Genomic DNA, 70,596 nt, shown 5'->3' on the forward strand with positions numbered 1-70,596 from the left:
AAACCCCATGGCCTGATGTCCAGAACAGGCTCTAAACCCTTCCAGCAGAGAGAGCTCCTCTCCCCATTCACACTGTGGTGTCCAGGCACGTGGACAACTCCAGCAGGGTCCTGGGCAAAATCACAAACTCACTTTGCTGCTAAACAAAACAGACACATCACTTGTGTGAAACAGGGCACAGCTCCAAGTTTGCACAGCAGTTTCAGCTCAACAGCATCTCCACCCTCTAGAACATTTACCAACCCATCACATTGTTCTATCAAAGTATTTTTCAGATTGCAGCTTAAAATTCCCTCCTTGCACAATCCCTGATCTGAGTTACCCCACAGAGCAGAGTGAACACGAGGCAGGGCAGGAGCAGCTCTGTTAGGAATCAGCATCCTCTGCTTTTGTGCTGCTCCCCAGGTTGTGGCACCTCACCAGCCCTTCAGAATCTGCACATTTCCTAAAGTCCATTTCCTGTGTTCCTGCAGATCTCAAAATTAGAGGTTTGCATCTGTAAATTGAGACCTTTTTCCATCTACTTTTCCAGGAAAAACAGCTCAGTGAAGGTTTCTGGAACCTCCAGCAAATTTAGCTGATTTTGCCTCCTCAGAACCAGTTTTGTGAGCTGGAAAACCCAGTTCCCACCTCTGCTTCCAGAGCAAGCAGATCACAGGCATGTGTGCAAGGGAGCTCACCACTTCTGCTGGCAGAGGCAATAAAGATTCCTTCATTAAAATTGCCTCCACTTTCAGAAGTGCTGCTCATGCAGCACTTGTGAAAATCCTTGTGAATTATTGCCTGGTGTGTATTCTGTACACATCTTGTAAAAATAACACAACTTCTGCTTTGAGCTGCTCTCTGAGTCTGGAGTTTGATGAGATTCTTGTGACTTCAGGACAGGAACAGGATGCTGAAACCTTTCCCATCCTGCAATGGGAAACCAGTGAATTAACTGGAAATCTCAATGTCTGTACCTGTAACACCAGGGACATATTTTGTACCACCAGTTAAAGTTAGAAGGGAAAGTAAAGCCAACCACAGCAAGTACATTTCAAATTGTCCTCTCTGGGCCATCAGCCAGAACTCAACCATTTAAACCCAACTCATGTTTTTAAGACAAGTGACCTCTCATTTTCCACCAACAGAAATTTTTAAGAACACAAGGAAAGCAAAAGTGCTGAAGAACATTTATTTTACTGTATCATGACATAAATCTTATTAACACTGTGCTTTGTTTAAATATTAAAATTATTCCCAAGTACATTAGTCAAGTAAGGGTTTGAATACCATAGGTGCTGGTGCTTTGGAATTCCAGATGTAGTAATCAGAAGAAATCAATTCCCGGGCTAAAGGGAAAAAACAGGCAAGAAAAATAAGCATTACAGGGTGCCTCACAATCAGACATTCCTTCATCCAAGTTAAGTGACTACTAATCCATCCTTACCAGTTTACAGAAAAGGTATAATGGCCTCTTTAAACTGTAAGACTCTTACTATTATTTGAAAATCGTTTCTGATAATGAGACATTTAAAGTCTCAGCTTCAATTACCTTTACTAATGTATCAGTCATGAGCTTAAAATTCAAACAGAGGTTAAGTCAAAAGCAGGTGGATGGCTTGGATTTTGTTCAATGAATATAAATTGCACACTCAATATAAAACATGAAAATGCTGCTTTTTCTGTGTTACAATTTAGGGCTGAGTGTGACCTGTCACAAAATTAACAGTGTAGACCATGCTTTTCAAAAGGCTTTTACTGAGTTCTGCCACCGTGACTGGCAGAAGTTGCAGCAGAGAGGGACAGCTACAAATAAAAGTGCTTTCATTAGGCAGAGGTGCTCAGGTTTAATGAGTGCCTTCTCTGTGCCATTTAGGGTATTTTTGGTGCAGGCTTGGCAGTGCTCATGTGTTAACAAAAAGCAGATTTGGGCTCTGCTTCACACATTCTGTGTAGAGCCACATCCACCAAGAGGTGCTGGTGTGGTGACACTGACAGCAGCAGTGTCACCTTGCATGCAGGAGCTGAGTTCTGTACCTGGGTACTGCCAACCCACCTGAAATGTCTCTGACAAAGGTGGGCCAGGTTAGGGAGGATCATTCCTGTGTCCTCCAAAAAAGTTCTGCCATTATGGAGAGCACAGGAACCAGCACAGGGCAGAGAGCCCCAGAGAGGCTGACTTTGTAAGGGCTCTCATTTCAAAGGGAGAGGCTGTCCCTACTCCAGGAATGCTTTAAACATCACAAAAAAAAAAAAAAAAACCCAACTCAAAAGCAGAGAACAAAAGCCCAACTTTAGTTATGTAATTTTAGTCACTGAAAACTTCAGTTTATAACTTTAGTCAGTTTATAACTTCAATTCAATTTTAGCAACTCACATGCAGTAATTTTGGGCTTCCCTGGAACAAAGATCTGAACAGAATGCTGGTCTACATAACATCCAGTAAGTGTAAAGTCTGGGATCCTAAAATACAGCTACAAAAAGAGAGGGAAAACACAATCAGATGCACATTGTCACCCTTGCTGTGCAAATCTGGCAATCCGTGTCACACGCTCTGCGTGTGCAAGGGTACTCCAAAGTGACAGGATGTCAAATCCTCTAGGCAGGAAAACAAAAAAATCCATGCTGAGAATGTGAGATTTTAAATCAATGTATCTTCAATTGAAGACAATAAGAATTGGCTACTGAGGCCTCTTTTCCCAGAGCCTGTGAACTTACTTTGACATAAGCAGTGCTCCCAGTGCACACATAATCAGTCGGGTGCTCTTTGCCTGCGGTGCCAAAAGACAGAGTTCCAGTCAGGGAAACCTCCAAAGATTTGGGGAACTTCTGTCCTAAAGGCAGAGACAGCATCCATTAGATGTCCCACAGCTGTGCCCAGGCTGCAGAGAAGGAGCTGGAAGGGCAGTCACAGAAGGGAGGTCCTTACCAATGACCCAAACCAGGAGGCTCTTCTCCCTGAACAAATCCAGCTGGCCATGACTGACTTTGTGCTCTAACTGAGCAATGGGGCCCCTGCATGGGAGAGAGGAGAAACAAAACCACTGCAGTCACTATCATTCAGCATTTGTTAATGCCTGTTTTGTTACAGAAAGCCAGGAAATGCTGACAGATGTTTTTTATGAGCATACAGACCAATCACACCTATCTGAGCACACTGCTAATTTATGAGAAGAAATTACAGAGCAGGAGGAAATCACTGTGCTCTCAGCCCAGTAATCATAAAGGAGCTGTTGATGTTTTAGTTCACGGATAGTGTTTTACTAACACTATGATCAGCATCAGCAACTTTGTATCATCCCATCTTTGAATTTTCACGATAATTAGGTGGCAGCACGGTCGTGGCAGCTGTCAGAGAGGCTTAGATGAAAACTATCGTTTTAATTTGAAATAACTATATTTTTGATAAGCTGATCTGCAGCTAGGATTAGCAGTCTTAAGGAACAGGTAACCCTGAGCTGGAAGTGATCTCCAGCTTAATCCACCTGGGGGATTGTGGCAGTGTTTCATGTGAGAAGATGCCACAGAGAAACAAGATGAGAAACTAAGTGTTGGGAATGTCATCAAATATTCTGGCATAGTTCTGTATTCCACCTCATTTCACCAAGGCTGGTGTTCACTGGTAGCACCCTAAGGGAGCATAATCTGTTATATTGACTCCTAACAAGATCATCTTGGGAAGATAACAGAGAAATTGAAGAAATTTATTTAGGTTTTCTTTATTCTTACCTGTTGAAGAAAGGTATACGAGCTTCACAGTACTCAAAAGAATTCTTTATGCTTTCATGGAGCTTTAAATTAACTGTTATTTTTATCTGTGATCCCTCTTCAACGAGCTGGTAACATCCCAAAATTGGTGGAACAGGAACCTGGAAAAAACTATATTCATTCTCAAGATATATTAACACCATCAATACAAGATTAGTTATACACTATGTTCATTGATAAAGTACTTCAAAAAAGACCCCAAACATTAATTAGTGACTGTGCTAAACTCTGCAGGCTGCTTGTGATAAAGAGACTTGGGGGGCATGCACTTGACATTTCAGCCTAGATATCAGGCTGATATTGAATTTGCCCAATTCAAGCATTTAAGTGGCTGATTTAAAGTAAGAGCAGCATTGCCAGGCAAAGATATCAATAACTCCTGAACATGACTCAGACAACTCAAGTCCTTAAGTGCCTTCCAAGCAGTATATTACATAAAACCCATTTTATATAATGTTTTGTTATCTATACTGGACTCCAACTCACTCCAGCACGCCCATGTGGGCTTGATGCCCACACAGGTGTTTTCATTTCTGTTTGAACACTAACAGCAATGTCAGCTGGGAATGTGCTGTTACCTGGGAAGTGTAGTAACACAGGTCAAAGGAGTCTGAAGGAGGAATGAAAGGGAATTTGTAGGGTCCATTGTACACAGAGTCGTGCAGGGGCTCAGCACTGGTGGACAGGAGCATGGCAGGGTCCACGGAGGTGACGCAGTGATGGACCACGATGTCCTGGAGCGGGGGCGCGTTGCTGGGCAGCGTCAGGCTCAGGGCGACGTTTGGTGCAGATCCCTCGATGTCACACTGGGCAAAAGGAGTCAAGACATTATTCTAAAGTACCTGAATCGAGTCACAGTGAGATGTTCAAAAACAAACCACATTTTCAGCATTAAAAAGAAATTAAATCCCTACCAGTTTTCAGCTGGCTTCGATCATTAGTACTAACCACCAGTACTAAGACATCAGTCTCACACATTTGCTGACAATTTAATTAATTAGGTTGTTTTCACAACATCCACTTAATGGATTCCAGCATGTTCTGGATGGCCTCTGTGGTTCCATGCCAGCTCTGTCACAGCAAAGTGTCCCTTGTCTCATCCCCAACAGGCCATGATCACACCTGAGCTTTCTTTCTGCATAAGGCCATCCACCCACCCTGCAAAGTGACCTGGGAATTGTCCCTCAGGAAGCTGCTCACTCACACAATCCCTACCAGCATGGCAGGTGGGAAATGACCCAGCCTTTGGAAGTGCAGCATTTAGGTTGGCCTCCTTTGGAGATGAGATTCCCACTGCATGCAAAGAATTAAATTCCCACTTGATTAGCAGGTCTCTCTCCTTGGAAAACACTGGCAGCTCCAAATACAGTGTGCCAAAATAATATTGTGTGCTTCCTAAGCACAATTCAGAGCAAAGAATGAATGGCAGTACAAATTATAGTTACAAATTTTAATATATTTAATAATCATTATGGACATATTGAGTAAATAGTCCCCAGCTTGCAATATTAAACAATGAGATATTTTAATATTAAACAATGCCCAGGGAAGCCCATGCCTGAAAGTGTCCAAGGTCTGGTTGGACAGGGTTTGGAGAAACCTGGTCTAGTGGAAGGTGTCCCTTGCCCATGGCAGGGAATTGGAATGTGATGATCTTTAAGGTCCCTTCCAACCCAAACCATTCTGGGATTCTACAATGAAATTGTCACATACAAACCATCCAGAATAATTATACAACCAGTTTCCTTTATAAACTGTTCTTATGTCATGAAACACCACCTTTTGTGGGATCAAAATATTGTTGTAGTAGAATAAGGAAGGACAAAAGATTAAACTTTCATTTGGCAGGAAAAATACTTAAAAATGCTCAAGTAAAGACACTTGTAGAAGGCATTTAGACATCTCAGCCTGGATATATTTTGTCTAATTCAGGCATTTCAGTGGTTTACTTTAAGTAAGGGCAGTGTGGCCAAGCAGTCGAATGTTATCATGTTATTGCAGGGGTTCCAAGCTGCTGTCTCCTTATCACAAAAGTTTCACACCCTCTTGATGTTTCTCATGGGCAATGTCTCAGAGCAATGACTCTTTCTTCTTCACAAAGCAGCCAACTGACTCGAGTTCCCTTCTCAACCAGCCAACCCACTCTTTTACAGCACTCTTCTTCTCATTGGTTACAGCTGTGGCCTGGTAAAGTCAGGCCTGTTCCTAATCTTTGATAATTGGCCCAGCTGCAACTCCTTAGGGGTAAGATTACTTTCTACACTATCTTTATTTTCTTATACTCTATCCCGCTACAGTCAAAGGTACCAGTAACTCCTGAATGTGACTCAGACAACAAAAATCAGGAAAATTTTCAACTCAACACGTCATTTTACATCAAATGAGTATTTATTTTGCACATCAAACGCTCTCACCTTGCAGTTCACAGCTCCATAAACCTGCCACGTGTCAGCCACATCCCTGACCTGTTCCTAATCTTTGATAATTGGCCCAGCTGCAACTCCTTAGGGGTAAGATTACTTTCGACACTATCTTTATTTTCTTATACTCTATCCCCCTACAGTCAAAGGTACCTATAACTCCTGAATGTGACTTAGACAACAAAAATCAGGAAAATTTTCAACTCAATACATAATTTTACATCAAATGTTGTAAATGATCCCACAAAAGCTGGTGTCTCATGACATAAGAACAGTTGATAATGAACCTGGTAAAAGAAACTGGTTGTATAATTATTCTGGATGGTTTGTATGTGACAGTGGTTTTCATTGTAGAATCCCAGAACGGTTTGGTTTGGAAGGTACCTTAGAGATCATCACAAATGAGTATTTATTTTGCACAAAAACTACTTTGCACATCAAACGCTCTCACCTTTGTCACTGACATTTTTTCATAAAAATCCTTTCCTTGGGATTTTTCCTCTTCTGGGAAGCTGAGGCCCCAGAAGAAGAATGTAAACAATTGTTATCTGCTGCTGTGGAATGTAGCAGGTGCACCTATGATTGGCCCATGTTCCATGTTTACAATTAAGGGCCAATCAGGACCAAGCTCTCTGGGACAGATTCACAGAGAGCTCTCGTTTATTCTATTCCTATTCTATTCTTAGCTTAGCAGCTTCTGAACTTTTCTCTCTATTCCTTTTAGTATAGTCATAATGTATTATATATCATAAATTAAAAAATCCAGCCTTCTGATCATGAAGCAAGATTCTCGTCTATCTCTCTCACCCTCAGGAACCCTTGCAAAGCCATGCAACACACCTTGCAGTTCACAGCTCCATAAACTTGCCACGTGTCCACCACATCCCTCTGGTCATACTGCATACACTTGACCTTCTCAGCGATGCAGACATTGACCTGGGGTTTGCCCTTGTAGCTGCTGGATCTCCAGGCTGGCTGCTCCTTGTCCACAGGCATCTCCTGGATGTCCTCGAAGGAGCTGCTGAGGCTGCGGATCTTGGTGTTCAGGGGGGTGCCCAGGGGACAGGCCTGGATCAGCAGAGTCCGGAGCTGCCCGACCTTGCTGCTCAGCTCGGCCTCGTTCTTGCGGCTGGGAGAGACGTAGTCCATGATGCCCAGCAGGAGAGCCAGTCCCTGGGAGAGCCCTCTGACGGTGAGCAGGGCCGGCCGTGGCTCCAGGCTGCCCTCCACCAGCGGCACGCAGGCGTAGATGAGGCCGCTCTTGCGGAACGCCAGCACGGGCCAGAGCTCGCCCGCGGCGGTGGACACGGAGTGCACGCAGGAGTGGCTGATCCTGGTGCAGGTGTCCCTGTGCTCCACAAAGAGGTGCTCGTCCTCCAGCTTCAGCTCCAGGAGCAGGGCCTCGAGGAAGGCGCTGTCCGAGGGGATGGGGACGCGCGCGGAGCCGTTGAAGGTCTCGGCGCGCAGCTCCACCGTGGGGTAGCGCCTGCGGGGAGGGAATGGGAGCTGTTGGAACCCAGGGCACAGGGAATGTTCCTTGTCTGCTCTGAGGGGTCCTGACTCCTCTTGGAGTGACTGAGATACACACAAGCTTCTTTTCCCAGCCCAGCAGTTGGAGAAGGAGTCAGAATTCTCCAGTTCTCATTCTCAAGGTTGTTTATTATTTCTTATCTATAACATTCTTCCTCCAACCCCCCAAGGTCTGTCTGGCAGGTTGGGTTGAGGCACACTGCCCACCTCAGAGGTGGTGTTGTCTTTTTATTCTAAAAACTACGTGTACGTTTGTCACAGACATCTTTTATGGAAAATCCTCTCCTTAGGATTTTTCCTCCTGAGCAGCTGAGGGGCCTCAGGAACAAAATGTCAACAATGATTATCTGCTGCTGTGGAATGCAACAGGTGCATCTGGGATTGGTCTCATGTGGTTGTTTCTAATTAATGGCCAATCACAGTCAGCTGGCTCGGACTCTCTGTCCAAGACACAAACCTTTGTTATTCATTCTTTCTTTTTCTATTCTTAGCTAGCCTTCTGATGAAATCCTTTCTTCTATCCTTTTAGTATAGTTTTAATATAATATATATGATAAAATAACAAATCAAGCCTTCTGAAACATGGAGTCAGATCCTCTTCTCTTCCCTCATCCTCAGAGCCCTGTGAATACTGTCATATACATTATTTAACATAAATTCTCAATACCTATCACCTATGTTAGACAGTGAGCTTCTACTCTAAACCACTCTAAAAGTGCCAAAATCATCCGGAAGATGGAGGCTAGGAAGAAGAAGGAAAAAGGAAAAGACACACCCAAATTCCTCCATCTTGGGACCCCAAGCCCCCATTCTAAAAACCTCAAAAATCTGTTTTTCACCCAGAATAACTATTATTGTACTTAAACTTTTGTGGCTTGCAAATCTTCATATAAGGTTGGTAATTTTTTCCATGGGTCAAGATCAAAGGCACAGGGGCCTTGGGCTCTGTGCCAGGGTCTCTGAGCCCCCTGGGCAGGGGATTGAGCCCTCCAGGGCAGCCAGAGGGATGTCCTGGGTTCTGACAGACTCCCAGATAAGCAGTACCATGTGCTGTTGGAACCCAGGGCACAGGGAATATTTCTGTCTGCTCTGAGGGGTCCTGACTCCCACAGAAGCACTGCCTTTACCCTTTGCCCATGGAGAAGGATTCCAAGACTTTGGGATAGACTAGAGCCTACCAGAGTGTGAAACAGATAACAGAGAATAGTGTAGATTGTCACAGGATGAGAAATGTAGGTTTTGGGGTTTTTTAGTATGGAAGTAGATAGGAAGCAAGATGGAGGATTTTGGGCCTTGTTTCAGGTTTCTTCTTCTTCATTTACTCCATTTTCTGCAGTGCTGGTGGCACAGGACGATTGGCTGAGGAAAGCCTCAGTGCAGAGGTTACATGGACAGACAAGGGATGAATCATTGGTAGAAAGGTGGAAATAAAGTAAATTTTAAGAGTTAATTGGATGAAACAACTTGAAAATGCCTTGAAAGTTGTTAGGATTTGGAGCAACCTGTACATCTGTACAGATGTAGCCATAGTACATCTGCAGCCATTTTGTGGTGCTTTCCTGCGTGCCAAGTCTGATGTAGATGGCGTGCCAGAAATGTTGATAAGATAACAATAAACAACAAGCTGAAGACCCAAAAAGTCCCGTGCATCTCTCTATCCTGGCACAGAACTGTCACAGGAGGGCTTCCCCCATCAGGGGAGTACCCTGGGGGCCCAAGGAGAGGGGCAAAACCCATGAGGTGCCTTTGTGCCACACAAAATATCACCCCAAAACTTCTGGGGCAGAACCTCCCAAGCCCTCTTCTGGCTGCAAAAGCATTATGAAAATCTTAGGATTACTGACATTGGGTTTCTCTTCATTGTCCAAACAACTCCCCAAAACCTGCTGGGCCTAAAAATAACCTCGTGTACATGGAAGCCTGCAGCAACTTGATAGAAGCAGAGGTGGGATCAGAACAAAAATCACTGTCAATAAAACCATTCCAGGAGTAGTTAGGATTCTTTCTAGCAAGTCCAAACTTTGAGTAAGTACATTCACGAGAGTAAACATCTATTTTTTAAAATAAATTGTGAATCTGTCCATCTGTGCTGACTGTCACACAAAACAGGAATTTTGTATGACACTAAAGAATGACTCCCACCAGAGTAGAACTTCAAAATATTTCTAAGAGGTGAGATCACACTGAAGACAAGTTCTCAGATATTTAAGAAAATTATGTTCTATGTAAAAAAATGCAACTACAACAGCTTTTTGCCTAGATAAAGTATACTAGTGCTACAGCTTTTTTGCTATAACAATAATAGCAATACCAATAACAATAGCTCCACACTGCACATGCAATATAGATGACTTAAAGCTTTTATGACTTTTTCATAATTTCATTTTATCATGTATTTAAGATGTAATGATAATGTCAGGGACAGAGGTTTTGTACAATTTAGAATTGCTATGTTGTACCAATAGATATATTTCATTTCAAATTTTCTAGAGATAATACTTGAGGAATATCATTTTAACTGTTTAAAACTATATCTGGGATTTTTTTTGTCCTGCAGCAGTATTGTTTTTTAAAGGGGAGTGGGATGAATTTCTTTTCAAGGTAACCCAAATCCATCAAGAGGAACTGAGGATTGTCTTTTAATAAATAGCTGAGAAAACAAAAAACATTACTTCCATGAATGCACTGGTTTTGCCCTGGTTTGGAACTGCAGACTCCCCTGAGTGTTTCTTACATGAAGTCTGGTTTTCCTACATTCTGTTTTGTGGTTCCTCTCAATAGTTATCCACAGACCCTCAAAGTGCCCCTCACAGGTCACACACACAAAATTAAATCACTTTATGGATCATCTTGTAGCAGATGTTCGCAGATGTTTGTTTGCAACATGGGAGGAAAAAACTGCACAGATATATAAAGGCCCTCACTTGGTGTCATTTTTTTACATCTTTTTAAGGACACACTGACAGCCTGCTTCCTAAACTTGCAAGCCCAGCAGTGTGGGGCTTTGTTATATCTGTGACCTCCATCTGCAGCACTTCCCTCCTGCTCCTGAGCACTCCCATGGATCTTATCCTGTGGCCTCCAAGTCCCAGCTACATCATCTTCTCTTAACTGAGTAGCTGCAGGCAGTTAAACTTCCTCAGGCTTATTTTCAGTGACTGTGCTTTTTTTCTTTCATTCCTAGTCAGGCATCAAGGGCTTTTGGGTTTGTTTTATTTATTTATTTTTTTTTTTTTTTTTTTTGGTAAGGGAAAAGCAAACATAGACAGAGCAAAGCCAGAGCTACACAATTTGTAAACAGGATACAGATGACAGCAAAACCTCCCTGTGGTCTCACATTTTATTCTGGCGAGCAAAGAAACAAAGTGGGTTTACAGCTCTAAAATTTATGAGGCTTTGCAGAGCCAGGGTGTTGATAAGAGGCTATGTGTAACCTTGGTGAGCAGCTCTTATTTTTGGCCAACATTTCCAAAACAAGGGAAGAGGAGATATTTCAGTCTTAGTCAAGTCTCAGTGTCTCTGCTCCATTTGCTGAAGCTGTCCCCACACCAGAGCAGCCTCCTCCTCCTCCCACTGAATTTTACCAGTTGGGTCATTAGATCATTAGTTAGCCCTTCAAATCCCAGTTTTTCAGTATTCCCTTCTAGAAAGTGATGCAAACTTAAAAAAAAAGAGATGAAAGTTTCCAGGGATGAATGAGCTTCGGTGACTCGAGAGAGAGACCGTCCTTGTTGCCTGAATTAAGTTATGATCAGCTCAAAAAAAAAAAAAAAAAAAAAAAGGAGGGGGGGGAATGCTTTGATGTCCCCGATGTCTTCCCTGAGGTCAAAGATCAGGGCTCACGTATCTCCAGCTGAGTGCCTAAGTCCTGAAACCAACAGTTTCCATGTGATCCGGGCATTCTTTGTATTGTCCGCGTGCTTTGTTGAATTTAAGGTCAGTTAGGAGGATAAACTTGGGGCTTCCACAGCCCTATTATTTCCTCTGGGAACTTGAAAGATCTAAGTCTGGAAATCACTTGAAGCATCGAGGATAGTTTGCGCTTTTCAAAGGAGTGCCACTCCTTGTCTCTGGCGCTCACTGTGTGACAAGTCACTTCAGACACCGCTGTCACCACCCCCCTGCTCCGCGGTGATTACACTCTCCGAGGTTTTGGCGACAAGGCTTTCTCTTTATCTGTGTTTGTAGAGGGGAGGCCTCATCTCTAGTCCTGTAGGTAATACAAGGACCATAATACTAATCCTAAAACAATCAGAGGAGTGTCCAATGGAGAGATCTGTCTGCATCTGAAGATGGAAGATAGTCTACTTACTTTTTTTCTTGGTTGTTATTTTTTCCCCACAAACTTTCCCTAGACCCAGTTCTTTTCCTTCCCATTGTCTGCATTTCTCTAAAGTCACAAAAAAATAAAAAAAAACATAACAAATCTTGCCAGTCCAACAAAAGTAACTGCCTAGCCCAAAGTCTTCCTTTATACCTGCAAGAATTCTGAATAAAAACTGTTCCTTTGGAGGACTCTTAAGTGTTCAATAACTTAAAAGTCCCTCAATAATTTTAAAAATGTATTTATATGCAAAAAATATCAAATTCAGACAGAATTTCTGTCTGAACATACTCTATTTTAAGTGCAGCTATAGAACAACATGAAGAGAATATAAGTAAAATACAAGCAATAATATATGCTTTCTATTTTGCCCATTTTGTTAATCTGACAGTATTTCACAATTACTGCCTTGTCCTGTACTATGTTAGGAAGGAGAAGAGCTGGGCAAAATGTTCACAGTGACAAAAAAGAAAGAGGAACAGAGCAAGGAAACTCACGTGCAAAATGCAGAAGCTGTGAAAAAGCTGCCATATTTAGTTAAAAGCACATTAAGCGACCCTGATTCTGAACTTTGGAAAATCGGAGTCAGAAAAGCACAGCATCCAGCAGCACTGGGACAAGACCAGGGATTTGTTCAGTATCAGATGGTTTTGGTGTTTTTGCATCTGCCCCACGGGGCAGCAGTGTCCCCCAGATCCCCCGAACCCCCCAGGGCACCAGGATTTCCTTCAGACATCCAGACCTCCAGAGCACCAGGATTTCCTCCAGGGCTTCCAGACCCCTAGAGCATCCAAATCCCCTAGAACATCAGGATTTTCTCCAGGACACCCATATCCCCAGACCCCCCGAACTCCCCAGGGCACCAGGGTTTCCTCTAGGACACCCAGATCCTCAGAGCGCCCGATCCCCCCAGAACATCAGGATTTCCTCCAGGGCTTCCAGACCCCTACAGCATCCGAACCCCCCCAGGGCACCAGGATTTTCTCCAGGACACCCAGACCCCCAGAGCACCCGAACCCCCCAGAACATCAGGATTTCCTTCCCGGCATCCAGACTCCCAGAGCACCCGATCCCCTCAGAACATCAAGATTTCCTCCAGGACATCCAGAGCATCCGAACCCCCCATGGCACCAGGATTTCCTTCAGGGCATCCCGACCCCTAGAACACCAGGATTTTCTCCAGGGCATCCAGACTCCCAGAACATCAGGATTTCCTCCAGAGCATCCAGACCCCCAGAGCACCCGATCCCCGTCGGGAACATCTGCGCCCCCTGAGGGGGCTCTTCGCAAGGCGCCCGGTTCCCTCCACAGCACCCGGACCCCCAAGAGCATCCGGTGACCCCCAGGATCGCCCGGTCCCTCCAGGGCACTCGGATCCCTCAGAACACCTGGATCCCTTCTAGATCACCGGGGGAACCCGGCCCGGCCCTCGGACCTGCCCAGCCCGCCGTGCCCGGTACCGTCGCTACCTGGAGAAGAGCACGGCGCCGCCGGCCGCGGGGTCGTGCCTGAGGAGCCACAGCGCCCGCAGGGCCATGCCGCCGGTGCCGATGGTGGCGGTGATGCCGCCGGTGCCGATGGCGGCCGGGGAGGAGCCGCGGCCGCGCCGTGACCGCCCGGCGCAGCCCCATTTCCGGCGGGCGGAGGCGGCGCCGCGGCCGCCGCTGCTGCTGCCGGGGCGGGGGACACAATGGGCGGCAGCGGCGGGGCGGCGGCGGCGAAGGGGCGCTGAGGGGCCGCCGCCCTCCTTCCCTCCCTCCCTGCGGCCATGGCCACCACGGCCGAGCTCTTCGAGGTGGGTGCGGGCGCCGCGGGCCGGGCGGCGCTGGCCGGGCCGGCTGCGCTGGCTCAGGGGATGCGGCGGCCTCTCCCCGGGGAGGGGCGGGTGGTTGTGGGGCTGGGGAAGCGGGGCAGCCCCGGTGCCGCCCCGCGGGTGCGGTGCCCGCCTTGCCCCGCTGCAGGGCCTCTCTCCTGGCCGGCTCCCGGGTGCTGGCAGAGGGCGGGTGACAGGGCCACGGCAGGCCCGGCCCCGCCATCCCTCTGCCGAAGGCACCCCCTGGTCTGACCCCGGCGCGGCGGTGTCAGTGGGGCTGGGATGGAATAAAGAAATGACTTTGCCCTCCCTTTACCCGCGGTGGAAGCGAGGCACAGAAGGAGAATGGCTCAGCTGAGGCCACGCAGGAGCAGGGCAGTAATAGCAGGAGTCTGTCACATTCTTCCCCTGGAATTACAGAATGCCCTAAGGTGGGAGAGACGTACGAGGATCATCTCCCTCCTGAAGGGAGCCTGCCAAAGGGATGGAGGGGAGACTTTTTACAGGAATGTGTAGTGACAGGACACGGGGAATGGCCTCAAACTGAAAGAGAGCAGGTTTAGGTTAGATATTAGGAAGAACGATATCGCCCTCTTGACTGTGAGGGTGGTGAGGCCCTGGCACAGCAAAGCTGTGGCTGCCCCTGGATCCCTGGCAGTGCCCAAGGCCAGGCTGGATGGGGCTTGGAGCACCCTGGAATGGTGGAAGGTGTCCCTGCCCATGGCAGAGGGTTGGAAGGAGATAATCTTTGAGGTCTCTTCCAGCCCAAACCCTTCAGTGATTCTGTGGCTTCAGCGTCTGGCCTGGGCCCTGAGCTCTCATGATGTGACCTGTGATAAACAGAAAGCGTGTGGTGTCCCCACTTCCTCTCCAGAGGGACATGGTGCCATCCCCAGGTGTCGTGTATGTGCTCTCCAAGTCACTCAAGAGCTGGTTGTTCTGCTGGTTTGTCACTGGGACTCACTCTGCCCAGCCTTCAGGAAAGGGTCTTCCTGTTTCTCTGGAAGTTCCTATATCTGGGCTTTATGTAAATGCATTGTGTGCATTTGAATTTGTGAGTCATTGTGATGGCACACGAGTGTTATGACTCACATCTTTTGGTTTGCATAGCTTTAAAAAATGGCAGGACTAAAACACTGTGTTCCTGTAGCTGGATGCCAGGTTTTGTACCCTCCCTGCACCACTCTAGGAGCCCCTTGGTTTCTCAACATGATGACAGTGCCATTCTGGTCTTTGTGGGGTGTTGAGTGTGAGGTAATTTGAATATGGAAAGAAAACTGTGTGTTTTGGCTGCTTTGGGTCGTGCAACAACTTTTTCCATTTTGCAATAGCAATAAGCATGAAAGCATAAGCAAATTAGGTGAGACTTTTGCCTGAAGTTTGGGGCTAGAAATTGTGTTTTTCCAGCATGGAATTCAGTATTTCTGTCTCTCCTGCTTTCGCTTCTATTTCACTCCAAAGGCAAGAGAGTTTTTGTTGATGTCCACTAATTTAATGTTGCCTACTTGGTCAGTTTGAAATTTCTGCCTTATTTAAGAACATAAATAAGTGCTTGTTATGGGAGTACCCCTAAGCTGTCTTCTGAGGTTGAAATTTCATTACCATATTTTCATGAGTGTGTGATTTAAGTAAATTTCAGTACAGATATGGGAAATTGTGTAGCAGGATCTGTGCTGCAAACGTGCACAACATGGTCTGAATTCTCCCTCACATAACTTAATAGTGGATACTTCTAAACTGGTTTTTAATCTGGCTGTGTCCAGTGTAGTTTCATTTGTAAACACCAGATCAAACCAGGTTATGACCCACTTCAGGCATATCTCTTATTAAATCAGGAGTATTGGCTGAATGGATGGGATCATGTTAATTCATCTGGAGCCCGAGGGAAGTTCAAAGCTGGAGAAATTGACTGTTGGGGCTCATCTGATAACCGGCAAAGGACTTGCAAATGACATTTGTAATAGCTGATTTTCAGCAATTTCTGCAGAACAGGATAGGGGACTTAAAAGGGGAGTTAGGCTGTCAGCTGTGAGTAACCCTGTTATCAAGATAGCATCTTAAAAAGCAAATGTGTATGGGAGGTGCAAACTCAAGTGAAAACTTCTGGATCTGCAGTGGAACCTGGAAAATCATGTCTTAGAAAGACACTGTTGAACTTCCTTTATTCCTTATAAATCAAGTAGATTATTTTTAGCACATCCTTTGTGGAAAACTGGAAGAAAAAGCTCATTTGAATTCTCTGTTGATCAACATCCTGCACATAATATCCACTGCAGTTAATATTTCTTAAATAATATCAAATGGTATTTATATGATTAAAAAACTGAAGGACAGGTCTCCTGTGTAAGTGTTCTTGGAAGAACAGGTATTTTCCAGGAAGGGAGCTGCAGGTGGTCTCTGTAAAAGTGCACCCAAGGATTATTTAGAGGTGTATAGAGGCATGATGGGTGAAATAGATGGACATTATAATATTTTTTGGCCTTCTGAGGCATCTAAATCAGATTTCTCTAGGAGAAGAGGCTTGCAGAAAAACTTTGTAAATGTTGTTTTACAAAATTAAAAATATGTTTTACAAAATTAAAAATATTCCAAGCCATTATATGTGTGTAGGTGAATTATCTTTTAGAAGTGAGGAGTGTAGAAAATGTTATCTGCACACACAGAGTGTCAGTAAAACCTTTATTTAGGGTTCTTGCACACTTGGCTGTGGTATCCTTGTAAGCAGAGTGGTGCCTCAGCTGAATTACAGGATTCAGAGGAAAAAATGTGGATTTTCATATAAAGGAGGAGTCCTGCAAGGAGCCCTGAGGTAATTGGGAAGCTGGAGGCCTCCCCTAAGGGAATGCTACTGCTCTGAATGACTCATTTCACCTAAAATTAAATTACAAAAGTGTTCCAAACTTTTAGATACCCAGGTGGCATAAGGAGGGAGTTAACACTTGGCAAGAAAACCTTGGCATTGTGGCTCTGATGAAAAGGATTCTTGCAGAGGAAACTTCACCTTGTGTATCAGGAAGGACCTGGTTAAAGAGATGAGTGACTTGCAGGGAAATTGTTTTTATGTGGGATCAGCCAGTTATTTTTGAAGTTTAGCCAAGGAGGCTGAGCACAACACGGTTACTTGAGTCAGTCTGTGCATGAGGAGTTACTGAGTGATGAAATTTCTGCCATATCTGTCAGGATTTAGTGTGTAACAAAGTATATTTAAAAATCTTTTATCTTCCTGGTTAGTGGCTGGTTCTGACTGGATAGGGCACAATTTGTTTCTGGGGAGACAGACCTTGAACAGGCAATATTTGCTTTTCAACCCTTGGTTTTACTTTCAAAACTAACTCTGTAAGGCTGGTTTTTGCTTCCTTATTCTTTGTGACAAAGTTTCAGACATAGTGATACAGTAACCAATGTAATACCTGTTGAGATCTGTTTATTTTTTACTATTTTCATTTTTTTATCCAAATTTTACCAAAAGCAGTTGTGGCATATTCAGTTGTTTCATCAAATACTCCTATTAGCCAGAGCCACTCCCAGCTCTGTTTTTCACACTTTTGAAACTGTTGTTTCTTATAATACAAAAGCTTTCTATAAAATCCTGGTGGTTGTGAAAATACTTTTCTTACTGGTCTTAGAAGTGCTGATGTTAGCACCTAGTCACTGCTGCTGAAGTGATAAATATTATTTTTATTAATGATAGAAATTGGACTGTGTTTAGAGTAATTTAGTATTAACTATGTGATGAAATGTTTGAGCTGGTGTAAGTATTAAGCCAGCTAAAATTGGAGCGCTTGGGTTTATAAGTGAGGCCTCTGCCTCCAGAAAATGTTGTTGGGTGGAGAAATAATCTTAAATATTTACCCTTGAGTGGTGTTTTTATGGAAGAACCAGCAAATATTATGGAAGAAACTTGTGTAACCTTGAGTTTTAATATCACTCATACCCTGTTTTTTCTACTTGTAGAAATCAAATTCATCCTCTGTTTTTATGCCTTTTTTCCTCATTTTTATTTGCTCTGTTTCTGCAGTTGCACTTGGGTTGCATCCAGTGGGATGCTGGGATTTTTTGGGCTGGGTTTTTTGGTCAGTTCTGTGTGTGATGCCATGGTGTGACAGAGAGTTGAACAACTATAAAAATCCCTTATTTTGCCTCATAATTTTTGTGGGCAGATGAATTCTCTGATGTTTTGCTGATGGCTGGCTCAGGGTGGTGTAACCTCTCAAATCAGGCACTTTGGAATGACAAGCCACAAACTCAGCTGCAAATAATGTCATTTACAGCCAGCCCTTCACAGACCTGCAGCACATTCTTTGCCACCAGCCTGATAATATCTAAACTGGATCTTCCAACTCATCATATTAAAAGCTGTGTTCTCAACAATAAATATGTGAGCCCAAGAGGTGATGGAGTAATTGCCAGCACTGTACTTTTGATTATAGCAAAGCTTCTAAACACTTTGAAAATGAGGTGTGAGCACCTGCTGAAGGAGCAGCCTGCTGTGGCACTTTGTAAAGGGATTTTCTTCTGTGGCCAGGAGCCTTTTGTGGCAGATGAATACATTGAACGACTGGCATGGAGAACACCTGGGGGAGGTTCCAGAGGTGGAGAAGCTTTCGATCCCAAAAGGTAAAAAAAAATCAAATTGCACAATGGTCAAAGTGGATTTATCTCTGATTGTACTGTTTTATTCCACATATATTCAATATATTTATTCCACACAAACCTGTATGTAGTGGTAAATGGTAAGTGCTGTGTGTCCACTATGGGAAAATTGTTAACATTTGTATCCATGAGCCAATTATTCAGGACTAATTATTCAGTAATGAGTAGGGAAAGTCACTTTCTGATTGAGACCTTTTGAATGAAGGAGAATTGATATTGTTTCTGCTTGCCAGACAGTTGCTGGATTCAAGCAAAATATCACTGCTATGATAGTTAAGCCAATTGAATGAGTTCCTTACTTTAGTTTCCTGAGCTGCCTTGTTTTAAGACACAGTAATTTGTAAATAAAAAGCACAAAAAGGTAGAACAGCAAGAGAGGCAGCTCTGGGGATGAGATCTCATGATAGACTAATCTGACTAAAATGTCAGCAAATGAACCTGACACAGTCAAAGGACATTTCTTCTGGAGCACTCTGCCTCTTTGGAGGCATCTGAGGAGAGAAAGGATGTTGTTGAATTTCTAGCAAAATGCTGAACATTCAGTCTGAGGCCTGCATCCTATGCAGAGCTTTAGGTGTGATGGAAGCAGGAAGAAGCCTGGAAATGCACAACATTATTCCCTGGAGCTCTTTCCCTGTGCTTGTGCCCAGGGTATACATTAGGGTGGTTCATGATTTGCACAAATTCCTACTTAATTTAACAGATTTTCTGTAGTTCTCTTGGTTTGCTTGTGTGAACTTCCGCGAGGCACTTCTATATTTTTCAGAACAAGCAAGCAAAACCTGCAACAATAAATATTTTTCTTGTGGTATCTTCTAGTATTGGGCAGGGAGCCGAAATTAATATTGAAAAAGAAACAGATTTTGGTATCTATTTTTTTTCTTTTCTGTTTTCTGTTAGAAAGAGTATTGGAGTCTGTATTTCTCTTCTGAAAACCTGACCAGCAGCTGCCTCTTCTGCTTCATTCCTTTCTAAATATATTGAGCAGTGCTGCTGAATTAAGTGAAGAGTTGCCACAAGACCTGTTTAAAAAACAAACCCCAGCCTGAATCAGTTTGTTAAAATTAATAGAGAGTGCCTGCATTTCTCTAGGCTTTTGTTGGAAAGAATGCTTTGTGTCACTGTTGTTTAAATTTGATTTTCAATGTACTTCTGTAAACTCAGATGTGTTCCTTGTGGCTTTCTGTGAAATCTGCTGCAATTGTGCAGATTGCTCTTGGGCTTCTGGCACGCAGGGAGTGAGAGAGGAGTCACCAACATTTGCCTCAGTCCAGTTTTCTTTAAGTTGTGCCCTCAAGTAACTGACTGGGCTAAAAGCCTCTTCTGACATTAAACCTGGACAATAAAATTATGAAATGTTTCAGATATTTTCAGTTCTTACCATGAGTTTTATGGCTGTGGAGGATCCATTCTGTGACCAGTGACTGGGATATTTAGAAAATAAGAGCTGAAAATATGACAGAAATGGGACAGAATGGACAAAATTAATGAGAAAGGGAGAGATGTTGAGAACAGAATGAAAAGAACAGAGGGAATTCAAGAATGCATTCAGATGTGCTGTGATTGGGAGGAGTAAAATGTGAGTCTGAAAGAAAAGTTAATGATGGGAAAGGGCAGAAAAACCCTCTAAAATGGGTGTAGGAAGAAGTGAAGTCAGTCATAACAACATTATGAAATTATGGCTGTATCAGTTACTTATTCATAATTACTCATCGTAATGCTGATTTCCAACTTTACAGTGACATGTAGAGTAGAGAATATTTTTCTGCTGTATCCCTTACCATGAAGGGATGTAGTGGCCTGAGCTTTTTTTCTCCATATGAAATGATTTCCAAATTATTTCCATTTTTCTTATTTAGGGAAGATGGGGATGTAGGGATTTCTGCATCTGTGGCAGAGCCACGTTCTTGAATGATTAATATTTTGGTGTGCCTCTTTCCTTTGGCCCACCATGCACAGAGTTTTTATGTTGTCATAGAGTCGTACGCTAGGGTGTTGTAATTTAAAACAAAATTTTAGAAACAGAATTTTTCTAAAATATTTAATATTGTTGTTATTATTATTAATAATATTTTCTAAAATATTTAAATTTATTTATTTAAATCTTCAATCTAGAAATATTTCTAAGCTGGACATGGTTAGATCAGCCTTGTATGCAAGTTGCTTTTTTTTTTTTTTTGAGGTGTTTTAAACTCTTCAGAAGATGGTATCTTTCAAACTAAAGTCTGTTTTCCTGTATTTTATTCTAAATCAGATTATTGGAAGAATTTGTAAATCATATCCAAGAATTACAGATAATGGATGAAAGGATTCAGAGGAAGGTGGAGAAACTAGAACAACAGTGCCAGAAGGAAGCAAAGGAATTTGCCAAGAAAGTACAAGAGCTGCAGAAAAGCAACCAGGTAAATCCAAGGGGTGGAGTCAGTGGGAAGCTGTGCAAGTTTTCAAAGCATCCTGTGCTCCTTTAACCTTTCTTGGTGCAGGGTGCAGCTGTTTGAGATAAGAATAAAGAGGGTTTGATGACACTTTCTCCTGTCAGAGGAGACTCATCTGCATATTTGTCCAGGTTTAGAGCAAATTTGGGGAAGAATCCCCCAAAGGAGCTCCGGGGCAAAAACAGATCCAATCGGCCCCTCCGCCCTACTGGTCTGGGAGGGAAAAAATACCTACTTGGAGAAAGGTGGGAAAAACTGTTTATTAAACAATAAAACCAAAGCAATATCAAACAATGAGACCCCTTGCCACTCTAAAAGAGATGACAAACTGAGAAAACCCCGGGTTGAAGCTCAGCTCACTCAGTCTCTGATCAGTCCCTCAGTGCTGGAATTGTCGCAGGCCAGGCCTGGCCCGGTGGCCACAGCTGCAGCTGCCGGTGCTCTCCTGGGTGTTCAGTCCAGAGCAGTTTCAAGAGGCCCAAAGAAAAAGGAAAATAAACAGTCCAGGGAACTTCTTTGCCTCAGGTAGCTAAAAACTAACTAAAAATCAAAAGAAGAGCTCTGTCCCGCTGTCTGTCTGCGGACAACAACAGTCCAGGAGCAGGAATGTGGAGGAGGAGTGCAGTGTCTGAAAACAAAGTGCTGCTTCTTCTCTCCCCCCTTCACTCTCTGGAACACTCTTAAAGGTGCAAAACTTATTATTCAACATAAACAGAATGAGAGGATTGGGGATAAAAGCATCATATAGTCAACCCAGGACAATGTTGCATTAAGGAGTGTTAGCAATGCTGAAAGCGGGCAGTCTTCGCAATCATTTAAAGAAAAACACTAAGCTTTATTTGGGTTGTGTATAATTAATTAATTAACACTTCTGAGATGCAGCGCCTGCATTCACTGGGCTTCTTCCTGAATGAAATCTTGTGTTTCCTGAAGTAGATGGAATGGAAATCATGATTTTAGTGTCTTGTGTTCTCCAGGTTGCCTTCCAACATTTCCAAGAGCTGGATGAGCACATCAGCTATGTAGCAACTAAGGTCTGTCACCTTGGTGACCAGCTGGAGGGGGTAAACACGCCACGGCAACGGGCTGTGGAGGCTCAGAAGCTGATGAAATACTTTAATGAGTTTCTGGATGGAGAGCTGAAGTCTGATGTTTTTACAAACTCTGAAAAGGTAAGAGCTGTCAGCGGGATGAAAGCAGTTCAAAGCAATAAGCGGGACTGCCCTAATTACAAGCTGCTACCATGACTTACCATGGTCAGACTTCAAACCACTGAGTGACTGACTTGTTAAAGTTTCATTGTTCTGAAATGGAAATTAACAACACTGGGCTGCAGATTGCTGATAAAGCATTTGTATTCAGCCATGCTTAATGTGGCAATGTTGGCATTTTTCATTTTATGAAATTATCGGAGATTTGGGAAACGCTGGGAGGGCAACTTTGGAGTGCAATACAATATCTGCCTGTTCCCTTTGAACCCCTTGCCTCAGATCCATCCTGTAAAGCAGAGCGTTTCTGAATGCAACTTCTTTGTGCAACTTTGCTCTGTTGGGTCAGTCCACTGGCCTTGGATACCTTTTTGTCACAGCATGCCTTTGGGCTTTGTGTAGTCCTGTGGTTATGTCTCCACCCTTGGAATTTAGAGGAACCAGGCAGGAGAACTTCAAAGAAATGTTCAAGCATTTTGTTTTTCTTGTGCTTCAAGAGTACGTTCATGAAGCAAATATAATCTGAGTGGTGTGACAAACAGAAATAAACTGAAGGAAAAAAATCCAGCTCTAAGCAAAAGGACACATTGGATTTCTCAATGCAGTTTAAATAAAGTTGTTGGTTTGGGTTTGTTGGGGTTTTTTTAATGTATCCTGAAGAATCTTCCTTCCCTCCTTAAATTCTGTGCAGTGCTATGGTTGAAGTCAGGAAAAGAATGATAATATGTGGAAACAGCAAACACTTGATTTGCACATTCAGCGGAAAAATCTGTGCTTGAAATGTGCAGCTCATGGACGACCTGAGAACAGGTTAATAGTCACCCCCTCCCCACTGAGCTGGAGGTGTCTCTCAGGGAAATGAAAAGCTAATCATTTTATATAGTTGTATTCCCAAGGAGTCACTTGCACAGTGCCTTTTGATTCATGGTCTGTGGATATGTGGTAATTACTGGTTGATAGCTTGCCCTAATTCAAGAGAGAGCAGAAGAAAAACTTCCCTGATTTCCAAGGGAAACAGAAAGGTTTCAGCATAAGGGAAGTTCTTTTGATGGACAGCCTTTCCCAGAGCTGCATAAATTCTTTTTTCCTAAGGAGTAATGAAACATGCATTTTACAAATATTTAATGGCAGCATGGTGAATAACAAAACAAAATTTAGAGAATTGTTTTCTGCTCAAGAGGCTCAAAGAATTAAACTTTCACTTTATTTATAAATTAACATTTCATGATACATCCTGTTGGAGAACCAGTAACATTTGGTAGATAAATAGGGTGAACCTGGAAATTTGTAAATAAATAAGCCTCTGTACACCCCAAAGAATAGTAAGATATCAATTCTAGAGGAAGACAAATGTAAAGGCCCTGAGTCTTGTGCCAGTCTGCAGGGGAAGGGTGTGGGAACACAAACAAGAATTTCTGGATACAAGTTATCCTACTGGGGCTAATTTCATCCAGGTGGATTCTTGAACTTTTCTTTAAGTTATTGTTTAAATCAGGGGGAAGTGTTTGTAAAAGAGCCTGCCCAGACAGGAGCTGTTACATCTTAATGCATCTTTGTACTAAAAATACTTCTAAAGTACAAGATAGTAACAAACTTTCTTAATGTGAAGCCTTAGTGCTTTGTCAATGTCTTCTGATCTTCAAACTGATGGGGGTTTTAGATAATGTTTTAGAGGATGTTATGATTTTTTGTGCTCTGCCAGCCCTCACAAGTGTGGACTTTTCTTTGAGACATGGAGGGGACACTGTGAAAGGAGAGGCACAAAAAATAACATAGTACAGTTGTGTTATAATTGATACTTTTCTCAATAGTGTCTGTTATTAAAATCTGTTGGATTCCTTTCTTTCCCTGCACTCCATTTGTTGCTTCCCACTTTCTCCCAGCCATACTGAGCAATTTCTGACTTGCCTCTGTGAAGGTTTTCCTTGCTGGCTTGTCCCTTTCTGTGCATTGTGTCTTCACCCTCTGAATCCTTATAATTTCCCTTGTGCTGCTAGCTAACCAATCTTTCTGCTGTACTGAAGATTCTTGAAGTGAGCAAATCACTCCAACACAATTAAACTGTAAAAATGATCAGCAGCTCACTTGTTTATCATTCAATAACATTGTCCTGCTTATTATATTTACTGTTATTCTTATGTCCATTTCTCTGTTTATGTTCTGTTCTTAATATTACTTCATTTTGCCTTTTCACTTGTGCATGTTTTGTGTTAAAATTCTGTCTTGCTGTTATTTCTCCATGATTTTTCATTTGTTTTTTCCCAGATACATTATAACCCTTAAATTGTATTTTAAAAAATTAATACTTCTTTTTGGTTTTAATGGTTTACAGAAGCCTGATTCAATTAAAAATTAAAGATGTCCGGGTTTAAGGAGAAACTGTGGAGAATTGATTTGTCATGGCCTCTCTTGTGCATAGAAAAAATCCTGGGTTCAATAAAATCTAAGTTAGTTAACAGCTATGGTGTGAAGAGGAAACAAAGAAAATGTTGTGTTTGTGGGATTTCTTGGTTGGTTTTTTTTTGTTTGTTTTGATTTTGCAGCTTTGGTGAATAACTGCTAATATATGGACAATTTAACAGATCCCAGGTGTTAGGTATTAATGTTGCTGCAAGCTAATAGAAATAACTGCTCTTTCATTGGGTTTGTTTGAGGAGTGTAGCAGCTTCTGCCTTAAGAGGCTATTGTAAGCTGACAGTTCAAAACATAAGCTGCTCTTAATAGTCAGAATGGATACACTTTGAGTGCCCCTATTTTTGCTGAACAACCAGCCTGGTGTGATGCCTGTGCTCTCTATTCTTACCTGTGTGTCTGCTTCTATTCTTGAAAAGTTTTAATCCAGCCTGCTCTAAGTGGTGGCAGAATAGGATTTCATTACTTCCTTCCCTCTCACTTCAGTTCCCTGGATCATCACTAATTGGAGGAACAAGATAAACTGCAAATTCTGCATGTTCTCCATTGTGTCAGCCTATAAAGCTTTTAGTCATCAAATAATTCAGGTTGCACAAGACCTCTGAGACCCTCGAGCCCAACCTTTCCCCCAGCACTGCCAAGGCCACCACTGACCCTGTCCCCAAGTGCCACATTCACAAGGCTTTCAAATCCCCCAGGGATGGGCACTCCACCGCTGTCCTGGGCAGCTGTGCCAGTGACAGCCCCTTCCATGAAGGATTTTTTCCTAACCTGAATCTAAACCTCCCATGGCACAACTTGAGTCTGTTTCCTCTTGTGCTGTCCCTTGTTCTCTGGGAGCAGAGCCAAATCCCCCTGGCTGCCCCCTGGAATTTTGGAGAGTGAGAAGGTCCCCCCTGAGCCTCCTTTTCTCCAGGTTGAGACCCCCAGCTCCCCCTGATCAGATGTGCTCCAGCTGGGTCAGGTTTGCCTCAGGCAGCACTGCTTAAATCCACTCAAGTTCAGTTGCAACCAGCTGCCTTCCCCACACTTTGAAATTTGGGTTTTCCACCATTTTGTTCAGCCTAAAGAAGCAGTCACTAAGCCCTGCTTAGATGCACTTCCTGTGCTGACTGGTGGTGGAAGAATAATGGATAAAAGGTTCTGCTGCCCAGAGCAGAGCACAGATTTGCATGTTGTGTTATCTATTTATTAACTTTTGTATTCATGCAGCTATTCTTATTTTGTAGCTCTGTAATTACCTGACTTCCATCTTGATTTTTGCTTTGGACCTCAGAGTTTCTAATCCATCTTACATTTCATCTTCTTTGGGAGAATTCTCTGTTTTAATCCCCTTTTTCCCCTCTCCATGCCAAGCATGGTCATGGCTTTTTTTTGGTGTGAGCTATTTGTCCAGCCAGCTCACACACCTCCACAGACATCCCCAATGGGAACATGTAATGTGACTTTTCTTCATATTTTGACCTATATTACTTTATCTTAAAGAAAAATACCTTAAGCATCTTAAAAGTACATATGGGAACTTGGAGGGGCTGATCTCTTCCACGGGTATGTCAATTCTCAACCAGCTTTAGAGATAGGAACTTTGTGTATGAAAATTGGACAGTGCAGGGGGAGGAAAGGAACAGCCCCAAATCAGACCTCCTTTAATGACTCTGTCATGTTTTCCTCTCACCAGATTAAAGAGGCAGCTGATATTATTCAGAAACTGCATTTGATTGCACAGGAACTGCCTTTTGACAGGTAAAAATCTATCTGAACATCTTTTTAAGAAAGCAAATCTTCGCACAGCTATGATTTTCCTGATGCTTCCCTTGTCTCCCCTTTTGGTGCTGTGCTTAGGGATTCATGGAGCTTTTGAGCTGGATTGTGTGCTTATTTCTCTCTCCTCTATTCTCAAATTTGTGTTCACGCACTCATGTTGTAGGATCATCTTTACATACACATCCTAAACTGCTTAACAGACTTTTAATGGGATAATTTTGCTTTGCTGACTTAATGCTAGATTTGAATTAGATGCTTGTAGGTTTTTAGGGATATAAAGCAGGGAACTTTTCTGTCGTCTTTGTGCTGCATGTTTTCATTTTTAAGCAGAGTGCCTGCTGTTCATGATCCAGGATGCCTGTGATTTCTCATGTGATGTGGATTTGAATTTAATCATGCTATTTTTTTGTTGTTGTTAACAGGTTTTCTGAAGTAAAATCAAAGATAGCAAGTAAGTTATCTATCCAGTTCAATCCATATTGCTGTATTTAAATTGTTAAAGATGATTAAAGAAGTAAGCAATACTGTCAGTATTACAGTTTTTGCCTGATGGGTTTTTGTTGTTATCCCCTTTTCTCTCCAGGTAAGTACCATGATTTAGAGTGCCAGTTAATTCAAGAGTTTACCAGTGCTCAGCGCAGAGGAGAAATCTCCAGGATGAGAGAAGTAGCAGCAGTTTTGCTTCACTTTAAGGTAAAAGCTGAGTGGCTTAATTTAAATATTTGAATAAAATCAACCCACAGCACAATAAGTGCCTGTTTTGAGTGAAGGTATTTGTGTGGGCAAACCCTCATGTCAGATAATGTGTCACTTCAGGACTGAGGTGTTCAATCTGAAATCAAGTGCAGGGGAATAAAGGAGAGAGATGAGGGGGATTGGGGGCAGCATCAGTGGGGAACTTTCTAAGATAATCTTTTCTTGCATGGGTGTGACCTGACTTTCTTGCTTGAGAAAGAATGTTGAAACTTGAGGTGTAGATCCATGTAGAGTGGTGCTAAGTGGAGTTATGTTAGATATGTAAGAAAATGGGTTTGGAAAAGTCTGTGCTTTGAATGAATTCTGTTTGAGGTTTTTTTTTTCTTAATTAACTTTTTCACAAGCATTGTATTTCCTTGATTTTGTTTTCCACTGAAAACATGAACACCCTGCTCTAACACTGTTTTGCTCCTTCCACAGGGCTATTCCCACTGTGTTGATGTGTACATAAAACAGTGTCAGGAGGTAATGCACTTTGTTTTACATAATTTCTTTATTTACATTACATTTTTGATTTATTTAGTCCTATAGGTTGTTGGAAATATATTCTAAAATGTGCTTCTCAATCCCTAGGGTGCATTCCTGAGGAATGATGTCTTTGAAGATGCAGCCATTCTCTGCCAGAGAGTAAATAAGCAAGTTGGAGAAATCTTCAGCAATCCAGAGACCGTGCTAGCCAAACTCATTCAAAATATATTTGAAGTTAAACTTCAGGTATTTCAAATTTTAACATGTTGAAGTTCATTAAGGAGTCTCTTAATAAAAAAATATTTTATCTAGTGATAGCAATTAATGAGAATTTAAAGTATTTGTAATCTTTGTATAAGGGTGTGGAATCAACTCCTTGCTCTGACAGATAATCAAACCCATATCAAATAAATCTCCTTGTGCTCTGAATACAGGGTGACTGCAAATACTCAAACTCAATATGTAAAATTATTGGGGAATTGCTGTGTTCATTGAGTAATTCATGAGATGTCATACATGAGTTTGATTTCTTCTCTATGCCCCCTTCCAAGAATATGTCAGGAAAAGAACATCCACATTTCATATCTTTAATTTGCTCATTCTTGGATTTGGGTGTTGTGTGTGAGGTTAGCATTGAATAAGTGAAAATCATTTATGTTGTGAGTACTGTCTTGCAGCTAATGCAATATTTATGAAAATCTAGAATAATTGAAAATACTAAGTTTTTCATCCTGCAAATACACCCACTTAAGTTCTTAAAGTCAGCAGCATGACTTTGCTTGCAAAAAGCAATTTCCCAGTAGATGTTGTTCTCATAGTGTAGAGATTGAGCTTGTGTTTCACCCCCAATTTTGTGTGTCAGTTTTGAATTAGTATTTTATGCTAAATTATATTTTTGTTCAAATATTCAATGATAAGAAGGCTCTAGGCTTGTATCTGCTTTGTGTACATATTATGATAAGCAAATATGTAACCATGTCCTTTGCCTTGTCCACTGCAGAAATGCTCTGAGGCCTCTGGTGCTTTTGGTTCTTAAAGTGAGGGGATTTTGTGTTATTTGGTCAGACATATTTTCAAAGCCATCTATCTTTTGTCTTTGCTTCACACATTACTGTTTTGTATTATTAAATCACTCTCTTCTACAAGTGTGTTCACCCCCCTCTGTGGATAATACAGGAAGTGTAAATTAGAGATGTAAAGCCAAAGGAAAGATGAATTTCCTTTAAGATCTACACTTTACAGGAAATTCCATATAATCTAGGAAGTAGTGAGTATTTCATTTGGTTGTCAGTTGATCTTCTAACAGATATTCCAAATTTTGCAGAGTTATGTGAAGGACCAGCTGGAAGAACACAGGAAATCAGATGCAGAACAATATCTTAAAAACCTCTATGATCTCTATACAAGGTATGTATGCATCAATGATGAAATTATTGGATTGGAGCTATTGGAAAATAAACAGATTTATTGTCAAGAAAAAGGAGCCAAAAATGTAAACTTCTCATAAAAGCTGTGAATTTTTTTTTGTCTATTAACCTTTACAATGATGGGTTTCCTAAGGAAAATTCAAAGTGGCCATTATTATTTTCAATAGGTATTATTGTGATCTTCAAGAGTAATTTTAAAACTGTGCAAAAGCCAGTCCTCCCCATCTCACTGGCAACTTGATTGCAGTGGTGCTGTGTGTAATTAAACATGAATTATGTGAAATTCTTTACTTAAATGTGAAACTGCTCCAGGTCTTAATCACCATCAGGGTTCTGCTGTGCTGTGTACTTTACAAACGTGTAATGCTGTAATTCATCCACATTCAACCTTTTCCTCCCCTTCCCTTCTTTGTTTCTTTTGCATAAAGAACCACTAATCTGTCAAGCAAATTGATGGAATTTAACTTGGGTACTGATAAGCAGACTTTCTTGTCTAAGCTTATCAAGGCCATTTTCATTTCCTACTTGGAGAATTACATTGAGGTGGAAATTGGTTATTTGAAAAGTAGGAGTGCAATGATTCTGCAGCGCTATTATGATTCCAAAAACCACCAGAAGAGGTCCATTGGCACTGGAGGGTAAGTTCCTTTGGGGAAGTTTGATAATTTTGAAGTGGAAGGGAGGTGGTGAGGGGAGAAAAGCTGTATTTGCCATGTCAGATGCACAGTGATGAACTGCCAAAGACCTACAGCCTTTTATTATTTGCTTTCAATTTATGTTCTGCTCAAAATGTTGCTCTCAATACATGTGAAATGTACTCAGTGCATGGTATTTGTACATACTGGAAATGAAAAATACCAGTTAAACCTATGTTTCAACTTAGGATCCAGATCCACAAAAGGACTGAAGCAAAACTAAGGTACCTAAAGCATGTATATGTGTGTATCTAAAAGCATACATTTTTTTTCACCTGCCCAGGTCTTGTGGTCCCCTCCCAAGACCTAGGAAGGGGAAAAGACCATAGCAATGTCAGTGAGAAAGCTCTTAGTGAGCCCAGAAGATGCAATGGACTTAGAGAAAGGTAAAACAAGACTTCATTATCCTCAGGGTAGAAAAACTAATGCAGGAGTAGTGAGAAGTGGGATAGGAAGTATTAAAACTTGTGTGAAGCAGAGGTGCTAAGGCTACTGCACCTTTCAAAGAGCTGCTGGGTTCAGTGTGGCAGGAATGAGGAATGATATGGAAAAAGCAGCAGTGAAGTAATTAAAAAATAAAGCAAAGATGAAAATTTAATTTTCTTGGGGAAAATTAAATTTATTGTGGTGCGTAACTGTATGGGTTGTTTTATGCATGGAAATGTGTCGAAGCATGCTTGACTAAATAAAGAACTGCTGAGATCATGGATGAGGATGAGAGGATTTGTGGGTGTGGATGAGATAGGAAGCTCTCATTAGTGTTTGGAAGGTGACAGAGAGGATGGAGGTTAAATCTGTCCAGAGAGCAGAAGTGCTGCAGGATTCCAGTGAAATCACTCATCCCACAGGGGAATGAACAGCTGCTCCCATGTGTGAATGTGCCATTCCAGAACACAGTTGACCATGGAATCAGAGGTGGTAGTTTTGCATTTACTGCCAATTTTTGTTTTTAAAGCTTGCAAGACTTGTCTTAATGCTTGCACATCCTAAACTGTGTCTTGGGTCCTGTTTTTTGAGTTAACAACTAAAAGAACCTGAATTGTTGTTGAGTTTGGGTGCCAAAATTTCCACCTGGTGAAATCTTCTTGGGGTCTGTCTTTGTTCCAGTATTCAAGACCTCAAAGAGAGACTAAGGCAACGAACAAACTTACCCCTGGGGCCAAGCATTGACACACATGGGGAAACTTTCCTGTCCCAAGAAGTGGTGGTTAACCTTTTGCAAGAAACCAAGCAAGCTTTTGAAAGATGTCACAGGGTAAGTTTGCTTCCTGTCACCTCCTGTAGTGGTATCATTTTGTGTGTGAGATTAAATCTTGATCTTAAGTTTTTGGTTGAGATGTGATAGGAAGGTTGTTGTAAATTTTGAAAGAAAAATTTGTAAAAATTTGTAATTTTTTGGTTGTTGTAAATCTGGAAAAGATAGGATATTTCAATTGTCTCTTGTGTTTTTCATGGAAATGGAGCCACAGTGGAGGCTGAGGGTTTGTTTTTCCATGTGGATCTGGTTGTAATTTGTGAGTATTAGGATTAGGAAGAAGTGGGGATGGTTAAACCTACTGGCTGCATTGATTTTCTTACTAAATTAGCCCCAAAACCTGAGAAACATCTAGTGTGGTTTTCTTTCCCTGCTTTAAAAATACACTGAATAGTTCAACAGTTGTTTTCCTGCCTCAAGCGTAATTTCTTTTTACATTAGTGAATGATCACCAATAAAATGCTGAGAGGAATAGTCTTAAACATTATTTACCTTGGTAACCCTCTACAGTTCTTTAAATGCTTCAGTCTAACGTAAAAAAGGTATTTTACTTCTGATTAAATTGCTGGTTTTACTGCCTGTCAATCATATTTGTGTGGTACTTGGTGTAAATGAAAACCCTTGAAATTTAATTGCAGACTTAAATGTGATTTTTTTTTATTAGCTAAACACACTGATTTCTAGGAAATTTTAATTCCTTTAACATTCTCAATGAGCTTATGGCAGAAAAACTTCAGATATTTAAATGTTTTAATATTTTGTAAATTGAGTGGTGCCAAAGACAGACCAGGGTACAGACTTTACCTGCACACCCTTGGGATCATCACCTTCCTCAGGTGAGAATCAGTGCTCTAAGGCAAGCAGGTGGATCATTATTTTTCTCAACATCATAGTTGCTAGAAGCAGTTGTTAAATTCATGATATAAACTGTTTGTTTTTTTTTTCCACATGTGCACAACCTTTTGTTTCTGCCTTTCTGTTGGGATCAGATTTAATATAAATTATTTTAGAAGAATTCTATTTGAGTGGAAACCCCAATGGATCTTGGCACATAAGGAGATTTCTAGAATGAGGATTTTAGAATTTAGGGGTTTGTGGACAAAGCAACTCACTGTGCAAAAGATAAGTTAGTCCCTGGCTAACTAATTGTGGTATTTATGTCACATAGCAGATGTGTGCAGGGTTCTGCCAGCTGTGACTGCTTCAGGAAAAATAAATTGGTAATTTTGTTGTAGCCATATATTGAAACATTTCACTGTTTGGGAACCTCTGTTGTTGGGTTTTTGAGTTTTTTAGGGGGGAAATACAGCAGAAATATTTGTGAGTGTTGTGTAAATTACCTGCAGTTGCAGTAGTAATCTTTCTTCCTTGAAGCTTTATAAAAGTCTTCACCTAATTCCTTAGGAACCAAAGCTGTTTTTCTTGGGTACAAAAGCCCTGTCACGTTTTTCTTTAGAAAAGGGATTTACTGACAGGTTGCTGTCCAAAATCCCATGTTGCTTACAGCTCATCAAAGTCCAGATGCTGAGTGTAAATGTGGCCATTGCTGCATTTAATAAAAGTGTTCATGCTCCACTGACTCCAGCTGAACTGTGCTAAATGTGGCCCAGCTTCAGCTGCATTATTTTTGCTGCAGTGCTAAGAGAACACAAACTGGAGCTCCAGCTAACCCAGTGTCCTGCTCCTCACTGTGGCCAGTGCCAGGAGAGTGGTAAAAGAATAAAAAATACAGGGTAGGCATAGAATAATCACTTCTGTATGCATTTTCCAGCATCCAGTGGTGTGCAGGTTAGGCAGTTCTGAGACTGCATCTGGAAAACTGTTCTAAGGACTATTAATTAATATTTATTATTATTATCATCATCTGTTAATGCTTTTATTTGTAGCATCCTGTGGCAGCTTCAGTTTACTTGTAAATGCTGAAGAGTTTATTGCTATTACAGTCAGTTCTTGAATAATTCTCTGTATGGATACTTTTCATTTTGAGTAAAATTCCAATTATTCTGGAGTACTTGTTACATTTTAAGCTTATCCCCTATGCAATATCCAATAAACTTTCAAATCTATGTAGAACTGACCTTTAGGATATTTTTTTTTCTTTTTCTTTAAAGCTCTCTGATCCCTCTGACTTACCCAAGAATGCTTTCAGAATTTTTTCTATGCTTGTAGAGTTCTTATGTACTGAACACATCGATTATGCATTAGAAACAGGCCTTGCTGGTGAGTACAGAATTTCCTGAGCATTTCATCTCCTTGGCCTTTCTGTGCAGATGATCTTTGCTGTGCCTTATTGATTGGCCTTGTTCAGGATGTGTTGGTTAAATTAAATCTGTTTTGTGTGTTTGGGGGTTGACATTTAATGGTTTCTAAAGTGTAACTTTCATTTGGGGAATTGATGTACAGATGGAAACGTGCTTCTGTCTTTAGAAACATTTTTATCACAGAAGCTGGGACATCAGCATTCCCTACCTCTGTATTCTGTGTCATAACAGGAGAGTATTTTTGTATTAAATCATAATATTTATAGAAATTCCATGCTTGTTTGTATATTTGTGTGCTTAGAGTGACAGTAAATAAGAAAACTGCTTGTTTAAAGAAGTTAAAATCTTGACAGTGAGAACCTGTCTTGTGAGACAGCATCAAACTCACATTCTGAAGGAGTTTTTAAATTGACTGCTCTGTTTTGCCATCAGAAATGTTACCAATAAAGTATTTCTTATGCTTGTTACCAATATAGCTATGAGAAGAATTCTATATATGGCACCGTGGTAAATTTTTGAAACTCTAAGCCTGTGATTTAAGCATTCATGGAAAAAATCTGCATATTTAAAAAGTCATCATGCTAATTATAAGGACTGCATATCATTACAATTCTAATGAAACCTCCTTTGCTTCAGGCATTCCCTCTTCTGATTCAAAGAATGCAAATCTTTATTTCTTGGATGTTGTCCACCAGGCCAATACTATTTTCCATTTATTTGACAAGCAGTTCAATGATCATCTGATGCCACTGATCAGGTACCTTTGCTTTGATTAACATGTCCTCTGGTATTTTTTTTTTTTTGGTGAAGAAAATAAATTTTTCATTTCTCATATTTATTAAGAGGAGTTTATGCTTGGAGTAGTTATTGTGGGAGGGGGAAGAAGGGAAGTTTAAAGAAATTGGTTCCTTTGGACACAAATGGGAGAGGGTGAGCTCCAGGAATACTGAGAGGAAGGAAAAACATGTTGCTCCATGGAGATTTTGTTGCTCCATTCCAGGTGGGACTCCAAGGGGGTTTGTGGCTGTGCCCTTTTCCTGCTGGGGTGAGAAATCTTCACTAGATCCTGTTGGAAGCAGCAAACCCAGCAGACAAATTAATTTTGATGTTTTAATACTGTCTCACATCTTCTGTACTGTTGCAGTTCTTCTCCTAAATTATCTGAATGCCTTCAGAAGAAAAAGGACATCATAGAACAAATGGAAGTGAAGCTGGATATGGGCATTGATAGGCAAGTAGAGATTAAAACTTTCTCTTAATCTTTTTTTTTAAACCACACCTTTGTGATATATGTTAACTGGCCTTTTAAGCATGAATTATTCCTCAACTCAAAATTGATATTTTAATTTTTTTTTAACAGATAAACATCCATTATTGTGCACAGGAAATTTAGATTTTTTGTGTCTAGAGGGTCATGTTTTCCATGGCAGATTTCTGCCCAAAAATGCTTCTGGAAGGATGTTTTAAAGGATTTTCCTTATGTTGAAAGAGTGCAATAATTCACTGTTACCTTATTGTCTCCAACTAGTGTTTTTCTACTTTGAAAGAGGGAGAAATGATGATTGAAATAGGTTAAGCACTTTCAGGATTTCCATTAGGAGCAAGGTTTGACAAAAATAGGTTAAATGATTTGCTGGGATCTGTGCAGTGCTATGGATTAGACCGAGTCGTGGAAGTCTGGAGACCTGGAATAATTTTGATTCTGACATTGACTTGCTTTGAGGTTGTGACTCATTTAATCTTTTTTCTATTTCTCAGAATAAAAATGAGGGGATAGCTATAAAAATTGGAAATTAAAATCACAGCTGTTTTGCAGCAGAGGAAAATAATAAAGTAACGAACTTAGTATTAGGAAATGGAGCTGTTGTGTGATGCCCTGCTTCTGATTTGGGGTATTATTTTCTGCAAGTGCAAGGAGAAGGTAGAAATAGGGGGTGTAAGGTGGCAATTGAGATTTTAGCTGCTCCTGTTGTAGGTGACCTTAGAGGTTTAACCATGAAGTTTGAAGCACTTGAAGCACTGAGGCCATAAGCTTAGATCTAGATAGGTACAGGACAATCATCAGTATTACAGTGGTTTGTATCTGTTTGTCTTAAATAATTAATCTCTTAAAGACTTAGGAGAACAAGTTCTTGTCAGAAGACAGTATAATCAAAGGTTTGTTGATGAGGAATTAAAAAAATTGTGTTTCAGCACATAAAAAAAGGGAGATGAGTTTTGAGATGAACATTACATGTTCATGATGAACATGAATGAACATTACATGTAAAATGTGTTTGTGGGCTGCTTTGATGCTGTTGAGAATTGATTGTCCTGCTTAAAAAATAAAGCAAATTTTTGAAACATTAATGGTTTCACCTTTATCTAATATGGAAAAGTCCAAGTGCAACTTCTTGAAAACCATTCACAGCAATAATCTATCTCAGTAAAAGTGATTTATTAGCCAAACAGAATTAATTCAACTGGTTTTCTCTCAGAATGTATTTTGTGTAAACATCCTTCTGGGAGTATTTATTCCAAATGGAAATTGAGGAGAATGCAAGGTATTATTTCTTTGAATTTCTGTTGTTATGTGGACTTGGAACAGAGTAAATCTGAAATACAAGCCTGAGCTCTATACACAGGAATAAAAGGAGTTTTTTCCCTCTCTGGTTGCATGCATTCTTCTCCACCCCACCCCAGCTTGAATCCTTCAAGGCCTGGAATGTCCCTGACAGTTTTGTTTGGGAAGGCTGGGGGGATGAGGAGGATGAAGGACAGGGGAGGGGAAGAGAAGAGAGCCAGGGGGATGTTCCTGGCCAAGGGGAATACTGGAGGAGGTTTGCAGCCTCTGTCTCTGCTTTGCTGCTTGACCTTTGCTTTGGACTCGAAGGAAAGCAGAGCCCTGACCTTAGATAATGTTCTGAACAGATAAATCCTATAAAGGAGAAATAATTGATGCTGTAAAACTCCATTAGATTTCTGGGAGCAAGAGAAATACCAAGCTCTGGCAAAGGAAGACGTTTCTTCTTTGCCCTCACCCTTCCTTAATTTTCCAAGTGTTTTCTGAGGCTTGCTTCTGACTAATATGCAATGTGATCTAATTCTGCTAAACTCCTTGGAATGCTTCCTTCTGATTCTCTCTGAAGGATGCTGTCCAATTCCTCTGAAGAGCTGGATTTGAATGGATTACCTCACAATTCATGTGTTCCCTTTAAAAGCAGCAGCCCAGCAGGCTGCATGCTCTGCTCCAAGACACTGAACTTGCAGGAAAGAGTTTTTAGGGGTTTTTTTTTGGCTGATGCTCCTTTTTATAACTGCTTTCATAAAATCTTCTCTATAGAAAAATGTTAGATGCTGGGTTTTTTCCCTCATTGCTTCATGCTGCTTAATATTGTCCAGAATTGTGTCAGTATATTTAATATAAAAATCAAGGAAATGAAAAAGTTCCCTCCAAAACCCAATCTGTATTTGTAACTTTAAAGGACACTGAATTGTATGATTGGACAGATGAAGCACATCTTGGCTGCAGAGCAAAAGAAGACAGATTTCAAGCCAGAAGATGAAAACAATGTTTTGATTCAATATACAAATGTAAGTAACCAAAGTCTCAGCTCATGAGTGTTACCAGGCACAAGATGTTCCTTCCCAAACTCCCATTAGACAACATGTGCATTTACTTGATTTACTTCCATCTTGCACCAAGCACCTCCAAACTCTGTTGTGGACTGTTGTCTCAAGCTGAAAAGGAGCGTGAGTAGTTTTTATCTAGTGTCAGACACAAATCAGTGGCTGCTGGAGGAACTGGCACATTCTTTCTCCTCCCAAGAGGCCCAAATTTGGAACAAAGCTTTTAGCTGATAATTACCTTTAAGCTATCAGTTTCAGAAAATGAATTATCAGGTACTCTCCATTTGCTGGGTGCTTTTTCCTCTCAGAATGGCAGGAACATGGCAAAGCCTCACAGGTGCAGCATGAACATTTTGCTGCAGTGTTCTCTCTTCAGTGAGTGTGTCTGAATCCCAGCCTAGGGGCGGCTGGGGTGGCTCACGTTAGGGAAAAAGGCAGGGAGAAGTAGGGAAAAAACTCAGTGGGAAGAAATGAGAGTGTTCCCTAAATGCCTGCAGCCAGGTGGGAATGGGAGAAGGGCAGCAGTAGGTAATAAGAGTGTGGGAAGGGTGGGAATCCCTGTATGGCTCTTAATTTGGATTTATGATTATGGCTCACAAGAGGTTTTTAATCACACACCCCTTTGGTGGATCGCTAAATTAAAAATCCAGATTAAAATGTTCTATTCTGAACTGATATGAACTATAACTTACTTGAATATTTTCTTGCATCCATCTTTCGACTTGCATTTTTGCACCTTTGTTTGGAAAATAAAAAAATGTGGAAAATTAAAAACTGGGGAATAAACTTTTACAACACATCATTGAGATTAATCAGAGTTAGTAACTGATGTTTAACTTAAAATGTGGAAGAAAATAGATTGTCAGGGACATATTTTATGAAAAATCCTTTTGTCAGGATCTTTTCTCCTTGAGAAACTTCAGCTTCTTCATGTTTTGGAGAATTGTTTACCCAGCATGTGAAATTGTTTTTACTTGATGACCAATGACAGCCACCTGTGTCAAGGCTGTGAGCAGTTACAAGATGTTATTTCTATTCCTTTCAAGCTTTCTGATGAAATCCTTTCTTCTATTCTTTTAGTATAGTTTTAGTATATAATTTTCTTTTAATATAATATATATAATAGAATAATAAATCAACCTTCTGATTTATTATTTCACTTGACTGCATTATTAAACACGGAGTCAAGATTCTCATCTCTTCCCTCATCCTGAGACCCCTGCAAATACCACCACAGCAGATTACCTAATTCTTACTGATTTCTTTCTATTTTTTAATCTAGGCTTGTGTTAAAGTGTGTGGGTATGTTAGGAAACAGGTGGAGAAGATCAGGAATTCCATGGATGGCAAGAATGTGGACACTGTTTTGATGGAGTTTGGGGTTCGTTTCCATCGTCTCATCTACGAGCACCTCCAGCAATATTCCTACAGCTGCATGGGGGGGATGCTGGCCATTTGTGATGTGGCTGAGTACAGGAAGTGTGCCAAAGACTTCAAGGTGAGCCTGTCTGTAGCTATGATATTTTATGAAAAATCACTTTGCCAGGATTTTTCCTCCTGAGACGCTGAGAAGCCTCAGGAACAAAATGTAAGCATTGATTATCTGCTGCTGTGGAATGCAACAGGTGCATCTGGGATTGGTCTCGTGTGGTTGTTTCTAATTAATGGCCAATCACAGTCAGCTGGCTCGGACTCTCTAGTCAGTCACAAAACTTTATAATCATTCCATTCTTTCCTTTCCTTGCTAGCCTTCTGATGAAATCCTTTCTTCTATTCTTTTAGTATAGTTTTAATATAATATATATCATAAAATAATAAATCAGCCTTCTGAAACATGGAGTCAACATTCTCATCTCTTCCCTCATCCTAAGACCCCTGTGAACGCCACCACACCTGTCCATCAGGAGGGAGTGATGGTGCTAAATCCTCTTGCTCCTCATCTTTTGAAGATACTGTGGGAACCCTTAAAATTGGAGGGTTTTGGGAAAGCTGCAAAAGGCAGTCCTCATGTGGGAACCCAGGACATCCCTCTGGCTGTCCTGGAGGGATTGAGCCCCTGCCAGGGGGCTCAGAGACCCTGGCACAGAGGCCAAAACCCCTGTGCCTTTGATTTTGACCCATGAAAAAAATTACCAACCTTACATGAGGAATTACAAGTCTCAAAACTTTAAGTAGAATGATAGTTCATCACAGGGTAAAAAGTAGAATTTTGAGGTTTTTAGAATGGGGGCTCAGGGTCCCAAGATGGAGGAATTTGGGTGTGCCTTGTCCTTTTTCCTTCTTCTTCTTGGCCTCCATCTTCTGGGTGATGTTGGCACTTTTAGAGTGGTTTAGAGTAGAAGCTCACTGTCTAACACAGGTGTTAGGTATTGGGAAGTTATTGTAAATAGTGTACATGTAGTTTTTAGTATAAAAAGACAACACCACCTCTGAGGTGGTCAGTGTGGCTCAACCCGACCTGCCAGACAGATCTCCGTGGGTTGGAGAAAGAATGTTATAGATAAGAAACAATAAACAACCTTGAGAACCAGAACAGAAGACTCCTGACTCCTTCTTTGACTGCTGGGCTGGAAAAAGAGACTTTTTAACAGATCTCAGGGTCATCCTGACCAGCAGAGATTCTGAAAGCCTCAGAGGCAGCAGAACTGTGATTAGAGCTAAGCAGCAGCCATGAGATTGGTCAGCAGAAAAATTATGTAAGAAGTAGAAAAGTAAGGACAAATAGAACAATGGTTTATGTATTAAAGCTTGTCTAGAAGAGCTCCCTAAGCTGCAGAAAAGTTTATCTAGAGAGATATTAGGAAGTTCTAAGCTTAATAATGAAGCTCTGTGCATTGTGTTTTAAGGCTTACAAGCAGGTATTGTATTCAAAATAAGCAAGCATTGTTTAACCAAAGGTGTGTTTATAGTGGTTGGATGGAACTACTGTCAATGTGCTTTTGCTTTGTGTAATTGGTCAAAAAACTTTTAAAGTAAGTTGTAACATTAAGTTCTTGGTCTGCTGATGTCATCTTCCCATTGTCAAAACCATGTAATGAGACTGATGTTGGAAAATAAAACAGCTCAAGGCTGTTCCTAGCATTTGTGATTTGTACATAGACCCCAGCCAGTGATGGATGTAGGTGGATATTCTGTTATAAGACTTTCACCTGATGGATATTCTGTTATAAGACTTCAAGCAACTCTAATTTAATGTCTGGTTTTTTCCTTTGTTTCCTCTTGCCCACAGATTGCGCTGGTCTTACAGCTCTTTGATACCCTGCATGCACTTTGCAACCTTCTGGTTGTAGCCCCAGATAATTTGAAGCAGGTTTGCTCAGGAGAACAACTTGCTAACCTGGACAAGAACATCCTTCACTCCTTTGTCCAGCTGCGTGTCGACTACAGGTCTGCTCGTCTGGCTCGCCACTTCAGCTGAGAGAGAGCATGGCAGGAATAATCCTTGCACCTTTGGGCAGCCTCAGTTGTTAGAAAGCACAGGGAATTATTTCTTACCAACCATGGGTGTAACTTTTGTGGGACAGTGACTGTTCAGGGTAAAGCAGCAGCCATATTTAAACCTGGCCATGTGGAAGGTGAGCAGGTAAAAATCTGGATGATGTTTCATGTTAGCTCAAGTTCTCCCAGTGAAGAATTTCACAAATCTACTTGCTACTGAATTTTTTTTTTTTTAATTGGAAACATGTTGGTGTAGGAGAGCAAATGGTGCATTGAAAGTATTTTAGTCTTCAATATTGAATTATCAGATACCATTTGTTAGACTTGAACTACAGAGCATAGCGTAGGTAATGGATTACATAGAATAGACCAGTGTAAAAACATTCTTCATCAATTTTAACGACTTAGACTTCAGCACAGCTAATCATAATCAAATTATCTTTGATTGGTGTTTCTAAGTCATTTCTTTCATTTAAAACGTTATCCTGCTCAATGTAATTTCTTGCTCTAATTAATTAGCTTGGAATTTCTTTGAGATGTAGGAGTAAAACACTATCCCAGAAAGACATAATTTATTCATTGTGTAGCATTCTAAACGGAACTAAAGTGGTGAAAAGTTTTGGATTTTTTTAAATTTTATTTTTGGTTCTTTGGCTTTGTTTTGTTGTTTTTTTTTTTTTACCTAATAGTCAAGGGCCCACTGGAATGTACTGGCATTGTATGATCTGACATTATTGTTTCTGTTAGATACCAGCACACTGAATTTTATATATGCTCCTGAAGTAAATGCAGCTGCCTTGCCTAAGGCATCCCTATTGCAAGGGAAGGTGCCCATTGTTGGGTTACTGTAAAAGAACTTTTTCTCCTGTCTTATTTTGTATGTAAATAAATTCAAATTCTAACAAAGTGAAAGGATAAAATGTAGCCCAGTTTTTGCTATGTGGCAGGAATGGCCCCAGCAAAAACCTAGAGTGGCAAATTCTCATGCTGAAGAGAATTGTTCCTCAGTGCCTGAGCAATATAAAATGTTGAAGTGTGTGAAAGCTGCTCTTCCACTGACTGTAACTTTGATATTGGACAGAGGCTACTCTGTGTCTGTTGTGCTCCAGGGTTTATTCGGGAGTTCCTGACATGGACCCACAGTGTGCACACACTGAACTGAAGCAGCAGTGGTGTTTGAAACCTCTGGGCTGGCTTTTCCACAAGCAGCTGGAAATTGTTGTAAATAGACCTTTTTATTTCACAGTGGGCTCTTGTGGAAACCAGGTTGGAACTGCAGTGGAGCAAATCCTTGCAAACATGTTCTTTCTTCTACTGTGGGCTCAGCACATTTTGGAAACTTCTTTGTCTCCCATCTCCAGAGCAGCATTTCTATCCATTCACTTTAAGGGTTGGTCAGAGAATTGGATTTTCCTCTTCTGTTAAAGAATTCCCAGGTGGGGTCAATATTGACAAGACCTGTTGGAACTTCTCTTGCTTAGCTGGGGTTCTCCTGCTTCATTTTGGATTTAGGGGAGCATTCTGTCAGTAAACAAGGGAATGGATGCCAGCCTGGCTGACAGCATGCAGGGAGTCTGGCTACTCTGCTGGGCTGCTCTGCTCTGTTCCTTGGCCATGGCAAAGCCACAGAGGGGTTTGGACACTGGAGGAGGCACCTGCTTGTACTGCTGCCATTTTTGTTCCAAAAGCTCTGATGTGAATTCAGATGATACCTCTCTGTTACCTCTGTAACTGAAAGCAAACAATTTTAAGGCTGTGGTTTTATGAACCAATACAAAATCTTTCTACAAAAAAAAAATAAAAAGAAAATAAAAGTGTCAGTTTGCTAACACTTCAGAACAGTGAACATCATCCTGAGACTGCAGATCACAGAAGTGCTTCAGAATTTGTTGTATGACTGTTTGAATTTTTTTAAGGTTGTATGAAATGTATTTACCATATTCTTTGCTTTGTTAGCTGTGTTTTCCATGCATATGCTCAGTGCAATATTTCCATTATGCCTGTTAACAGGAGGCAGCAAAAAGTAGGTGAACACTTAGATATGTAAACTCTTCCTCAATAAAAAGAATTCCTTCTAGATACTTTTTTCATTTCATTTCCATGTTCCTCGAAGATATTTATACTCAATTGTATAAGCCCTTCTATTTAAAAGAAAAAAAAAAAAAAAGAATAAAAGTAATTTTACTGACCAAATTTATCACTGGTGTGAGCTTTCTCCTTCCTTTAAAAACCCCCCCCATGCACACACTGGAAGTTTCTATTTCTGGAGAAGGCTGCATTGTCAGTAAGTTTATTTTATAATACAAGTTGTATTGGGATGGGATGGAGGAACTATAATTTTCACACATTTGTAAGTTTAGAGGTCTTACAGCATGTAATTTAGAAAAATATTTCCAGTGGCTTATGAATGCAATGAAATAGTATCTAAAATACAAATATGCCTTTTAATGTTCATATAATGAGTTAAAGTATTGCCTGTCTAATGTTCCCTCCTACAACATAGGCATTTATTTATCAGGCTGGCAGCCAAACCTGGGAGGGGGAGAGTGTGTGTGTCTGTAATTATGTTGTCTACAATTGGTGAAAATGGCTTTGCAGCAAACTGTTGTAGGCTGGAAAAGAAGCTGTGGGGTTTTTTTCAAGTCCTGTAATTTATCAAGGTCACTTGCTATTTTGTTCTGTTTGTGTGTGCACAGAGGGCAGGAAGGAATTCTGTAACAATCCTTCAGAAATAATGCAAAAAAAATGGGGAAACAGCAGTGCTGGGAAATCTGAGATAGAGAAATAGAGGATAAGATGTGAAGAAGATATAATCTAAAAAAGGATGTGGAGAAGGAGCAGTTTTAAATGAAGAAGCACATGGAGGAGGAGGTTAAAATAGGAATGATGGAAACCTGACACACACATCAACCTGGGAGAAAAAGCAGCATTGGCGTTGAATTTCCACAGCTGTGTCCCACCCTGAAATGAAATCAGCCTCCAGAGGAGAGGGGCTGGCTGAAATGCTTGGCTGTGGAGCTGTTCATTCATCTGGAGAGAGGGGTTCAACGGGAGGAGAATCCAAACCCTGTGTGTGTCTGCTCTGAAGGACAGGTGGTGGTGTGGGAGTCTGCAAGCAGTGGAAATGCATCAGCAAGGTGCAGCCTCCGTGGAGGGAAGGAGGATTTGCCTTCATTTGTGTCCAGAACCACAGAGCTGAGCTTGTGATTGTCTTTGAGGACCACAGTGAGCTGGAGGAAGGTGAGTGACTGCTGGATTTGAGGGTGGCAAGTGTTAGCAGAGGGAAATTCAGGCTATCCTGGCTGTGGGGAGAGGACTTGGGTTGGGTTTGGTTTTATTTTCCTCTTCACAAAGTCGTTTTAATTAATTGGTGTTGTGATGGAGTGTTGCCTGTATTGACTGCTCTGTTTCTGGGGGAGATTTGTGTCCTACAAAGTGGCTTTGTGAGGATGAGGCCTCTTGGATCCCTTCCTGGGCTGGGTACACCTTGTCCTGTCCTTCCAACCACAAAGTTCCAGGTTTCTCAGTGCAGTATGTGAATGGCATTAAACACTCTCAGTTCTGGATGTCATGACACACTCCAGAGCTCTTTGGATTAAGTTTTCATAGCAATAACTGTCTTAATTCAGATTAGCACTTGGGTTGAGCCACTCATCGTTTGAGGCTATGATTTTTTTTCTGTACAAAGGAAGCAGATTTCTAAACAATTGTTTGTCTGACTTTAAATGCAGGTAGCAGCCCTTACCCTTTGCCCTTCTTGTCCCAGGAGCAGCAGGGAGGACAAGCCAGCCACCAGCTCTCTTCTAGAGGACCACAGAAAGGTAGGAACACCTTTCTTGTCCTCATGTTCTGCTGGATTTTGGCTTCTGGGCATAATTTCCTCCCCACCACCTCCTCTGTGGTAGCTGTAAATGCAGACAGATTTCTGTTTTGCTTCTGTGTCAAGGCTGGCATGTTGTAGGCTTTTATTTTTTCTTTCCTGGTGTTTCTACACCTGCTTTAAGGAGGGGAGGGAGGCAGATCGCCTGCCCAGTTACATTCAGTGTTTTGCTTGTTCTTTTTTTCTCCTCCATTCTAATTTCTTTTGGTGGTAGGAGATTTCTCTACCACATCTTGTGCTTATCTTGCAGTGGGGAAGCAGCTGTGTTTGCCTGGCATCTTTTCTCTTGTGTGGGGCACAGCCCTGTGTCAATACAGCCCTCAGTGTGTGTGGAAACCTTGGTTTCTACTTTTATTCTCTTAGCTTTATGTCCCTGTGCCCTGTTTTCCTTTCAGATCTCAGGACTGCACTATCCCTTCCCTTCTGACTCACTTTGCCAGAGAGGGAAAAATCTTAAATTTGCAGTGTGGCTTCTTGGAGACCTTCACATATTATCTGGTGCTTCTTCATCCATGTGGAGCCTGGGGGAAGAAGTGCAGCTCCCTTCCCCTTCATCCCTCTCCTTTTCCCAAATTCTCTCATCTCTGCAGGTCTCTGTTTCCATCTCTTTCCCCCTGACCTGTACATTATATCGAAATGTCATGGAAGGAGCCAACCATGGAGGGAAAACTCAGATATCTCAGCTTTAATCTTTCACTAGGAAAGTAACATGAAATGCAAAGTTGAGCCATTTCTGAAGAGTATCAGGTTAAGTCAAAATTACTTGTTTTCATCCTTGATTGAAGTTTTCTTAGTAATTCATTTATTTGTAACTTCAGTTCATCCTGATATGGGATGAAACCGAATCTGAGGCTTGCTTGTAGGAGTCCCAAATCCTGCTCATCTGCACTGCTGATTTTTCTCTGTGGAGTGAGGAGGCCTTGGAGCTGAGGCTGGAACACAGCTGAGCCACAGGCTGTGGCAATTCCCATCCTTTCCATGCCTTCCCTGTCCTCATCCCTGCTGTGAGGAGCCAGCCCCCATATTCCCTGCCTGCCTTCCCTTCAGTGAGAAACCTTTTCCTAATATCCAGTCTCCCTGTGGGGTCAGAGTTGTCCCACCCCACTGATATAATTTTAGATCATGTGTGACCTTCCCAAGAGCCCCAGCTGTCAGTGCTGCCTTGTTCTGCTGATCTCCCAATGTGCAGCATTCTTTGGAAGCTGAAATGTTAAAATTTTTCTTTTTGAAGTGTTAAACCTCCTTTCTCTCACTGAACCCCAAAATCATCTGCAAGGCCGCTGAGTCCAGAGTGTGAAGGAAGAAGTGCTGGTTCAGGATCCCAGCATTGCAGCAGTGGTGCTGCTGAAAGCCCCTCAGGCTGTGTTTTGTTGTCCTCAGACCTGGATTTAGCAAGGACAGAGGAGAGAGCAGACTGAGAGGTGTTGGCCCTTTCCATTTGTTCCCTCTGTGTGCACAGTGGGGCTCTGTAATTTGGGGGCTGTTTCTCCTCCCCAAAGGAGGCTGTTTGCACCACACTCTTCCTTTGAAATGATTCGCCTGAATCCCAGCTGATCTGGGTTCTGGATCTCCTCAGGGCTGCCCTGTTCCCTCCCAGCCCCATCCCAAGGGTTTATCCTGGCACAAAGGAGCCCTGGCAGCTCTTGGATGTGCAGCTGCTTTTCCATGGTGGCATCATGTTGTATTTGTGGCAGGAAGGAATGATGAATCTGACTCCCTGTTCTCAGAAGGCAAATTTCTTATTTTATTATACTAGATTTTATTAAAGAATACTAAACTAAACTATACTAAAGAATACAGAAAAGATACTTACAGAAGCCTAAAAAGATAATAATGAAGACTTGTGAGTCTCTCCAGAGCTCGGCCCCAACTGGCCATTGATTCAAAACAACTCACAGCAGAATCCAATGAAACAATCACCTGTGGGTAAACAATCTCCAAACACATTCCACATGAGCACAAACAGGAGAAGCAAATAAGATAATTATTGTTTTCCTTTCTCTCAGAGGCTTCTCCAATTTCACTGGAGAAAAAGAGAAAAATCCTGGGTGAAGGGATTTTTCCAGAAAATGTGAATGCCACAGCATCCATCTGTTGGGGACAGGAGCTGTTGTTCTGTCAGGGGTTCAGCCTCATCAAGGGCCCTTCTTTGCTTCTAAAGAAACAGATTATGGAGAGAAGATGTGTCCAGAGCCAATTCCAAGCTCCAGGTGTTAGGACAAACAGTTCAGGTTCACCTGGGTTGCAGATGGGCATTGTGAGCCCTCCACTGATGTTTAAGTGAGGTTTGAGCATTGTGGAGAAGCCAGTGAACACAAGCTTGCATCTGAAACATTTTTATAACATCCATTTTACTGTAAACAATTCATTAAAATGACTTGCTAAGTCTTAGGCAAGTGGATTTTTGAAGGTTGCTCATTTTACTTATCCACCCAAAGTCAATTTGAGTATGAATATATAACATTTTACTCATAATAGCAAACAACTTCAGAGAAGAGACATTTATTCTGGAGGCAGAGATTCAACTAGACAGCAATGATGCATTACAAATATATAATTATTTGCACTAATATTTGAGCAGGTGGAATGGATTAGTACATGGTCAACATTGCACTGCTGATAACATGCATTTTTCTATATTAATATGTACTGTGCAACATGTATTAAAATTGTCAATAATTCATTTTAACAGAGATAGCAATATTTATATTGCTGTGTTCTACAGACAGCAGAGTGAATTGTTAAAATGTGTAAAGCTGGGCTAGATTTAACTTAACTTTGTTTCTCAGCATGTGTGGTTTTAATTTCTCATTAAGAAAAAAACCCAAAAAAAAAACCACATTTCAACCTAGAAAGATTCTTGCTCTTCCATGGAATTTATTCTCCAAACTCTTTCCTTCTCCCTCCAGCCTGTCAGGAAAAAAATTGAAATAAGATCTCCAAGACCCAGTCCAGTGCCTTGTAATAGGTGGATTCCTTCAGTGGATTTTTCTGAATTATATGAAGCTCAGGTGTTTTGGTTGTTTTTCTGTTTTTAAGACCTGTTTTGTCTCCTGCTATGTTGCTTGTTGTTTTCTCTTCTTAATGCATTTTTGGTAGCCTCTGTGGGTAAAGTCAGTGTGTTTAAGCAGTGATTGCTTCTCCTTTTATAGAGAAGGATCAAGAGGAGACATTCTGGGATAAGCAGGAAATGCTGCACGGTGATGAGCCACCAAGTTTTAGGGGAATATCTTAAACTGTCAGAGGACAGGGTTAGGTTCAATATTAGGAAGAAATTCACCCGTGTGAGGGTGCACAGGGTGCCCAGAGCAGCTGTGGCTGCCCCTGGATCCATGGAAGTGTTTCAGGCCAGGTTGGATGAGGCTTGGAGCACCCTGGGGGACAGTGGAAGGTGTCCCTGCCATGGCAGGGGGTGAAATGAGATGATTTAAAGTCCCTTCCAACTAAAATAATTCTGTAATCTTGGATCATGTTGTCTGCCAGTGTTTCTTGACAATTGTTTTGTTCTGACATGCAGATCTGGGGTTGTATTTTGGGGGAAAAGAAATAGATTTTGCTGCTTTTTTTTCCTCCTGGGGAAAACTGTCTGCAGGGAGGTGACTAAATTGCAAGCAGCAGCAGTTCAAAGCAGCCAGAATTGCTGCATCCATCTGAAGACTTTAAAAGAATGTTCCTGACCAGCCAGACACAAGTTCAACTGGGCTAGTGAATCTCTCCATTTGTGTACCCTTTGTTTTGGACGTGTGAGGGTGATTTTTGTATATATGCTGACAAATATCAATCTCAGAAGAGGCTGTGGGGATGGATTCATCCTTCCTCTTGTCTAGGCAACTCCTTTATTCTGAAATAGCATCTTACATTTGAAAAGCTCCTTTAAATGTGGAAAGACATCTTTCTTCAGTGTCAGAGCCTCTGCCATAAATGTCTGTGTGAACTGAACCCCCAGTCGAGACTAAAGAGAAGAAAAGTCTTGTTTAGCTGCTGAGAGTCAACTTGCTGCTTTTTTATTTACTTTCTTCTTCCTGCAACATTGAAAGCCTTAAATAGTAATTTTGAGGCAGAGCTTGAAGTCCAGGTCTTCTGAAGGAGACCAGAATAGCTGGCTTGTGTTTGCTCAACATGTGGGGCACAGTGCCAAATTCACTGCTGGTGTGAGCAGCTGTAATTTTGCCAGCTTCAATGGAAATATGAATTTTTAAAAGTCCATAAGCACGTTAGACACATACCTTTGTCTTCCCACAATTAGTTTTGTTGCCTGCATAGCATGAGGCTTTCTGTAGTACATAATCCAATGCCTAAATATAGTAATTCCAATGCACTTGAGATCAATTAGATTTGTACTTTTAAACTCAGTTTTGTCTATAAAGATAATGTTATGTTGCTGAAGGGATTTGGTATTTAAAGAGTCTGAACAAGTCTAAGTGGCTCTTGGGCATTATAATTTTTATTTAGCTGCTTTTAGCCCAATCACTAATCAAATTAAAACCTACCATGACTGGTGTCTAACTCAGAGCAGACAGTAGAGTGTCTTTAGCTAATAGCACTTAATTTTTTGATGAGAGGGGTGCTAAGGTGGTGTTTGTGTTAGCAAGAAGAGACTCCTCTTTTCTGCAAATTGAAAAATAGGTTCAAGTGACTTTGGGGAAACAAAAACACAGAGGTTCAGGGTTGTAGCACTCCCTGCAATGATGGGCAAAGATCTCTTTGAAGCCTTTACGCTGTGAAGGCACTTTGCTTTAAAGGAAATGGCTTTATTTGGTCTTTACAAACAACAATCCTGTAAAATAATGCTGCTGGTTGTGTGCAGGGAGGGCAAGAAAGAGCTGTCAGCTTCCCTCTAGGACATTATTCCAGAGGAGACCCTCAGATCAAGCCGCTGGAGGGACAGTTCCTTGTGGTGTGATCCAAAGCTGGGTTTGTTTCCGTCGAGAAAACCGGAGCCGTTCTTTGTACAACGTGTAATTCTCTCCATGTTGGTGTTTTCCATTCAGACCCACCATGTGAGGTGAGAAACAGGGAGGTGGGAAGTTTTCTGCTTTGTTTCATGGGAAAAATGGCACATTTAGCAATGTGAGGGGCCAAGCTGAAAAAGAGAAGGCAGGAAATAATGATTCAATTGTAGCACCGAGTGTTGAGTCGCGTGGCGAGGGCAGAAATCAACAGGAATGTCAGCTAAAGAAGAGAGCTCATCCTGGGGTTTTATTTCCAGGACTCACTAAGGTCCTAATCAGGCTCACAAATAGTCTGCTCTTAGAAATTCCTAAGAATCTGTCAACTTCATTTCTTAAAAAAATGGCATGAGTGTCAATTGTGCTGTCAGACGCACTCCTAAATTTGTCTCCAGCTTTGAGTTGGAATGTACTTGCTTTTAATTGTCAGTGCCAGAAAATTGCTTCATGCCAAAAAAGACAAGGAATAGTTCTCCTTCTTGAGCATTCCCTGTACAAAATAGACCCAGAAAGAACTAGATGTGCTGAGGAAGCTATGGGAGAGTGACAACATGTTAAAAGTTTTTGTTTTAATTCAGTGGGTAGTTATTTTTTGGATGTTGAACTATGTGGATTCCAAGGGGAAATGGAACAGAGCCAGTTCTGTGATGGAACAAGATTGCAGAAGACAACACAGCTCCTCTGCAGTGCCACACGAGACAGGAGTGGAGCCAAAAGAGGCAAAAGTGGAGCAGTTCCCCAGGCATGGAAACATCCTGGGGGACTGAGCCCCAAATTCCCATCCTGTGAGTTGAAATGGGCACTGTGCTCATTGTGCAGGCTCTCTGTATCATGGACTGAGAGGGAAGGGATCTGTTTCAAAGTCTGATTCATCCTGGCATGGAGCTAAAGTAGGACAGATGATTTGCTTCCTAGAAGAGTCTCAGTTGCTTCATCACTTCTGAAGGGATGCAAGCCACTCATTTAAACCAGCTAAAATGGGATGCCTAATGAGCAAATGAGTAAAATGAGTGCCTAAGATAACCTCACTACTTGCAGAGGCCAAGAAAGCCATGGCTACTTGTTAATTTGACCCCCAAAAACCATCTGTTATGAATTCAGCTCATTGTATTTCCTCTTCCTTTTTAACAGGAAGAACCTTGAGAGGACTTTGCTTCCATGCTAATACTGGAGAGCAGAGAATTTGATGGCAGGCAAACGCTTCCTTTCTGTGGGCAGTAATTGTCTTTAGGAGAACTGCACAGCCCCTCTGGCTGCTGTGGCTCTGCTCAGGTTTATCTCCCATACCACATTAGGGGGTACAGGCATGAAAACTCTTCCTGATTTGCTTTGATCTTGGTCTCTTTGGTGATCACAAAGCCAAGGGATGAGCCTCTTCTGGAGGAGCCATTCTGTTGTGACTGATGAGGAAAACAAGCAAATGGAGGGGTAAGAGGAAAGAGGTTAAACTGGACAAAAGGCTTGGACTGAAATCTGAAAAACGCTTCCTTTATTTCTCCTTGCTTTGCTCTAAACAAGTCTTTGATTCCTTTAATCTGACACTGGCTTACTTCAAACAGAATGAGTTTCCTTGTAGCTTGGTTCCCTTCTGCTTGGCATCCCTGTCCCTGCACACCTGCTGGTCCTTGGCAGAGCAGAGCAGGCCCTGTCCCTGTGCTCCCCATCCCAGCCTGGTGGCAGCTGCTCCCTGACCGTTTGCTCCCTCAGCTGTGCTGCAGCTCAGGCCATCTCCAGATGCCATCCATCTGTTCCATGCCTGGCTTCTGGGAGCAATGGCCTGTCTCCTCTTCTCCTTGCAAGTCTTTACCCTGATTTTTTTCCATGGTGAGCTCCCCTTCGTAGGTGGAGTTTTGCAATGCTGGCCCTGAGCAGTTTCTCAGGAGTTTTGGTATTTCAGAGCTGCTCAGGCAGAGTGTTATGGCTCTTCTTTCCTGCAGGGCTCTGCTGATGACCTGCCCTCATATGTCCTCACTGCTTTCACCCCTTTGTTTTCCAAGATCCATTTCTAGCTAAGGCTTATCAGGCCATAACAGAAATAATGTCTGTTGCCCTTCCCAGTGCAGCTGAAGAATTAAGAGATTTTTTTTTTTCCCCTGTGCAGCATGGAAGGTTATTTCCAGCCATCCTATTTGCCCTTTTCTCTGTTGTGAACTGTGAACCACAAAACATCTTTTTGCCCCATCCAAGGATCACTTGGGCTTCCTGATCTGTTTATTTTTTTTTTTTTTAAACCACTTCCCTGAGTTGGAGAGTCTCTAAAGCTGAAGGCCAGCACTAACATCAAGGAGAAATTATTTATCTCCTTCTGAAGAAAATCCAGGCTTTGGCTGGACATCCTCCATCTCTTCCAGGGTGCTTCCATCCGACCTGCCATTCTCTTTCAACTCTGCCTTGGGTCTACCTTACCTGGAGGCAGTTCTGATCCTCAGCACTCCCTCCCCTCTCCTCATCCCTCCTCCCAAACCACCACACACTCCTCAGCCAAGGCATTTTTTGGCAGGATAGGCAGGAACTCTTCCAAGAAGAGGATCCTCACCAGTCAAACAGTTGCTTGTCATCTTGTCCCCTCCTGATTTGCAGGTGGCTTTGAGTTTCCCCGTCTGGCAGAGCCTGGATGATTGAACTCAATGCAACAGCAGAATTTGGAATGACAGCATGAGACATCACCTTTCTGCACTGTGATACCCTGAAGGCAGGTTTCTTATCCTGCAGAATCCTGGAAATTGTGGTTGACATCAGCCTTGATGGAATGGAATAGGTGTCATGACCAGCCCAAGGTCGCCTTGTTGTGTTCAGTGTTTGAGTGTTGGGGTTTGGCATCACTGCCTGCTCCTGTACCTGTTGAGGGTGTGATGCAGACTCACTGTGTCAGTTTGGAATCTGGGAGTTCAATCTTTGCTCGTGTGGATTTTTCTTTAGTGCAGAAAGAAAAATTTTTCACCTTTCCACCTTTGCAGGTGGAAAATCCACCTATGGCTGTACTGAGCTGCTTGTGTTCCCAGATGTAGGATGGACATGGGATAAATCAGATTGGAAGGCACCTCAGGAAGTCACCACCTTTACAGCAGGATCAGCACCAAATTCAGAGGTGCAGAACCTGATTTACTGGCTGTATCTAAACCTTGTTTTGTCAGGGAACGTGTTAATTAATTTTATTGTATTTAACGCTGGAGTACATCAAGCCTGGTTTCCTGGAGAATGATACTCAACAGGTTCCTCCCTCTGCTCAGTGGTCTGAGAGGTCTTTGCCACCCTAAATGATTCTGTGATGTCGAACTCACAGAATCACAGAATTCACAGAATCACAGAATGACCAGGATGGAAGAGCCCTTCAGGATCATCGAGTCCAACCCAGCCCAAACAGCTCAACTCAGCCCCGGCACCCAGTGCCACATCCAGGCTTTGTTAAACACACCCAGGGATGGTGATTCCACCACCTCCCGGGGCAGCCATTCCAGAACTTTCTCACCCTTTCTGTAAAACACTTTTCCCTGCTATCCAACCTGTATTTCCCCTGGTGCAGCTGGAGGCTGTGTGCTCTGGGTGTGTCAGTGCTGCTGCAGACAGAGCCCAGCCCCAGCTGAGCACAGGCACCTTTCAGGGGCTGTGCAGAGTGATGGGGGCAGCCCTGAGTCTCCTTTTCTCCAGGCTGAGCACCCCCAGCTCCCTCAGGGCTTCCTCACAGGGTTTGTGTTCCCAGCGCCTCTCCAGCCTTGTTGTTCCCTCTGGATGTGCTCCTTTAAAATCCCTCTCCTTTAAATCCCTCTGGGCACCCTCTGTGCTGTCCCACAGGTGGGTGAGTGGCTCTGTGTGCTCCTTGTGAGCCACACAGCATCTGGCACATCTCCTGTACATTAACATATGCTCTAACTGGACACCAGTTCACACATTTCAGCTGGTCAACAGATGGGATAAACAACAAACTGCTGCTGAGCTCACTCTGCAGCCTGCCTTTGGTGATGCACTGATTTGGATTTCTGATCTTTGCATTGAACTTTTTTGCATAAAATTTATTGGGGAATTTTATCTTTTATCAATCTATGCCTTGGCCACTTTTGGTTAAAATGGAACTAATGTTCCAAACCTGAGAAATTAATAGAATGAAATGGTTTGGTTTGGATTGGAAGAAACCTAGAATGGTTTGGGTTGGAAGGGACCTTGAAGATCATCTCATTCCAACCCCCTACCATGGGCAGGGACACCTTCCACTGTCCCAGGTTGCTCCAAGCCCATCCAACCTGGCCTTGGACACTTTCAGGGTTGGGGCAGCCACAATCTCCCTGAGCAATCTGTACCAGTATCTTCCCACTCTCCTGGTAAATTAGAGAGAAGAACCAGTTTGGATATATCCATGGCAAGATCCTGCGCTCACCTGCTGGTTTCAGTTTAGGAAAAAGCTTTAGGTTTAGTCCCTAATTTAGGGAATTGTGAGGTCACTTTCTACCTGCCATCACTGGCATCTCACCTGGTTTAAAGCTCAGTTCTGCTTCTAAGAGAGGTTCAGTCAGACACTCTCTGAGATACTTGGGGTGTGCTTGGCCAGATGAAGCAGAGACACTGAGCTTCCCATGGAAAGCAATCCAGGGTTATTCCTGTGCAGAAGTCCAAAGGCATAAATCTGAAGTCACTGGTCCAAAAGCTTGAGGGATTAATCTTTATTACAGTGTCCTGCAGTGTCACAGAGCTCAGGGTGGATTTTCTGTGCAGATTTTAGCCTGAAATTCTTCATGGGAGCCCTCTGCTATCTGGGTACCCTACCAAATGACATTTATGTTCCTCTTGTACCAACACAAACCACAAAGAATACTCCCTAAAAGTCAAAGGATACCATGAATGAGGGGCTCCTTTGGTGAACAGTGGAAGATGGTTTTGGGCACCACACCATACAGAAAGGGAGGTGTGGAGCTGCAGAGGGACTTTGTTCTCTGGAAGGTCCCTGTGGAAGCAGGGCACTGCTGGGAATGTCCCTTTCCTCCTTTTCCATGCCCAGGTGGGATTCAGTGCTGTGCTTCTCTCCTGCTTTCTGCCCACATGGTGAGTGAGGCTTTCTTGCTCTGTGTTTCTGACATGCAGCTTGTATAGGAATAGAAAAATAGCTTTAAATCACATTTAGAGTAATAAATTCTCACTCCATAATGAAGACAAGTAATTTTTTAAGTTCCTAAGCAAGGATGGGAAATGTTAAATGCTTCCCCAAGCATTTTAGCACTTACATTCTTGATTCTCCAAGGAAAGCTTCCCCCCCAATACCTCTGTGAAATGTAGGGATTCTTTTTCAATGTGGCTGTCATTTGATGTCAGTGCTCCAAGAAGAGAAGGTGCCTCACCCACAACCCAAGCAGAGAAACAGTTAAGCATCTTAAGCTGTGTAAGCAAAAAAAAGAGGGGAAAAAAGTTGCCAACATATTTTTGACAAAAGACAGGAAAATGACAGGCTGTTTGGGGTATGCAAAAAATTTTTCCTTTCATACATATTGACAGCCAGAGGGGGGTTATTATTGAGAATATGGGTAAAGTTACTGCCAGTTTCTGCTGGTACTCATGTTTAAAAAGGAACTATGGAAACCAGGAGTAGGAATATTAATTAAGTTCAAATTTGGAATGCCTTTGCCAGGAGTGGCTGCATGAATTCAATGAAGCAGCCTGTTGGGTTGCAATTCACTGGGTTGTTTGCAATTTAATAGAATGCTGAACTTTTCATAAATTAACATGTTGTTTCAATAATCTGATTAAAAGGTTATATGTTGATAAGATTAGCCTTAGCTGAGTTTTTTCCCCTTCTTGCTTAAAGAACCAGTGTATATTTTCTTTAATCACTTTGCAGCCATAAACTGCACCTTAGGGGCAAGAGCTTTGACTCCTTTAGATTTTGGAAGTGAAGCTGGAATCAGTGCAGCTGTGAATTCAAATCAGTGAGGGTGTGACCCTTGTCCCCAGGTCCTGGTGACCATCTCAGTTATAAATGTGTTCCAAAAATACTGATTTTGGAAAAGGCTTCATTAGCTGTGCAAGATGACTTAATCCTGTTTTTATGGAACAGGATGGGATGTGTGTTGTCTGTGGTAGCAGCCAAAGGAATGGAAACACAGAATGCTGGCTGGGAATGCCTTCACACAAGCAAACAGGTCCTTGTTTGTGCAGGTTCCCTCTCTGCCCCATTCCTTGTGTGCTTTCTCTTCATCACCCATGTCCAGCTCTCCAACAGAACCTGCATGTCCAGGTACATCAGTTGGCACCACACTTGTTGGGCAGAAACAACCAAAAGGCCAAAAATGGCCTGGATTTACATCAGATAAGGAAAACCACAAACCTGGAAAATCAGGTAATCAGTTATGAGTTGTCAGCACCTAGGACATCCCTCTGGCTGTGCTGAGCAGCCAAGACCCCTGACAAGGGGATCAGAGACCAAAAATGCCCATGGTTCTGATTATGACCCATGGAGCAAGTTACCAACCTTAGATGAAGATCTGCAAGCCATGACAAATTAAGTAGAATGATAGTGAATTTATCACAGGGTGAAAAAGTAGATTTTGGGGTTTTTAGAATGGGGATTCAGGGGGCCAAGATGGAGGGATCTGGGTGTGTCCAGCCTTTCTCCTCCTTCTTGGCCTCCATCTTCTGCTGTGATGTTGGCACTGTTGGATTGGTTTAGAGTAGAAGCTCACGGTCTAACATAGGTGATAGGTATTGGAAAGTAATTGTAAATATTGTACAAGTAGATTTTAGTATAAAGACATAACATCACCCTGGGGGCAGGCAGAGTGCCTGAACTGTCTTGCTGAGCGGACCTCAGCTGGACAGGAGAAAGAATTTTAGAGGTAAGACACAATAAACAACCTTGAGACCGAGAACTGAAGAGCTCTGACTCCTTCTACAAGCACCAGGCTGGGAAAAGAGACTTTCTAACATTTCTTGGGGTCACCCTGACCAGCTAGAGATCCTGACAATGAGTCAGTGCCCAAATAGCAGCCACTTCTCTTAAGTATTCCCATAAATTATTCCTGCTTTCTGTCCCAATCCTGAGCTCAGCTCACCGAGCTCACATACACACTCAATGTTAATGTTTATTGACCAAATCTCCCTATCCCATGGTCCTTTCTGACAGCCCAGGAGAGACTTTCCAAGTGGCAACTCTCACTTGGCACAACTTGCAGCTCAACCAGGGGAAGGTGGGAAAAGTGATGAGAGATGGGGGACAGAGCAGGAAGGCTGTGACTGCCCAGGGCAGGTGAGTTACCCAGGGGATGCTGCTCTGCTTTCAGGAGCACAATGAAATGCATTCCAGGTAATTCCCTCAAAACCCTTCACCAGGAAGGAACTCGGTGGTTCAGGGAGGCTGCCAGCTCAGTGGAAGAACAGAGCAGCTGCTCTGGTTTTTAACTGCCTTACATCTTTGTGGTAAGAATGGGGACTGTGTTCAGAAAGCACTTATTAAGCCAAAAATAACCCCCCATTCTTGTGTGAAAAGCGAGTTATAAATATAATCATAGCCAGCAGTAGATCTCAAATCTAAATTGCATGCTTTGCTGAGAGGTTTTTTTCCCCAAAGCAGGGGCGAGGAGGTGGCAGAGCTGCACTTGCCGGAGCTGGCAGAAGGGAGGCAGCCTTGTTTCAAGTAATGCTGCTTCTGGGCGATAATCCAAAATGCACAGTAGGCAGAAGTTAAAAGGAAGTGCTTGCTTTTAGGTTTTTAAACTATATCCCTTAATCCTGGGCGATGATTGACAATCATGATTTAGAGTATGAGGTGCCCCTTTCTAATCCGGCAAGTTTGATGTTATTTGCGTATCTAGTGTGGCTTTATTCAACTAAAACTAAATGGGAGCCTGTGCAATTGATGCCACATTTCAGAGATGAGTCCTGGACTGGGAGTCTATTTACAGATTAGTGGATACACAGCTTCCATAGTCGTGGCCTTTTTTAATGCGTGTGTGTGTGTCATTTAAAGACTCCAAAAGGCAAATTTACAATTAAAATGTTTCTTGCTGGGTAAGAACACTGGTGGGAGACTTTTTACATAATTTAATTCACCGTGAAGGGAAGCAATATACAAGATTATATTAATCCTAGTTTGATAATTATAGTAAAATAAGAATACATGTTTGTATTTAATAGTGATAAAAAAAGCTATCGTTTATTTGCTTTTTGTTTTTATTATAGCATATGTGCCTGATCTCAGCTCCAGCAGAAATGCTTCTCCTCTTGCTGAAGTTTGCAGCAAGTGAATGTAAAATGAAGAGGACAAAACAGTTAATGAGTATTTGCCCAGGGTTTGTTTTTTGTAAAGGTGAGCTGGCACTTCTTATCTCCTGTGATCAGCAGCTTTTAAATCAATTTTGCTTAAAGAAAAGTAGTAATAAATCATGATACATTTGAAATGGCAAAGAGAGGAAACATCTGGGGGGGGGAAAAAGCTGGATATAACTTAAGCATGTAAAGCTTTGCAGCATCTTCTGCATTTTCTAGGGTTTACTGTTGATTTCCCAAATGCAGAGCAGCTAAGATGCACACTCTTGCTGATTGAAGCTTTGCATGTATGTTTAGCATTAATCAAAAGCAGCTGTGGTGGAGGGAAACCTTCTTTCTAGCCAGCCAGATTATATTAGATTAAAATGATCCATATGTAAGGTGTTGCAATACCTACTACTGGGGCAGGAGGGAAATCACATTATACTTGCAACTAGATTAACACAGGGATTGAGCTGACGAATAATTCTCTCCTGCTTTTTATTTTGTGATGTGGGAGAAAAGGAAATGTTGCTGGACCAGTGAACTGCCTCAGCAGGCACAGCTCTGAGATGGCTCTGGCCACACTTGCCAGCTCCTGGAGGTGACAGAGGATCCCAGAAGAGTCTGATACCATGGGAATAATTCATTCATTTAGATTGGAAAAGGCCTTTGAGGTCATTGAATCCAATGTTAGCCCAGGACTGCCAAGCCACCACTGACCCATGTCCCCAAGTGCCAGGTGTACACAGTTTTTAAGTCCCTCCAGGGATGGGGACCCCATCACTGCCCTGGGCAGCCTGTCCAGGGCTGGACAACTCTTTTGGTGAGGAAATTTTTCTTACCATCAAATTTAAACCTCCTCTGGTGCAACTTGAATCTGTTTCCCCTTGTCCTGTCCCTGTTGCCTGGGAGCAGAGCCCAGCCCTGGCTGTCCCCTCCGGTCAGGAGCTGTGCAGAGCCACAAGGTGCTCCCTGAGCCTCCTTTGCTCCAGGCTGAGCCCCTTCCCAGCTCCATTCCCTTCTCTGGACACACTACAACCCCTCAGCATCTTTCTTCTGGTGAGAATCCAAAAATTGACCCCAGTTTTGGAGGTGTGGCCTTGCCAGTGTCTAGCGCAGGGAATGGTCACTGCCCTGCTCCTGCTGGACACTCTGTTCCTGCTCCAGGCCAGGTGAATATCTGGCCACACCTGGGCTCACATTCAGCTGCAGTCACCAGCAACCCAGGGTCTTTCCCTCTTGGCAGTTTTCAGCCACTCTTCCCCCAGGCTGCAGCTGCAGGGGTTGTCATGACCCACGGGCAGGACTTTGGGCCTTGTTGAACCTCAGACCACTGGGCTCAGCCCACAGATCCAGCCTGTGCAGATCCCCCTGCAGAGCTTTCCCATGTGAAGTTTCTGACCCCCAGGGACAGAACACCTCTGCAGAGCCTTCCCACATGAAATTTCTGACCCCGAGGGACAGAACCCCAGGTCTGCAGGGAGCACAGCTGCCTGGAAACCATGACAGGCTCAGGCTGGATGGGGTTGGGTGCAAAGTTTTGTCCTTTGGGTGCTGGGGAAGCTGGCAGCCAGCTGGGAATGGGATCCCAGTGTTGGGACAATGCCTGGGGTGGCATCAGCTGGGCAAACAGGCTGCCCTGGATGGTGGCTGGTGTGCCAGACCTTGTGGGACCGTGGTGCCAGGAATGGGGCCTAAGAATTCACAGAATCACTGGGTTGGAAGAGACCTTCAAGATCATCGAGTCCAACCCATAATACCTCAACTAAACCCAGTGCCACATCCAGTCTGTTTTAAACACACCCAGGGATGGTGACCCCACCACCTCCCTGGGCAGCCATTCCAGAACTTTATCACCCTTTCTATAAAAAGCTTCTTCCTAATATCCAACCTGTATTTCCCTCAACATAGCTTGGGCTGCACGTGCTGTGTGCTTGCAGACCTCCCCTGTGTGGGCAGGGATATTTTCCTTTGTGGTCTGAGACTGTCAGCAGAGGAAAATACGTGATGTTTTCTGTAGTGTCCTGGAGAAACAATGGCTCAATAAAATATTGCCCAGGGCTCAGGAGTGGGGAGCAGGGGGGCCTGGGCTGGATTTGCATAAGGCCAGTGTAGGAATTTGGCTGCCAGAGGGGCAGGGGGAAGCAGGGGGTTATAGAATTCACTCTCTTGATGGTGAATAGCACCGGGGGCTCCATGCTGAACTGCTGGGATGGAGCCGTGGTGGGGCTGGGCATGCTTCCAGCATGCCCTGTCACAGAGCAAATTCCTCCCCTCAGTAGTTTTGTCTGAGCAGAGAGGACAAGGCTGGGATCCTGATTGTCTGGGACCCTTGAGTAACCTGTCTATATTGTCACCTTTTTATTGGTTTTGCTGATGTTTAGAAATTCTTTCTTTTATTTTCAACGGAATCAGATTTGGGCCAGCACAGGGCACTCTGTGATGAAACAGGTTATTTTCTAGCATCCAGTTATTCCTATGCTAAGATCACCTCCCTGATACTTGTCTGCATTGAGTGGGAAGCTCAGAGCAGGCTCCTGCACCCTGAAATGATAATCTGGTGTCTGATATTCTATCAGTGCTATGCTGCTGCCCTGTGCTGCTCTCCCACCCCATGAGCCAGCTGTTGATCCTTCACCCAACAGCCACGTGCTTTTCTTCTTCTCCTTTTTGTTTGCTTTGCACCCCTCTCTCATGAGCAGTCCACTTCTTTCACCCATCTGCTGCTCAGATTTTCCTTTTCCACCTGGCTTGTTTCACCTGGTGGCACAAGGAGTTTGAGTCCTGCCACACTCAGAGAGTCACAAGAGGTGTCACTGTACCTTTCTAACATAATTTGTCACATATTTCAGAACCATGGTAGGGTCTGAAGGTTGTTTTTATGCCTGCTGAGCTGGTGTGGTCTCCAAACAAATCCCGTGGGTGATAAAGCTCAAAGAGGTATTTATTTTACCTTCACACTAATTGATGTGCCCAAAATCTCTGTGTAGGAGTTTTGATGTTTCAGATCACTTACATGTGAAAAATGCAGGGAATATTTTGGTTTATACCAGGACTTAAATGTCTGTAATTTTTTTCTAGGCAGGGACTCCATTTTTTGTGAGATCTTGGGCTGCATCTGCAGCTGAATGCTGGAGCATCATTGTCCTGTATCAGTGCTGCAGCTGGAGGCAAAGCAGGGCAGGGACTGCAAATCACTCTCAGTAGGTCAGGAGTGGAGAGATCTGAAAGGCATCAAGGTTTGGACTCCTGAATCCACTCAGGAATCCCTGACAATTAAACCTGTTGAGCTCAGTTAAACCCTTTCCTGTTTAGTGAGTACTCTGGGTACTTGGAGCACATGCCAGTGAACCTCAATATTATATTCCACAGTTTATAGCTTTTATTATCTCTCCTTGTATCCCAGAGAATGCCAGCAAGGATCAGATGGACAATGTTGGGGTAGCAGCACTGTTTAGGTGTGAAATCAGGAAAGCTGTGAAACCTCTGTCCCTGCAGCCACTGTCTATGTTTATTTCTCAAGCTGAATTGAGAAATAAATTGGGTGGAGGAGGAAAAAAAAAACCCCAACTTTCCTATTTGAATTTGGGCTGGTTTTAGGGATTTGTGTGCCTGTAATGCCACGTCTCCTCATGCCATAGGTACAGTGCCAGGGCATCTTCCATGGGGTGGAAGTGATAACTACGAGTGTCCAGAGCAGCTTTGACAGGTTATGATCTTCCATGTTCAGGAATCTGATCTCTGTGTGTTGGGAAAGGCAAACTCTGTGATGGTGAACTGCTGTTTTCTCCAAATGTAGGTCACAACTTGAGCAGGACTTGTCATCACTCTCAGATTAGAGGCTGCTACCATTCTTCTAGGATAACTCTGTTTTCCACCCATGTGCAAACCATCTGTTTCTTGTAAATTTGTAGATATAAACCGTGGCTGTTTGGACAATTGATGTCTTTAAAAGATGTCTTGTTCTGTATGTCTCAATGAGATTTAAAAAATCAATCAAAGCCTGAGAACTATATACTTTCCCCAACCCTAATGAATGCGTGTCTCTAAGCGAAATTGCAGCTTGCATTATATTTTGAATTAATTGGCAAACAGTTACATAAAGAGATCATATTAAGGTCTCTGAAGAAGGAAGCTGGGTTAAGAATGAGCTTTCATCTCTAAATCTGCTTTTTCTGACTTTTTAAAAGCTTGATTTGTCAAGATGTAGTTGACTTCTGTTTTGTGTATAGATTTTCTGTCTTTGTTTTTCTTTTAAACAAAACATGTCAAGGGGAAGCCAATATAACATCAAAGCACTAAAATAAAGAGCTTTAAGGGAAGGAAAAGAGAGATGTTAAGATTAGGTGAAGGAGGGAAGGCAAAGGTGTGGAGGAGATATAAATCAAGTAAATAAAGACATGGCAGTGAACTGCTCTAATGAGACACAAGGCTAATTAAAGAAAAGGAACAGATTTAATTATTCTCAGATATTTTACAAGGCACAAGAATGAGGTTAGCTGTAATCTCAGTCCTACAAATTATTTTTCTTTTGCTTTTTTTTAATCTTCCTTTATGAAGGCACTGAAAGCCTCCCTGAGTTCTGGCCTCATGAGCCATGTGCTATTTTCCTGCTGTTCCAAGCAATGTTTTCCTGGCCCTGCCTCCCACTTGGTGTTCAGGGAGTCATATTTGAGACCTGGGTCTCACGCGTTTTAATTCCTGGATTAATTCCTGTTTTAGAACTCAAATTGTGGCCTATACCATGAATTCTCATTAATCCAAACTGACCTGGAAATGAAGTGCAAATAGGATAGTGGAGCTGGCCAAGGGGTTGGAGCACCAGGTCTCACACTTTTATAAGTTTTGGTCTATTTGCATATTGGAGTTAATTGTCCAATTCCAGCTTTAGCTTATGAAGTCCCATCCTTCTTGTTTTGTCCCTTCAGTCCAGGTTTATGCTCTTGGGCCTGAGATTTGGATCATTTGTCCTAGAGAAGGAATTGTTTTGTCTCCCTGCTCTGTGCAGAGCTCACCATCCCCAAATATGAAGCCCAGACCCTCACACTAAAGCAGCACAGAACCTGAAAAATATAAAAGCTAAAACCTGAGGCATCACACGATGCCGTTCTCCCCCACCACATTCCTCACCCCCTCCTCCTCCTCCTCCTCCTCCTTTCCAACCCTTCCTCTCATTCTCCAAAGGAAACTTGTGGCGCTCGCCTCTCGCGCCGCCTTGGCACCACATGAGAATCCTTGCAGCAAAAGGAAAGAAAGGGGAAAATCCTGAAAGCCATGCTTTTCCCAGCAGGTTGGCACCACCACTCCAGCTTTCATCCTTGGGAGCAGCGTGCCAATCTCACGCCAGCACAAACAGATGTGACTCTGGAGCTTTGAGTGCCCAGTGAAAGGGGCATTGCTCGCTCTGAAAGCAGCCAAAATGTACCGGCCTTAGGATTCTCCACTGAGACACGCGGTTTTCTCAGAGCTCTTCTTCAAGGTGCCTGGGTTTGGGGTTGACTTGTTTATTTCTTTCCCCTTTTCCTTTGTGCCCTGACACAATGCCTGGCTCAGAAGAATGTTATCAGACCAGGTTAAGAGAGGCTGCTCTGTGTTGTAAATCAAAAGTGACTCTGACAGAGGGGAGAGAGGATGATGATGAGGACTCCATGGATATCAGAAGGCTAATTAATTACTTTACTATGCTATACTATATACATTTCATCTAAACTGAATCTGCCAAGCACTCACTCTGCACACACATGTGACCGTGTTCACAGGGGTCCGAGGATGAGGAAGAGAAGAGGATCTGACTCCATGTTTCAGAAGGCTGATTTATTATTTTTTTATATATATTATATTAAAACTATGCTAAAAGAATAGAAGAAAGGATTTCATCAGAAGGCTGGCTAAGAATAGAATAGGAAAGAATGATTACAAAGGCTTGTGGCTCAGACAGTCTGAGCCAGCTGAGTGTGATTGGCCATTATTTAGAAACAACCACATGAGATCAATCACAGATCCACCCACCTGTTGAATTCCACAGCAGCAGATAATCAGTGTTTACATTTTGTTCCTGAGGCCTTTCATCTTCTTAGGAGGAAAAATCCTAAGGAAAGGATTTTTCATAAAAGGTATCTATGACACACCTGCTCACACTGCACAGAATTTTGTGACTGTCCCCTGACAGTCCACACACACACCTGGCCCTGATAGGCCAAGGAAACAAAACATCCTCACTTTGGATAGACAATCTCCATATTGCATCCTACTTTGGCACAACACAGGCACAGCACAATAAGAATTGTGTTTTCCCTTTCTCTGAGGTTCAGAGAATGTGAATCTCAGAAATACTTGGGAAGAACTGTGCCTTGCTTTTCTCTATGAAGAGAAATGTGGCAACAGCTCTGCATACACAATGCAGGGATGGATGGATGGATGGATGGATGGATGGATGGATGGATGGATGGATGGATGGATGGATGGATGGATGGGGTGAAATGTTCTCCACGTGCCCCAAGAGCTCACATGCATTGAAAATTTGTGCAAGAGATAAACTGTATTTTAATTTTCACAAACCCAGCCTGTTTTTGTGCCATTTGAGATACATAAAGCGGTGAGATACGTTCGATTCCGTAGGCGCCGCTGAATCAGAAAAAGGAGGTGCTTAGTTGGCAAAACCCCTTAATCCAGACATCTACAAGGGAAATCATCTAAGTCCAACAGTGCTTAGTGGCAATGAGTGCCACTTATTAGGGATTGCAGTTCTGCTTAACTGGGACACCTCCAGATCATTTAGGAGGCTTAGCGGAATGGGGTGAACAATTTGCAGGCTGTATTCTTCCAAACACCACATCCCTTTTCCTCACATGCAAAAGAATTTCCCCAAGTGGCCTGCAGTATTTGGAGGGGTATTTACTCCTTGGAATTTTGCAAAGGCTTCCTAAAGGCTGCTCCTGGCATGACCTATGAGGTGGTGAGGCCCTGGCACAGGGTGCCCAGAGATGCTGTGGCTGCCCCTGGATCCATGGAAGTGTTCCAGGCCAGGTTGGACAGGACTTGGAGCAAGCTGGGATGGTGAAAGGTGTCCCTGCCCATGGCAGGGATGAAACTGGGTGGTCTCTAAGGTTCCTTCCACACAAAACCATTCTGGGATTCTGTGTATTGATACAATAAGAAATCACTGCTTGCTCGTGAGTCTGAGCTGAGAATTTTCCACAGTGGATTGGCCAAATTTTTGTAAGACAACGGGATCTACTGTGATCACCTCTCCTGACACCTGGCTGATTTTAGACAAAGAATGCAATCCTGAAGTCTCTCCATCAGGCCCACCAATGTTTGGTTGCAATACAGTTCAGCTTTTGTCGTGGTAGGAGCCACAAAACTGTCTCCCCTCCTCAGTGATGCCTTCAAGCTTTGTATCAGGGATTAAATCCCTTCAGACCCAGGAGCCTTGTGCCAGGGTGAGAGAAGCAGCAGCTCTTAACTGATGAATCCTGCTGGGAAGAAATAATGCAGCTGAACTGTGTACTGCAGGACAGGAACATTTTTGTTTGAAACATTCTGGAGGGGTTTTTGACTAACCTGGCTTGAAAAGCTGGGCACACCACAGTCTCCTTTGGCACTAATTCACCAGCTTTCACTATCACTGCTCAAGGGCTTCAGTGGCATTGGAAGTCCTGCTCCACAAAGGAAAAGGTAAATTTATGCTGAGAAACTGTTTCCTAAATAACTTGGGATTCGGATAGACTGAACAGACAACCAAAAGCAAGTGGTGTTATCCCTATTCCACACAGGGAAAGCTGCACCTTGGAGGGATTAAACGAGTCCTTCCAAAACTCAGAAGCAGGATCAGAACTTGAAGTCTTGTGACTTTGCTGCCCAGTCCTATCTTAGCTGCGAGTCTCTCTCCCTCCTGAGATAAGGAATGCTCAGGGTAAGATTAGGCTCAGACTGGGAAGCAAACCCGATGCTGAGGCGTCTGACAAGATGTTCTTGTGAATTTTTAATTGTTGGCTGTGTGGACATGTGTGTAAGGCAATGACCTGAGGAATTCTGTCCTACATTTTGGAAACTATTGCAGCTTTGCAGCTCTTGGAATGAGTCTCGAGTGAAAAATCTGCTGTGCTGTGTGTTCTCTATCATGTTCCCTCTAGATAAAGCTTTGAATCTGTGAACTTAGTGGCTGTTATTCCAGGAACTTCTCCTTGGAACCAGCTGACAGTATCCCTAAAATTTGGCTGGAAAAAAAGTCTTTTCTGGAAAAGTCTAAGATGGTGCAATCTGATTTCAAATGGATTGTTGCCTGTTCCTGTGTTATACAAATACAGGTACATATCCTCTGTGATTTTAAAAAAGTCAACATTTAGCTAGTCCCTTACAAAATAACTTTGAATCTTTAGCAGCTTGAAGATAAAAATTTCTCTTTTATTTTTTTGTAAATCTGGTTCATAGGTTTTGGTTTCTTCTTAGAACCACCAGTGTGAGTTTAATTCCAGGGAACAAGAACTATGCTTAGTTGTTTAAAAAGCACATAAAATGAAAGTGGGAGCAAATGGAGAGCTTTTCTTTTCTCTTAAAGGAAAGGCAGGACAGGTAAGAAAAGCTGCAGTTAAAGGTAATTCCTATTTTTCCTATGAAATTGGTCTAGATCCACATTGTATAACCTTTCCTCCTGTTCTTTTATTCACCTCAGACTTGAAATGTTTTTTAAGGTCTGGCCAGTAGGAGGTGAAGTCCATATTTCTAGGCAAGTATTTTTACTTTGATTGGTATGTCTCAAGGGCTCTGCTGCTGAAATAGAAGGAAAAGTCAAAATTTTGTGCATTGCAGTCTGTAAATTCTTGCCCTGTAGCCAGCACATACAAAAGAAATGTCTGATGGTTTCTGTGATTTTACTTTGCCCCTTGGGACAGGCCAGGAGCTGGGCCTGGCTGACAAAACTTTAAAATTTTGTCCAACTGTGAAACTGGGGGGAGAAATAACTTGGAAAATTTAGGAGCTAGTCTTTTGAAAGTCAGCTATGAAAGAGGAAGATTTTAAAAAAGGAGCAGAGTTTTCCATTGACTCTATAAGCTATAACTGTTGATTTAACCCCTTCTTTTGGAATGCTGTGAGTTGTTTCATCTACCACTCATTGATGGAGATCTGAGAGGCAGCAACTAACCAAGGTTGGAACAGGAAAACAAATCAATAATGATTGATAGCCCAGAATGATTTTCATGAGTTCTTTGGCAAGGAGGGAGCCTGAATTGGGTGTTGATTCACCAGAAGGACATGGAGACCCCTCATGGGTCTGGAGCCACCAAGGGAAGGAATCTCCCAGCCCAGCTCTCCCCTACATTTCCATTTTGTGACTGGAGCAGTCAGAGCAAAGTTACTCTACCCCTTGGAGGGGTTCTTGGAGTGTCCTGTGCTGGGCCAGGAGTTGGACTTGATTGTGATATTTTCTGAAAAATCCCTTTGCCAGGATTTCTTCTCCTGGGAAGATGAGAAGCCTCAGCTTCTCCCTGTGTTGCTGCTTTGGAGTGTGATCTGGAGAATTGTTTACCCAGCATGTGAATTGCTTTAACTTAATGACCAATCCCAGTCCAGCTGTGTCAGGACTCTGGTCAGTCGCAGGTTTTTATTATTCATTCTTTTCTAGCCTTCTGATGTATCCTTTCTTTTTCTATAGTATGGTTTTAGTATAGCATAGAATAAAATGTAATATATGTAATGTAATGTAATATATGTAATATATGTAATGTAATATAATATAACATAATATGATATAATAATCAGCCTTCTGAGAACTTGGAGTCAAATTCTCATCTCTCACCTCATCCTGGGGACCTCACGACACCCCACTTGATGATCCTTGTAGGTCCTTTCCAGCCCAGGATATTCTCTGATTCTGTGATGGTGACATAATCCAGCTGCTGTGGGCTTTGAAAGGCAGAAATGTTCTGCATCCAGTGGCCAGCTGATGTGATCCTAATGGTAAAAGGAATGCAAGGAAAGGGGTTGGACATGAGTGGCCTGGCTGTCACCTGAAAACTGCAGATTTCCTTACCCTTGGGTGGAATTAGTCCTGATTTCCACAAGGAAGGGGAAGACAGAGGTGTTCGTGTATAAAACTCCACACATATGCTCCAATCCTTGTGCAGCACCAGGGAAAACGAGGCTTTGTAGGACTTCTATTCCACAGAAAATACTGTAACGTGCAATTGGCATTTGGTTTAATAATGAAAACAACGTTATATGCCACAATGGTCCCAATTCCAAAGTTGACTGCGTGGTCATTTAACAAATCTTTCATGAACAGGGGATCTCTGTGATAAAACTCTCCCTTTCCTGATGTTTTTACCAATGAGACAAACTGGGCAATCAGTTCACATGAACTTAAAATCACTTAAAAGCCATTGTTGGAAAGGATCAACTGCTTCCCAAGCCATGACAGCAAAAAGTTTCCCAGAAAACATTTTGGGGGTGGGTTTGTTTGTTTCAGGTTTGTTTTTTGGTTGTTTTGTTTGGTTTGGTTTTTTGTGGTTTTTTTTTTTTTTTTTTTTTTTTTTTTGCTGTCATTTCTGTCCTGTTAATTTGAGCAGAAACTGTAATTAGATGTAAGTGGTCCTGTTCCCACAGAAATGAATGGCGGCATCTGGAGGGAGACAACCGTTCCAAATGCTCTTGGCTACCAGCTCCCCACAAGTCACCAGGACGGAGCAAGGGCCGCAGTCCAGACTTCTGTCGGCCTGGTTTTGTATCTGTGGAAGCACAGCACCAAATCCAATATTCACATCAATATTCACATGCCTGGCTGTGATGGGTGGAGGAGAGAGCACATTCCAGACTTTTATGTTGCCTGCTCCTCCTGGGAGCCCGATCCCTGCTGTGCCTCTGGGTGGGACTGGATGACCACAGCTCAGGAAATGAGGGATGCTGGGCAAATATTCCTGGTGTGGTTTTTTAATTTCTTTTTTTTTCCTTTTCCATTTCATGATCCACTTTGACAGTAGTTGGGCTCTGCCTCGCCAGATGGAAGCAGGGCTGTGTTTGTGAGCAGTAATTGAGTTAAAAGATGTTTTGTGTCAGAGCTGAGCTCCTTCCTGCCTTTGCTGTCTCTGTCTCTGCTCTGAGGTGCAGCCGCTCTGCCTGGGAGCTCGGGGGCTCTACAAGGTCACACAGCTCCTTATCACCCCCAAAATACACCTTCTGTGGATGTTTATCACCACCAGCACCAGGGCGCTGCATTTTTATCAAAACTCCTGTCCCCTAAAGGAGAATCACACCTGAAGCTGATAGTGCTGCTCTCTGGGAGTAAACATTTCCATCCAGCCTTCCTGGTTAATTGAAATGGGATAAAATTCCTTTCCTTCCTTCAGTTTCTTAAACTTCTCTTTCTCGTTTTGATCAGGAGGAACTAGAAACCTTTCAGAAGATTTTTCCACTCTGGCCTTGTCCTATTTGGCATTGCAGCCTCACTCACTTGATATTTTGTGTGAGGTCTGCAGCTTCAGGACAAACATTCTGGCACTTTCCAGTGTCTTTTATTAAACTTTTATTAAATTTTCATTAAACTTTATTGCCATGCAAAGCCAATTCTCTTGTTTTACCTCGCTGACCCTGATAAAAACAGAGTCTCCTCTCTACTTGCTGCTGCTCTCCAGCAAGTTTGTTTCTTTAAAATATGCAAAAGGAGGGGGAAGGAATTTAGACTAAAATTTTTTAGAGCTGCCTGGAAGATTTACAGGAACAGCTCCCATGAGTCTAATGGGACTCTAAACCCTTTCAAAACTCTCAAATCTCTGACTTTGCTGTTGTGGAGGCATCAATGATGGCCCAATAAATGAGGGGAATTGAGATTTACAGCTGAAGGGCTGTATCAAACTTAGTGTTGCATATAAAAGCAAATGCAGTGTTTCTTCCCCAAAGCCAGGGTGCTTACCCTGAGTGCAGAATGAAAGTCTGAGCATTTACAAGTAAATCTGTTATTCAGCGTGGGAATTAAATTAAATTATTCATCCTTTAAGAAATTTAGGAGTGTCAGACTATTCCTTCCTTGGAAATTTCAGTAAAGCCATGGTAAAGAAACTTCAGACTTGTGACATGGCTGAGGTTCAGTGACATGTTTTCTCTCTACATTGGACCGTTTGCATAAAATTATTATTTTTCACTCACAAATAGTTACATCCTGTTGACAGCACTTCATATTGTTGGATTTAGAGGATAATCACAGAATGGCAGAAACATTCGAGTTGGGAAAGACCTCCAAGAGCATCAAACCCAACCCTTGGCCCCAACCACCACCTTGGGTGGGCACTGAGTGCCACATCCAGTCATTCCTTGGACACCTCTGGGGTGGTGACTGCAGCATCCCCCTGGGCAGCCCATTCCAGTGCTTAACAGCTAATAACAATAACAATAACAATAACAATAATAATAATATTATTATCATAATAACAACAACAACAACCATAATCATTATCATCGTTATCATCATCATCATCATCTTTCCATTGCAAAGTACTTTTATTCCTGGATATTCCTGCAACCACTAGAATTTTTTGTTTGCTGTTAGAACTTGCCCTTTTTTCTCTTTGTCAAGGCCATGCTGGTAAGTTCTCAGTTCTCACAGAACTCCAAATTTTTATGTTTGAGTCTATTACTTTATCTCCTGGTTGTTCACAAGGACAAATGCCTGTGGAGTGGCCACCCCAGAAATGCCTGACTGGCCTTTCTTCAGTCCCACTCAGCGTTTGCATTCTGCTGCTACAATTTGGATTTCGTCATGCTCACTCTCTTTGGCTGTTCCTGTGTTCCAGTTTGGTGCTTTTCTAAGGCAATCTGAAGATGCCTGATTGTGATGGTGTTCACAGGGGTCTCAGGTTAAAGGGATGAGACAAGGATCTGACTCCATGTTTCAGAAGGCTGATTTATTATTTTATGATATATATTACATTAAAACTATACTAAAAGAATAAAAGAAAAGATTTCCTCAGAAGGCTAGCTAAGAATAGAATAGGAAAGAATGATAACAAAGGCAGCTGTCTTGGACTCTGTGTCCAAGCCAACTGACTGTGATCGGCCATTAATTACAAACATCCAACATGTGCCAGTCACAGATGCACTTGTTGCATTCCACAGCAGCAGATAACCATTTTTTACATTTTGTTCCCGAGGCCTTTCAGCTTCTCAGGAGAAAAAATCCTAAGGATTTTTCATAAAAGTTGTCTGTGACAGCCTGATCTTGATTTAATGATCCACCAGAATCCATGGTCACATGCAGGAGGAAGAGTATTCATTGATTTATTGGTTGTTAGGAGACTAATAGTATTTTTTTGAATTTTTCCCTTGTAT

General features: G+C 42.4%; 2 protein-coding genes across 5 annotated transcripts; one reads left to right on the top strand and one right to left on the bottom strand.

The window, feature by feature from the left end:
* Nucleotides 1-1,160: 1,160 nt before the first annotated feature.
* On the bottom strand, nt 1,161-13,596 carry AP5M1 (adaptor related protein complex 5 subunit mu 1). Of its 2 annotated transcripts, none has more exons than XM_059474266.1 (8): nt 13,494-13,596; nt 7,011-7,656; nt 4,329-4,556; nt 3,712-3,851; nt 2,912-2,997; nt 2,701-2,753; nt 2,360-2,456; nt 1,161-1,331 (listed from the first exon to the last, which is right to left on the bottom strand). In XM_059474266.1, the coding sequence occupies exons 1-8, from the start codon at nt 13,559-13,561 to the stop codon at nt 1,249-1,251; spliced, it is 1,401 nt and encodes a 466-aa protein (XP_059330249.1). In that variant the 5' UTR covers nt 13,562-13,596; the 3' UTR covers nt 1,161-1,248. The 2 variants fall into 2 exon arrangements, with proteins under 2 accessions (XP_059330249.1, XP_059330248.1); XM_059474265.1 differs by having other exon boundaries at nt 2,701-2,816.
* Nucleotides 13,597-13,665: 69 nt separating this feature from the next.
* EXOC5 (exocyst complex component 5) lies at nt 13,666-42,415 on the top strand. 3 transcript variants are annotated; one of them, XM_059473816.1, is made up of 19 exons: nt 13,666-13,819; nt 18,363-18,454; nt 20,745-20,892; nt 21,903-22,097; nt 26,224-26,288; nt 26,732-26,760; nt 26,893-27,002; nt 27,486-27,530; nt 27,639-27,779; nt 28,858-28,940; nt 29,389-29,598; nt 29,844-29,879; nt 30,763-30,910; nt 33,022-33,130; nt 33,808-33,928; nt 34,316-34,402; nt 36,636-36,744; nt 38,063-38,278; nt 40,010-42,415. In XM_059473816.1, the coding sequence occupies exons 1-19, from the start codon at nt 13,793-13,795 to the stop codon at nt 40,196-40,198; spliced, it is 2,160 nt and encodes a 719-aa protein (XP_059329799.1). In that variant the 5' UTR covers nt 13,666-13,792; the 3' UTR covers nt 40,199-42,415. The 3 variants fall into 3 exon arrangements, with proteins under 3 accessions (XP_059329799.1, XP_059329801.1, XP_059329798.1); XM_059473818.1 differs by lacking the exon at nt 29,844-29,879; XM_059473815.1 differs by lacking the exon at nt 13,666-13,819 and having other exon boundaries at nt 18,276-18,454.
* Nucleotides 42,416-70,596: the final 28,181 nt, after the last annotated feature.

Source organism: Ammospiza nelsoni, chromosome 6 (assembly GCF_027579445.1).
Source record: "Ammospiza nelsoni isolate bAmmNel1 chromosome 6, bAmmNel1.pri, whole genome shotgun sequence".
Lineage (NCBI taxonomy): Eukaryota > Metazoa > Chordata > Aves > Passeriformes > Passerellidae > Ammospiza > Ammospiza nelsoni.

What these genes read in the sequence shown, in the direction of transcription:
- EXOC5 (XM_059473815.1), top strand. Translation starts at nt 18,291, where the DNA reads ATGAGGTGTGAGCACCTGCTGAAGGAGCAGCCTGCTGTGGCACTTTGT. An exon ending in TATTTGAAGTTAAACTTCAG is followed by an intron (nt 27,780 to 28,857) that starts GTATTTCAAATT and finishes CAAATTTTGCAG; the next exon opens with AGTTATGTGAAGGACCAGCT. An exon ending in AGGTCCATTGGCACTGGAGG is followed by an intron (nt 29,599 to 29,843) that starts GTAAGTTCCTTT and finishes GTTTCAACTTAG; the next exon opens with GATCCAGATCCACAAAAGGA.
- AP5M1 (XM_059474265.1), bottom strand. Translation starts at nt 13,561, where the DNA reads ATGGCCCTGCGGGCGCTGTGGCTCCTCAGGCACGACCCCGCGGCCGGC. An exon ending in CGTATACCTTTCTTCAACAG is followed by an intron (nt 2,998 to 3,711) that starts GTAAGAATAAAG and finishes TCTCCCATGCAG; the next exon opens with GGGCCCCATTGCTCAGTTAG. An exon ending in CCTCCTGGTTTGGGTCATTG is followed by an intron (nt 2,817 to 2,911) that starts GTAAGGACCTCC and finishes CTCTGCCTTTAG; the next exon opens with GACAGAAGTTCCCCAAATCT.